The 55108-nt window shown below is 42.3% G+C and overlaps 1 protein-coding gene across 1 annotated transcript; it reads left to right on the top strand.

Moving 5' to 3' along the window:
- Positions 1-28192: 28192 nt before the first annotated feature.
- Positions 28193-33856, top strand: LOC139477848 (uncharacterized). Its single transcript, XM_071260282.1, has 4 exons — positions 28193-28313; positions 29791-29845; positions 31873-32333; positions 32879-33856. Exons 2-4 carry the CDS (start codon positions 29805-29807, stop codon positions 33244-33246), a joined length of 870 nt encoding a protein of 289 aa, XP_071116383.1. The 5' UTR covers positions 28193-28313; positions 29791-29804; the 3' UTR covers positions 33247-33856.
- Positions 33857-55108: the final 21252 nt, after the last annotated feature.

Here is a 55108-nt window from a genome sequence, read left to right as displayed (position 1 = left end):
TACACGCGCCCCCTTTACACTCAGACACAGACTGTATGTATCATACACACGTCCCCGTTACACTCAGACACAGTCTGTATATATCATACACACGACTCCGTTACACTAAGACATAGCCTATATATATCATCCACACGCCCCTTTTACACTCGGACATAGCCTCTATATATCATCCACGTGCCCCCGTTACACTCAGAAACAGCCTGTATATATCATACACAAGGTGACGTCACCCCAGAAACAGCCTGTATACATCATACACAGGCTAATGTTATACTCAGACACAGTCTGCATATATCACACACACACGGCGACGTTACACTCACAAACAGCCTGTATATATCATACACACGATTCTGTTACACTCAGACACAGCCTGTATATATCATACACACGATTCTGTTACACTCAGACACAGCCTGTATATATCATACACACGATTCTGTTACACTCAGACATTGCCTGTATATATCATAAGCACGCTAATGTTATACTCAGACATAGCCTGTATATATCACACATACGGCGAGGTTACACTCACAAACAACCTGTATATATCATACACACGCACCCCCGTTACACTCAGACACAGCCTGTTTATATTATACACGCGACTCCGTTATACTCAGACACAGTCTGTATATATCATGCACACGACTCCGTTACACTAAGACATAGCCTATATATATCATCCACACGTCCCACACACATTTGGACATAGCCTCTATATATCATCCACGTGCCCCCGTAACACTCAGAAACAGCCTGTATTTATCACACCTACACGGCGACGTTTCACTCAGAAACAACCTGTATTTATCATGCACGCACCCCCGCCCCACCCCACCCCACCCCCGTGACACTCAGACACAGCCTGTATTTATCATACACACTCCCCCGTTACACTCAGACACAGCCTGTATTTATCATACACACTCCCCCGTTACACTCAGACACAGCCTGTATTTATCATACACACTCCCCCGTGACACTCAGACACAGCCTGTATTTATCATACACACTCCCCCGTGACACTCAGACACAGCCTGTATTTATCATACACACTCCCCCGTTACACTCAGACACAGCCTGTATTTATCATACACACTCCCCCGTGACACTCAGACACAGCCTGTATTTATCATACACACTCCCCCGTTACACTCAGACACAGCCTGTATTTATCATACACACTCCCCCGTGACACTCAGACACAGCCTGTATTTATCATACACACTCCCCCGTTACACTCAGACACAGCCTGTATTTATCATACACACTCCCCCGTTACACTCAGACACAGCCTGTATTTATCATACACACTCCTCCGTTACACTCAGACACAGCCTGTATTTATCATACACACTCCCCCGTTACACTCAGACACAGCCTGTATTTATCATACACACTCCCCCGTGACACTCAGACACAGCCTGTATTTATCATACACATGTCCCCGTTACACTTAGACACAGCCTGTATTTATCATACACACTCCCCCGTGACACTCAGACACAGCCTGTATTTATCATACACACTCCCCCGTGACACTCAGACACAGCCTGTATTTATCATACACACTCCCCCGTTACACTCAGACACAGCCTGTATTTATAATACACACTCCCCCGTGACACTCAGACACAGCCTGTATTTATCATACACACTCCCCCGTTACACTCAGACACAGCCTGTATTTATCATACACACTCCCCCGCCCCACCCCACCCCACCCCACCCCACCCCCGTGACACTCAGACACAGCCTGTATTTATCATACACACTCCCCCGTTACACTCAGACACAGCCTGTATTTATCATACACACTCCCCCGTTACACTCAGACACAGCCTGTATTTATCATACACACTCCCCCGTTACACTCAGACACAGCCTGTATTTATCATACACACTCCCCCGTGACACTCAGACACAGCCTGTATTTATCATACACACTCCCCCGTTACACTCAGACACAGCCTGTATTTATCATGCACGCACCCCCGCCCCACCCCACCCCACCCCCGTGACACTCAGACACAGCCTGTATTTATCATACACACTCCCCCGTTACACTCAGACACAGCCTGTATTTATCATACACACTCCCCCGTTACACTCAGACACAGCCTGTATTTATCATACACACTCCCCCGTTACACTCAGACACAGCCTGTATTTATCATACACACTCCCCCGTGACACTCAGACACAGCCTGTATTTATCATACACACTCCCCCGTGACACTCAGACACAGCCTGTATTTATCATACACACTCCCCCGTTACACTCAGACACAGCCTGTATTTATCATACACACTCCCCCGTGACACTCAGACACAGCCTGTATTTATCATACACACTCCCCCGTTACACTCAGACACAGCCTGTATTTATCATACACACTCCCCCGTTACACTCAGACACAGCCTGTATTTATCATACACACTCCCCCGTTACACTCAGACACAGCCTGTATTTATCATACACACTCCCCCGTTACACTCAGACACTGCCTGTATTTATCATACACACTCCTCCGTTACACTCAGACACAGCCTGTATTTATCATACACACTCCCCCGTGACACTCAGACACAGCCTGTATTTATCATACACACTCCCCCGTTACACTCAGACACAGCCTGTATTTATCATACACACTCCCCCGTGACACTCAGACACAGCCTGTATTTATCATACACATGTCCCCGTTACACTCAGACACAGCCTGTATTTATCATACACACTCCCCCGTGACACTCAGACACAGCCTGTATTTATCATACACACTCCCCCGTGACACTCAGACACAGCCTGTATTTATCATACACACTCCCCCGTCACACTCAGACACAGCCTGTATTTATCATACACACTACCCCGTGACACTCAGACACAGCCTGTATTTATCATACACACTCCCCCGTGACACTCAGACACAGCCTGTATTTATCATACACACTCCCCCGTGACACTCAGACACAGCCTGTATTTATCATACACACTCCCCCGTTACACTCAGACACAGCCTGTATTTATCATACACACTCCCCCGTGACACTCAGACACAGCCTGTATTTATCATACACACTCCCCCGTGACACTCAGACACAGCCTGTATTTATCATACACACTCCCCCGTTACACTCAGACACAGCCTGTATTTATCATACACACTCCCCCGTTACACTCAGACACAGCCTGTATTTATCATACACACTCCCCCGTTACACTCAGACACAGCCTGTATATATCACACACACGGCTCCGTTACCCTCAGACACAGCCTGTATTGATCATACGCACGACTCCGTTACACTCAGACACAGTCTGTTTTTATCATACACACTCCCCCGTGACACTCAAACACAGCCTGTATATATCATACACACGACTCCGTTACACTCAGATACAGCCTGTATTTATCATACACACTCCCCCGTTACACTCAGACACAGCCTGTATATATCACACACACGGCTCCGTTACCCTCAGACACAGCCTGTATTGATCATACGCACGACTCCGTTACACTCAGACACAGTCTGTTTTTATCATACACTCGACTCCGTTACACTCAGACACAGACTATATTTATCATACCCACTCCACGGTTACACTCAAAAACAATCTGTATATATCATACACACGACTCCGTTACACTCAGACACAGCCGGTATTTATCATACACACGACCCCGTTAAACTCAGACACAGTCTGTACATATAACACATACAACTCCGTTACACTCAGACACAGTCTGTTTTTATCATACACACTCCCCCGTGACACTCAAACACAGCCTGTATATATCATACACACGACTCCGTTACACTCAGATACAGCCTGTATTTATCATACACACTCCCCCGTTACACTCAGACACAGCCTGTATATATCACACACACGGCTCCGTTACCCTCAGACACAGCCTGTATTGATCATACGCACGACTCCGTTACACTCAGACACAGTCTGTTTTTATCATACACTCGACTCCGTTACACTCAGACACAGACTATATTTATCATACCCACTCCACGGTTACACTCAAAAACAATCTGTATATATCATACACACGACTCCGTTACACTCAGACACAGCCGGTATTTATCATACACACGACCCCGTTAAACTCAGACACAGTCTGTACATATAACACATACAACTCCGTTACACTCAGACACAGTCTGTTTTTATCATACACACTCCCCCGTGACACTCAAACACAGCCTGTATATATCATACACACGACTCCGTTACACTCAGACACAGCCTGTATTTATCATACACACTCCCCCGTTACACTCAGACACAGCCTGTATTTATCATACACACGACTCCGTTACACTCAGACACAGTCTGTATATATCACACATACGACACCGTTACTCTCAGACACAGCCTGTATTTATCATACACACGTCCCCGTTACACTCAGACACAGTCTGTATATATCTAACACACGTCTCCGTTACACTCAGACACAGCCTGTATATATCACACACATGGCCCCCTTACACTCACACACAGTCTGTATATATCATACACACGACTCCGCTATACTCAGACAGTCTGTATATATCATACACACGACTCCGTTACACTAAGACATAGCCTATATATATCATCCACACGCCCCTTTTACACTCGGACATAGCCTCTATATATCATACACGTGCCCCCGTTACACTCAGAAACAGCCTGTATATATCATACACAGGCTAATGTTATACTCAGACACAGTCTGCATATATCACACACACACGGCGACGTTACACTCACAAACAGCCTGTATATATCATACACACGATTCTGTTACACTCAGACACAGCCTGTATATATCATAAGCAAGCTAATGTTATACTCAGATATAGCCTGTATATATCACACATACACGGCGACGTTACACTCAGAAACAACCTGTGTATATCATGCACGCCTCCGTTACACTCAGACACAGCTTGTATATATCATACACGAGCCCCCTTTACACTCAGAAACAGCCTGTATATATCATACACGCGCCCCCGTTATACTCTGACACAGCCTGTATATATCATACACATGCCCCCTTTACACTCAGACACAGCCTGTATATATCACACACACGCCTCCGTTACACTCAGACACAGCCTGTATATATCACACACAGGCCCTTGTTACACTCAGACACAGCCTGTATATATCACACACACGCCTCCGTTACACTCAAACACAGCCTGTATATAATACAAACACGCCTCCGTTACACTCAGACACAGCCTGAATATATCAAACACATGCCCCCGTTACACTCAGACACAGCCTATATATATCATACACACGTCGCCGTTACACTCAGACACAGCCTGTATATATCATACACACGCCTCCGTTACACTCAGACACAGCCTGTATATATCATACACATGCCCTCGTTACACTCAGACACAGCCTGTATATATCATACAAACGACTCCGTTACACTCAGACACAGCCTGTATATAATACAAACACGCCTCCGTTACACTCAGACACAGCCTGTATATATCATACACATGCCTCCGTTACACTCAGACATAGCCTGTATATATCACACACACGCCTCCATTACACTCAGACACAGCCTGTATATATCATACATGGGCCCCGTTACACTCAGGCACAGCCTGTATATATTACACACATGCCTCCATTACACTCAGACATAGCCTGTATATAATACAAACACGCCTCCGTTACACTGAGACACAGCCTGTATATATCATACACACGCCCCCGTTACACTCAGACAAAATCTGTATATGTCATACACACTCCCCCGTTACACTCAGACACAGTCTCTATATATCATACACACGTCCCCGTTATACTCCGACATAGCCTGTTTATATCATACACATGTCCCCGTTACACTCAGACACAGCCTGCACATATCATACAAACGACTCCGTTACACTCAGACACAGCCTGTATATATCATTCACACGTCCCCGTTACACTCAGACACAGCCTGTATATATCATACACACGACTCCGTTACACTCAGACACAGTCTGTATATATCATACACACGACTCCGTTACACTAAGACATAGCCTATATATATCATACACACTCCCCTTTTACACTCGGACATAGCCTGTATATATCATTTACGTGCCCCCGTTACACTCGGAAACAGCCTGTATATATCATACACACGGTGACGTCACACTCAGAAACAGCCTGTATATATCATACACAGGCTAATGTTATACTCAGACACAGCCTGTATATATCACACACACACGGCGACGTCAAATTCAAAAACAGCCTGTATATATCATACACACGATTCTGTTACACTCAGACACAGCCTGTATATATCATAAGCACGCCAATGTTATACTCAGACATTGCCTGTATAAATCACACATACGGCGAGGTAACACTCAGAAACAACCTGTGTATATCATACACGCCCCCCTGTTACACTCAGACTTAGTCTGAATATATCATACACATGCCTATATAACAGTCAGAAACAGACTGTATATATCATACACACGCCCTCGATACACTCAGAAACAGCCTGTATATATCATACACACGCCCCCGTTACACTCAGACATAGCCTGTATATATCATACACACGGCTCCGTTACACTCAGACATAGCCTGCATACATCATACACACGCCTCCGTTACACTCAGACATATCCAGTATATATCATACACACGCCCCCTTTACACTCAGACATAGCTTATATATATCATACATACGCATCCGTTACGCTCAGACATAGCCTATATATATGATACACACGCATCCGTTACGCTCAGACATAGTCTGTATATATCATACACACGCCCCCGTTAGACTCAGACACAGCCTGTATTTATCATACGCACGACTCCGTTACACTCAGACACAGTCTGTTTTTATCATACACTCGACTCCGTTACACTCAGACACAGACTATATTTATCATACCCACTCCACGGTTACACTCAAACACAATCTGTATATATCATACACACGACTCCGTTACACTCAGACACAGCCGGTATTTATCATACACACGACCCCGTTAAACTCAGACACAGTCTGTACATATAACACATACAACTCCGTTACACTCAGACACAGTCTGTTTTTATCATACACACTCCCCCGTGACACTCAAACACAGCCTGTATATATCATACACACGACTCCGTTACACTCAGACACAGCCTGTATTTATCATACACACTCCCCCGTTACACTCAGACACAGCCTGTATTTATCATACACACGACTCCGTTTCACTCAGACACAGTCTGTATATATCACACATACGACTCCGTTACACTCAGACATAGCCTGTATATATCATACACACGACTCCGTTACACTCAGACACAGCCTGTATATATCATACACACGACTCCGTTACACTCAGACACAGCCTGTATTTATCATACACACGTCCCCGTTACACTCAGACACAGTCTGTTTTTATCATACACTCGACTCCGTTACACTCAGACACAGACTATATTTATCATACCCACTCCACGGTTACACTCAAACACAATCTGTATATATCATACACACGACTCCGTTACACTCAGACACAGCCGGTATTTATCATACACACGACCCCATTAATCTCAGACACAGTCTGTACATATCACACATACAACTCCGTTACACTCAGACACAGTCTGTTTTTATCATACACACTCCCCCGTGACACTCAAACACAGCCTGTATATATCATACACACGACTCCGTTACACTCAGACACAGCCTGTATTTATCATACACACTCCCCCTTTACACTCAGACACAGCCTGTATTTATCATACACACGACTCCGTTACAGTCAGACACAGTCTGTATATATCACACATACGACTCCGTTACACTCAGACATAGCCTGTATATATCATACACACGACTCCGTTACACTCAGACACAGCCTGTATTTATCATAGACACGTCTCCGTTACACTCAGACACAGTCTGTATATATCACACATACGACTCCGTTACACTCAGACACAGCCTGTATTTATCATACACATTCCCCCGTTACACTCAGACACAGCCTGTATTTATCATACACACGACTCCGTTACACTCAGACACAGTCTGTATATATCATACACACGACTCCGTCACACTCAGACACAGTTTGTATCTATCACAGGCGCGTCCCCGTCACATTCAGACACAGTCTGTATATATCATACACACGACTCCGTCACACTCAGACACAGCCTGTATTTATAATACACACGACCCCGTTACACTCAGACACAGTCTGTATATATCACACATTAGACTCCGTTACACTCAGACATAGCCTGTATATATCATACACACGACTCCGTTACACTCAGACATAGCCTGTATTTATCATACACACGACCCCGTTACACTCAGACACAGTCTGTATATATCACACATACGACTCCGTTACACTCAGACACAGCCTGTATTTATCATACACAATCCCCCGTTACACTCAGACACAGCCTGTACTTATCATAAACATGACTCCGTTACACTCAGACACAGTCGGTATATATCACACATACGACTCCGTTTCACTCAGACACAGCCTATATATATCATACACACGTCCCCGTTACACTCAGACACAGTCTGTATATATCATACACACGTCTCCGTTACACTCAGACACAGCCTGCATATGTCATACACACGGCCCCGTTACACTCAGACACAGTCTGTATATATCATACACACGTCTCCATTACACTCAGACACAGTCTGTATATATCATACACACGACTCCGTTACACTAAAACATAGCCTATATATATCATACACACGCCCCTTTTACACTCGGACGTAGCCTGTATATATCATACACGGGCCCCCGTTACACTCAGAAACAGCCTGTATGTATCATACACACGGTGACGTCACACTCAGAAACAGCCTGTATATATCATACACACGATTCTGTTACACTCAGACACAGCCTGTATATATCATACACACGATTCTGTTACTCTCAGACATTGCCTGTATATATCATAAGCACGCTAATGTTATACTCAGACATTGCCTGTATATATCACACATACGGCGAGGTTACACTCAGACACAGCCTGTATATATCATACACGGGCCCCCGTTACACTCAGAAAACGCCTGTATATATCATACACACGCTGACGTCACACTCAGAAAGAGCCTGTATATATAATACACAGGCTAATGTTATATTCAGACACAGTCTACATATATCACACACACAGGGCGACGTTACACTCACAAACAGCCTGTATATATCATACACACGATTCTGTTACACTCACACATTGCCTGTATATATCACACATACGGCGAGATTACACTCAGAAACAACCTGTATATATAATACACACGCACCCCCGTTACACTCAGACACAGCCTGTTTATATTATACACCCGCCCCCGTTACACTCAGACACAACCTGTATATATCATACACACGACTCCGTTACACTCAGACATAGCCTGTATATATCATACACACGTCCACGTTACACTCAGACAGCCTGTATATATCATACACACGACTCCGTTACACTCAGACACAGCCTGTTTATATTATACACGCGCCCCCGTTACACTCAGACACAACCTGTATATATCATACACACGACTCCGTTACACTCAGACATAGCCTGTATATATCATACACACGCCCCCGTTACACTCCGACATAGCCTGTTTATATCATACACACGTCCCCGTTACACTCAGACACAGCCTGTATATATCATACACACGACTCCGTTACACTCAGACATAGCCTGTATATATCATACACACGCCCCCGTTACACTCCGACATAGCCTGTATATATCATACACACGTCCCCGTTACACTCAGACACAGCCTGTATATATCATACACACGACTCCGTTACACTCAGACATAGCCTGTATATATCATACACACGTCCACGTTACACTCAGACAGCCTGTATATATCATACACACGACTCTGTTACACTCAGACACAGCCTGTATATATCACACACATGGCCCCGTTACACTCAGACACAGTCTGTATATATCATGCACACGACTCCGTTACACTAAGACATAGCCTATATATATCATCCACACGCCCCTTTTACACTCGGACATAGCCTCTATATATCATACACGTGCCCCCGTTACACTCAGAAACAGCCTGTATATATCATACACACGGTGACGTCACCCCAGAAACAGCCTGTATACATCATACACAGGCTAATGTTATACTCAGACACAGTCTGCATATATCACACACACACGGCGACGTTACACTCACAAACAGCCTATATATATCATACACACGATTCTGTTACACTCAGACACAGCCTGTATATATCATAAGCAAGCTAATGTTATACTCAGATATAGCCTGTATATATCACACATACACGGCGACGTTACACTCAGAAACAACCTGTGTATATCATGCACGCCTCCGTTACACTCAGACACAGCTTGTATATATCATACACGAGCCCCCGTTACACTCAGAAACAGCCTGTATATATCATACACGCGTCCCCGTTATACTCTGACACAGCCTGTATATATCATACACACGCCCCCTTTACACTCAGACATAGCCTATATATATAATACATACGCATCCGTTACGCTCAGACATAGCCTATATATATGATACACACGCATCCGTTACGCTCAGACATAGCCTGTATATATCATACACACGCCCCCGTTAGACTCAGACACAGCCTGTATTTATCATACGCACGACTCCGTTACACTCAGACACAGTCTGTTTTTATCATACACTCGACTCCGTTACACTCAGACACAGACTATATTTATCATACCCACTCCACGGTTACACTCAAACACAATCTGTATATATCATACACACGACTCCGTTACACTCAGACACAGCCGGTATTTATCATACACACGACCCCATTAATCTCAGACACAGTCTGTACATATCACACATACAACTCCGTTACACTCAGACACAGTCTGTTTTTATCATACACACTCCCCCGTGACACTCAAACACAGCCTGTATATATCATACACACGACTCCGTTACACTCAGACACAGCCTGTATTTATCATACACACTCCCCCTTTACACTCAGACACAGCCTGTATTTATCATACACACGACTCCGTTACACTCAGACACAGTCTGTATATATCACACATACGACTCCGTTACACTCAGACATAGCCTGTATATATCATACACACGACTCCGTTACACTCAGACACAGTCTGTATTTATCATACACACGTCTCCGTTACACTCAGACACAGTCTGTATATATCACACATACGACTCCGTTACACTCAGACACAGCCTGTATTTATCATACACATTCCCCCGTTACACTCAGACACAGCCTGTATTTATCATACACACGACTCCGTTACACTCAGACACAGTCTGTATATATCATACACACGACTCCGTCACACTCAGACACAGTTTGTATCTATCACAGGCGCGTCCCCGTCACATTCAGACACAGTCTGTATATATCATACACACGACTCCGTCACACTCAGACACAGCCTGTATTTATAATACACACGACCCCGTTACACTCAGACACAGTCTGTATATATCACACATTAGACTCCGTTACACTCAGACATAGCCTGTATTTATCATACACACGACCCCGTTACACTCAGACACAGTCTGTATATGTCACACATACGACTCCGTTACACTCAGACATAGCCTGTATACATCATACACACGCCTCCGTTACACTCAGACATATCCAGTATATATCATTCACACGCCCCCTTTACTACTTAGACATAGCCTATATATATCATACACACGCATTCGTTACGCTCAGACATAGCCTATATATATGATACACACGCATCCGTTACGCTCAGACATAGCCTGTATATATCATACACACGCCCCCGTTAAACTCAGACACAGCCTGTATATATCATACACACGCCCCCGTTAAACTCAGACCTAGCCTGTATATATCATACAGACGCCCTCAGTACACTAAGACACGGTCTGTATATATTACACACACGACTCCGTTACACTCAGACATAGCCTGTATATATCATACACCCGCCCCCGTTACACTCAGACATAGCCTGTATATATCATACACACCCCCCCCCGTTAAACTCAGACCTAGCCTGTATATATCATATACACGCCCCCGTTACACTCAGACACTGTCTGTATATATCACACACACGACTCTGTTACACTCAGACAGCCTGTATACATCATACACACGCCCCCGTTACACTCAGACAAAGCCTGTATATATCATACACACGCCAATGTTATACTCAGACACAGCCTGTATATATCATACACACTCCCACCTTAGACTCAGACATAGCCTGTATATATCATACACACGCCCCCGTTACACTCAGACATAGTCTGTATATATCATACACACGCCCCCGTTACACTCAGACAGAGCCTGTATATATCATACACACGCCCCCGTTACACTCAGACATAGTCTGTATATATCATACACACGCCCCCGTTACACTCAGACATAGCCTGTATATGTCATACACACGCCCCCGTTACACTCAGACATAGCCTGTATACATCATACACACGCCTCCGTTACACTCAGACATATCCAGTATATATCATTCACACGCCCCCTTTACTACTTAGACATAGCCTATATATATCATACACACGCATTCGTTACGCTCAGACATAGCCTATATATATGATACACACGCATCCGTTACGCTCAGACATAGCCTGTATATATCATACACACGCCCCCGTTAAACTCAGACACAGCCTGTATATATCATACACACGCCCCCGTTAAACTCAGACCTAGCCTGTATATATCATACAGACGCCCTCAGTACACTAAGACACGGTCTGTATATATTACACACACGACTCCGTTACACTCAGACATAGCCTGTATATATCATACACCCGCCCCCGTTACACTCAGACATAGCCTGTATATATCATACACACACCCCCCGTTAAACTCAGACCTAGCCTGTATATATCATATACACGCCCCCGTTACACTCAGACACTGTCTGTATATATCACACACACGACTCTGTTACACTCAGACAGCCTGTATACATCATACACACGCCCCCGTTACACTCAGACAAAGCCTGTATATATCATACACACGCCAATGTTATACTCAGACACAGCCTGTATATATCATACACACTCCCACCTTAGACTCAGACATAGCCTGTATATATCATACACACGCCCCCGTTACACTCAGACATAGTCTGTATATATCATACACACGCCCCCGTTACACTCAGACAGAGCCTGTATATATCATACACACGCCCCCGTTACACTCAGACATAGTCTGTATATATCATACACACGCCCCCGTTACACTCAGACATAGCCTGTATATGTCATACACACGCCCCCGTTAATCTCAGACACAGTCTGCATATATCATACACACGCCCCCGTTACACTCAGACACAGCCTGTTTATATCATACACACGTCCCGGTTAAACTCAGACACAGTCTGTATATATCATACAAACGACTCCGTTACACTCAGACTCAGCCTGTATATATCATACACAGGTCCCCGTTACACTAAGACACAGTCTGTATATATCATACACATGACTCCGTTATACTCAGACACAGTCTGCATATATCATACACACTCCCCCGTTACACACAGACACAGTCTGTATATATCATACACACGCACCTGTTTCTCTCAGACACAGTTTGTATATATCATACACACGTCCCCGTTACACTCAGGCATAGCCTGTATATATCATAAACATAGCCCAGTTACACTCAGACACAGCCTGTATATATCATACACATGCCCCCGTTAAACTCAGACATAGCCTGTATATATCATACACGGGCCCCCGTTACACTCAGACATAGCCTGTATATATCATACACACGTCCCCGTTACACTCAGACACAGCCTGTATATATCATACACATGCCCCCGTTACACTCAGACACAGCCTGTATATATCATACACATGCCCCCGTTACAATCTGACACAGCCTGTATATATCATACACATGCCCCCGTTACACTCAGACACAGCCTGTATATATCATACACCCGCCCCCGTTACACTCAGACACAGCCTGTATATCATACACCCGCCCCCGTTACACTCAGACACAACCTGTATATATCATACACCCGTCCCCGTTACACTCAGACACAGTCTGTATATATCATACACCCGCCCCCGTTACACTCAGACAGAGCCTGTATATATCGTACACCCGCCCCCGTTAAACTCAGACACAGCCTGTATATAGCATACACCCGTCCCTGTTACACTGAGACACAGCCTGTATATATCACACACACGCCCCCGTTACACTCAGGAAAAGCCTCTGCTCCATCTATTCTGTGACCATTAAACATTTAGCTACAGTAGGAGGTGAATACTTAGAAGGTAAACATTAAGCGTTTTCAGATTTTACTGCATTCGATGCCCAGAAATCTTAAAACAACAAAATGTTTTTCGACATTGTAGAACAGAAACATTATCCGTCCGGACGTTTTCCCTGTTGTAAACACACACGCCTATTCTGAAATCAGAGCAAACGTAAATAACCAAGTTCCACGTTCTTCAATATTTTCTCAAAGGAAGTAAGCCATTTCACGACCTATGTTTCTCAAAATGTGTCTCCAGACTCTCTGGTCTGTGGCAGAAGTACAGAGATGTCCGCAAGAAACGCTGGGTAGGAGAGGGAGAACCCGCCTTTTCGAATGTGAAAAAACTAAATTAAAATTGTTCTGATAAAGTAGACACAATTTATGGAGAACATCTTCTTTAATTACCGTAAAGGCGACGCGTCGATAAATATTCTTATACCGTTGTCAATCAAGGCTGTTATGATGTTGATCAAACCTAATATTTAATTAACGCGATATACATTTCGCGAAGCTAAATGACGTTTTGCTTCATAACTTGTCTCTACACTATAGTCCTCGCCACTTAATATAGAATCAGTAAATATCGCAATTCCTTAACAACGTAGACAGCTACATGTGTACTAATACTTATAAAGTGAAAACAAACCATTCCGGCTATAAGGAATATAACTGTTAATATATCAGTATCAGTAATGACAATAATTTGCAAAGAGCGTTTATAAAGAAATATCCATTTTGCTGTCGTGGTTCCAAACCGGATGACTGCAAGCGGTTACATTTAGCAGTGCGTGCATCTCGAACTAGGTCAATGGCGCTGTAAGGTCATCTACACATTTTTCTTCATGATCACTTGCTGTTAAATATAGTCGGATCCTGACGGATAGTATGTAATGTATGGCCTAAAGAGGCGCGTTGAAGCTGAAAGCCCTCGTCTATAAATGGATTAATTCACTCTCATGTTTTTTTTAATCTGTATACTGTCTGAGAGCTGAATTTTACAAACTTTGTCTGCCGATACAGCTAAAGATCGACTGACAGTAGCATATGATCCTCCTTATGTGTCAATATATCATAGTGTTACAAGTTAACCTAAATGTTATAAGAACGTTCTGTGAGTGAGTGAGTATGGTTGTACGCCGCTTTTCGTAATATTCCAGCAATATCAAAGGTCACCGGAAGTTTTGTTCACACACTGTGTGCATGTGGGGAATCGAACCACGGTCTTCGGCATGACGAGCGAACGCTTTAGCCATTTGGCTACCATACCGCCCTTAGAACGTTTAGAGCAGTGGGTGTATGACAACCCAGCCATGTTGCAGAATTTCATATTCAATTCTATGGGGACTTTAACGCCCGAGTCGGCTGTGGAAATCAGCCTCCCGTTTCTGTACAAAATGAAGCGTACAAAAAATATTTCCACATGAGCCTGTGCCTTTATCATATACCGATATTAATGTGAGTGAGTGAGCAATATACCAGCAATATCACGGCGGGGTACACCAGAAATGGGCTTCACACATTGTACCCATGCGGGGCTGATATTAAAGTGATAGTTGGGTTAATACATTCAGAAATTTACTTTTGAATCTTTCCTATATATTGATATTGTAAATACTCAATTGGCGTGTTGTCGGAGACAGTGGTGGTTCTTTTACTTTTATAAGTTAACAAGGAAGTAGTGTGATGGATTATTTCATTTCCGGTTGAACTTTTCTGTTACAAAAACAAAATATCAGTAGTCAAAAGGGTTGAGTCTATTCTTATGCCTTTAATATTATATCTCATAGATGATTTAAAGGATATCGTACGATTAGAAAATACACCATGTACTGTCAAGTATGGATGGAATAACTGGCATGTTGAAACTGTTATAGCCAACATGGTTGCAGATTACGGAGAGTGACGAGTTGTGACGAATGTCGTGTGACCTATAAAAACCGTACCGCTAAAAGCACATATGAAACATCTTGCTTCCAGTGACCGAAATTGCGCGAAATACGAAATCTATAAAATAAAAGTTTGAATTGGATCTAAATTCTAAACATTCATATCCCATGCATACCTGTGGTGAACAGTTTCGGAAATTTTCGGAAGACATATTTGATTGATGTTTTGTTTGCAATTTTCTGGCAGGGGTACCAATTTTTTTTAAAACCTCTCAAACCTAGAGACGGATACACAGAAAGGTCTTTTGAGTCAGGAGGAAAACATGGACCCGAAAAGATTTTCGGCGTCCAGGTTCACGCCATCTTCCCGAGGCAATCGAGTTAACTGACTATAAAAGTCCAGTTTCCACTGGACTTTTAAAGCCAGTTAACTCTTTTGCTTCGGAAAGATGGGTTCACACCCGATATTAGATCATTTGGGAGAGAGGATTGTCAAGCTCTGTAATGAGTGTTCGCTGTCTCTCCACGGACTATTGTGCACATTGACAGCCCAACCGAAATTGCCGTTATCTACTGCTATCTAAACACACGATCGGAATCATGCTTCCTGATGACAGCAGCTGACACCACACCTGCCTTTGTGCAGTAACTGGGGTGTTATGGGTGGCCCCAACCACGCTTTTGGATGCCACGAAATGTTTACCTGTTACGCGGATGCCAGTATGTCCATGAAGATATTTAATTAAAGTAAAAAAAACATATAAAATATATAGCCCTTAGCTTATAAGCTCGAATGGTCGTGCATTTAATCTGATTTACTAGTATCAACTGTGTACATTGATAACCCTCAATGAGTTCTTAAATTCGATGCCAAGGCAAATGAAGCGGTATGCCAGATGCCTAGATGTGGTTGGTTTGCACCCTCCATCATTTGGAACACCTGCAACTCGTTTTTTCACTTGATCATGAAAACTGGAGGTAAGACCATTACAATGAGAAGTGGTGCGTCACAACTAGAACTGAAACATTAAAAGACTAACTCATCATACTGGGAAGTGTCGAGGCTCAACTGGAGGGACCAACTCATCTGAAAAGGAAGTGGCGTGGCTCAACTGGAGCTAAAACGTTAGTTACCAACTCATCTGAAACGAAAGTGTCCAGGCTCAACTGGAGCTAAAACATTAGAGACCAACTCGTCTGAAAAGGAAGTGGCGTGACTCAACTGGAGATAAAACGTTAGTGACCAACTCATCTGAAAAAAAGTGTCGAGGCTCACTGGAGCTAAAAGACCAATTTATTGTGAAAGTTGGCTGGATTCAATGGGAGCTAAAACATTGTACACCAAATAGATCATTTTTAAAGGAAGTGGTGCTTCTAAGCTTGACCTGAAACAAAAGGGAGTCATTAATTATGTGACGGGGGCATCACAAAGAGATCTGAATCATTAAAAGACTAACTCCTTATCTAAGTGGCGTGTCTCAATGTGATCTGAATCATTAAAAGACTAACTCCTTATAAAAGTGGCGCGTTTCAGCTGGATCTGAAATATTTAAAAACTTACTCATTAACTAAGTGGCGCATCTCAACCAGAAGTTTAGTGCTTTTTAATAACTCTCAGTGTAAATGCAAAAGGGATCAGACTTCCAGACGACCTCAGCTGACACTACAACTGCCTTTCTACGGTAACTGGGGTATCATTGGGTGTGGACAGCACCCGCAACTCATTCTTACACTTCACCATGAATGCGGAAGGTTATACTTTCCCCACTACTCGGAACATTCTGACCAGCAAAATACACCCCTATATCTACTGACCACATTCTTCACAGAGAAAGTCCAGCATAGCATAGCTTTCTCAGAATGGAGCCCACATGACCACGGACAGTTGCAGTGTGTAACCCATGTCCAGGCACCTTGGTCGTCTGGGTATAACCTACAATTGTAGAAGGACATGTTTACACTCAGCCAAAGTCACTGTGACTACTGAAACTATATGGAGTTGAAGTAGCGCCGAGTTTAAACCATCATATTGAAAAAATGATTCTGTCAGGAAAAATAATCTGCTTCGTCTAAGTGACGCGTCTCAAACTGGATATGAATCATAAAAAAACTCATTATAGTAGGACGCTGCGCGTCTGTACTGGAACTCAAGCATTAAAGGACCAAAAAATAATATTAATAGAATTTGGCACATCTCAACTGGAACTGAAACATTGAAAGACTATCTCCTTATAGAAGTGGCTCGTCTCAACCTATTCTGAAACATTTAAAGACTAACTCCTTACAGAAGTGGTTCGTCTCAACCGGATCTGAAATATTTAAAGACTAACTCCTTCTAGAAGTGGCTCGTCTCAACGGAATCTGAAACATTTAAAGACTAACTCCTTATAGAGCCGGCGCGTCTCAAGGGGATCTGAAACATTTAAAGACTAACTCCTTATAGAAGTGGTGTGTCTCAAGGGGATCTGAAACATTAAAAGGCTAACTCCTTATTTTAGTGGCGCCTCACAACGGGATCTGAAACATTAACGACAAACTCCTTATAGAAGTGGCTCGTCACAACGGGATCTGAAACATTAAAGCCCAACTCCTTATATTAATGGCGCGTCTCAACGGGATCTGAAACATAAAAGACTAACTCCTTATTGAAGGGCGCATCTCAACTGGGTCTGAAACATTGAAAGACTTACTCCTTATAGAAGTGGCGAGTCTCAACGGGATCTGAAACATTAAAGACTAACTTCTTATAGAAGTGGCGCATCTCAACCGGAAGCTTAGAGCATTTTAATAACTCTCAATATAAGTGCAAAAGGGATCAGACTTCCAGACGACCTCAGCTGACACTTCAACTGCCTTTCTACGGTAACTGGGGTATCATTGGGTGTGGACAGCACCCGCAACTCATTCTTACACTTCACCATGAATGCGGAAGGTTATACTTTCCCCACTACTCGGAACATTCTGACCAGCAAAATACACCCCTATATCTACTGACCACATTCTTCACAGAGAAAGTCCAGCATAGCATAGCTTTCTCAGAATGGAGCCCACATGACCACGGACAGTTGCAGTGTGTAACCCATGTCCAGGCACCTTGGTCGTCTGGGTATAACCTACAATTGTAGAAGGACATGTTTACACTCAGCCAAAGTCACTGTGACTACTGAAACTATATGGAGTTGAAGTAGCGCCGAGTTAAAACCATAATATTGAAAAAATGATTCTGTCAGGAAAAATAATCTGCTTCGTCAAAGTGACGCGTCTCAAACTGGATCTGAATCATAATAAACCTCATTATAGTAGGACGCTGCGCGTCTGTACTGGAACTCAAGCATTAAAGGACCAAAAACTAATATTAATAGGATTTGGCGCATCTCAACTGGATCTGAAACATTAGAGAGCATCACATTAAACTAGGAGGTGGCGCATCTCAACTGGAGCTAAAATATTAGAGAACAGCGCATTGCGACTGGACATGTCTGAACTAGAGCTAAAACATGAGAGAACATCACATAATAACAGATGTCACAAATGGAGCTGAAACATTAGAGATCAACTAGTTTAAATGAAGTGGCGCGTCGCAACTGGTGCTGAAACTCATTATTATAGAAAGTAATGCGTCTTTGCTGGGGCTAAAAAAGAAAGACTCGTTATAAGAAGAAATGGGGCGCCTCAAGGGGTGTCGACACATTAAAAGACCGACTCAGGGATCGAAACATGATTTGTCCTGCAGGCAAGTAGATCTTATTTTGTACTCATCGTGCGCATTTATCACTTACCCTTATAATTTTTATAAAGTTTCATGTTCTCGGTTATTATTACCATGTTCTTCAATTAACCTTTATAAAGTAAAATGTCACAACTATATTCAGCGGTTTTGCATAATACTATGCTGACTGAAGTTAATTCATAACTTGTTCACAAACAGCATTGAACATATTCCTACTTTAATTTCTGAACTTATTGTTCAACCCAATCACCAGTCATTTGGATATTTAAGACAGACAGTACAAAGAAATGCATGTAGTCCTCGCCATCCAATTCGCTTACAACAGAAATAATGAATATAATTGTATTCCTAAAATAATTCTGTTTATTTGTTGAACAGGCAGTTGCCAAGTATGCCGTCTATTAATGATATGAGTGAAGTGCGCATTGTTATTATCTCTTAGAGCGTGCGAGAGATAAAACATATTTTAGGTTATTTAGGTTTATATATAGGTTTTAGGTTTATATTATCTTGCATACTGTGCTTTGTTTCTAACCTGCACACTTTAAAAAATACATACTTAGCTGTCTACAGAGAGGGGTGCGCAATATAAAATACACGCCATCATAATTTGTGATTGTTTTTCCCCAATGCAAAGACATTACTGTGAGCTCGTAACACTGGAAATACCATGTCAAGAAATCCGTACTTGAATAATTCGGTGACTGGTCAAATTAATCTATACTTAAAAATATCCGGCAATAGCGATCAACCTATGAAAGTGCTTCACTTATGATTATTATTTTAAATGTATATAATAAAGCTGCAACTAAAATGAAACTATATTTGAATATATTATTCCTGTTAAAATAAAAGTTTCAGATACAAGTCTGCCGATCATTGCACCTTTGCATATAAAACAATGACTAGCAGAACAGGAAATACAATTAAAACGTTAAAAAATATTGTCTGGTGATGTTTTATCTCAAATTTCAAATTTGTATTGACCATGTTTGATATCACCCGATCGTTAACCTGCACGAAATCGCTGAAGGGATATGATGTTATGTTTTACTCGAATATGATGTTATGTTTTACTCGAATATATGATGTTATGTTTTTCTGTGCAAAATACTCGAATATCTTATTTTTAAAATACTTGCGTGCGCACTACACTCAAGAAATTACCAATTTTATTGAATTTGATTAGAGATGAATAGATATGACTGAAATATGTTCTCGCCCGGTAGGACGAGCGTTTGTTCACTTCTTTCTCGCCCTGCACATGCTACCACTTGTCAATACGAGCGGACAAGTGGTATTTCCGCGCCCTGCCAACTCATTTCAATAACCATAAAATTGAAAACGATAATGTATGTATCTGCATCGTCTGAGAGATCAAGATGGATCTCAACTTGAGCTAAAATATTAAAAGTACAACTCATTTTAATGGGAAGTGGCGCGTCTAATGGAACTAATACCATTAAAAAAACTAACACGTTATTGTAGGAGGTGAAATGTCACAACTGAAGCTAACGCATTTGAGATGGACTGATCATGATTTCACGCATCTGAACTGGAGCTAAAACATTAAAATTATCATTGATTAATTCACATTCAGAGAGAGAGAGAGAGAGAGAGAGAGAGAGAGAGAGAGAGAGAGTTATATTAATATTAATATTAATTTATTGAGAAATAAAGAATATCCTCTATCTTTGAATCGACATGCCCCCGTGGACGAGTGGTACAGCGTTTGCCCTGAGAACGGAAAGTCAGGGGTTCGATCGCCGGCCGCGTCACACCAAAAGACGTTGAAAGATGGTACTTAAAATTACCCTGCCAGGCGCTCGTCATAAAGGCGACGAATTATAGAATAGAGAGAGTATAAGATACAATGTATCATTGTTCTTACAGTTTATTCTTTGTTTACTCTGTTTTGCTTTTGAGAGAGACCGAGAGAGAGAGAGAGAGAGAGAGAGAGAGAGAGAGAGAGAGAGAGAGAGAGAGAGAGAGAGACAGATTTATTATTTACGTGTCACGCGTATATAGATTTGTATATAAATGATATGCACAAATTCATGGTAAACATTCATGGTGATATATAAATACAACCGTACACTCACTGTATATAGGAAAACAAGATTAACAGCTGCGTGTTAAAATTTTATATGAATGTTCTTGATAATGTTTTTACTAAACTATCATTCTGTGTAATGTATATAAATTGTATATGTATTAAACTTAGGTACCACATTATTTGCATGTGATAAAAGTTTATCTCTTAAGTCAGAACAAAAAGGACATGAAATAGAAAAAAGTGCTTCTCGTCTTCAACAGTGCGAACATTACATTATATACTAAAACGATTTGAGCAAATTAAGGGTTCATGGTCAACTGTACCAGACGTGTTCTACTGCAGAGGGGAGGGAACCACATTTCAACACTGCTACAACCGGCGCTGGTCCCTTAATCTAACATTATCGAAAACAAATTTGACCCAGAAATGGCTTGAAAACTGTAATTAGGCTTCCGACTGTTGAAAAAGCATATCAAACACAGACGTTACTTGAAGCACCATTTCAAGCAGAATTATTTTGCCAATTATGTCTACTCATTCGTTTGAATATACCCAATAGACTGGGTCCAAGGGAGTTAAACTATTGGAAAACGTTCAGTACCCAATATAAATTATAACACGTGAGAAAATACTTAATGGCTTAAAAGGTTATCTGGAAACCTGGTGTGTGTATGACTTTAAAGTTAGCATTGTTGAGTGAGTGAGTGAGCGAGCGAATGAGTTCAACGCCGCGTGGAATAGAATTTCAGTCATATTACGACGTGTCTGCTTAATGTGGGAGGAAAGCCCGAAGTGATGCAGTATCAGACTTTTATCACTTCGGTGAAAGATCACGAGGACGGGTATGGTGCTTACTAAGAATATACATTTATGCAGCTCAGTGGAGGGAGGGGGCGTCAAAAGACAAACCCGAAAAGCATATTAGTTAATCTAAACATAAATATATAACATTTTATTGAATATCAATTCGGTTTCTAAAATCTTTGTATGTATGCAGATGTTGGCCAATGGGTACAAAGTCTTGTGAACATTTGTTGAAGAAATTATAATTCGGCAGAAAAAAGTGACACCTAACCTCACCCCTTTCTATTGACACTGGTGCTAAATTTGCGGCTGCTTACAGCGGACCAAACGACTACCCTCGTCGGAGTAAGACTGCTGAATCGGCGGAGCTAAACTCGTATTTAATGCAATTAATACTAATTAATTTGTATATTGGCAGTAAACCAACAGATTGCAGGTTTCACAAAGACAACAGCATGTATTAATGTTATTACACCTGTCATAGCAGACCTGGACACCCGATCCCGTCAGTCGTCTCTTACGACAAGCATAGTTGCCTTTTACGGCAAGCATGGGTTGTTGAAGACCTATTCACCCCGTATTTTTCGTTTCACTCATTAATCCACTTGGGGCACAGGATCGAACGCTTCTTCAACAAATTATGACATGTTAATACACACACACACACACACACACACACACACACACACACACAGAGGAGCGAACGTTTTAACATGGTTTTTCCATGCAACGCCAGTGATGTAAACAACAGAAATCAGTTTCGTTGCCGTCATAACGGCTTCTTCAACAAATTATGATTCGTTAACACACACACACACACACACAGAGAGAGAGAGAGAGAGAGAGAGAGACTTATTCTTTTCAACAAATTACCACAAGGAGACTATTGTCCAACGCCTCTACACATCTGCATACATGCAGAGTATTTTCTACGAATTAGAATTTAGTCGTTTCTATGTACGTGTTGTATGCTTTCATTTAATCATATGCTTTAAATTCATTGCCCCCACTTATACTTTTACATAATTAAAAGTTCACCAACAGATTGTTTAATTACATATTGCTGCACTTACCTTGTCGTTTTGTTCAACGTCTTCTCCAGAATGAAAACATACGGCAGGGCAGGAAAGTCTTCATAATGAACCTGACATACCAAAGTTTAAAAAACAGCGTTCACCGTAGGGCGTGAATAATATAAATATGAAAAATTGCCCATTGTAATCTCGATTTTAAATGAATTCTGAAACAGCTTGTTCAAATTAATTTAACCTGCGCCGGTACAATTGATAAAGTAAGCGTCGTCTGCTTCGATCCAAGGAGTCTGGTTTACGCGCAGGAAAAACTCGTGCAACGGAAGTGTTTCCCGATTGGCTAAACTCGTAACCATGACACCACGTGACTATTCTGGTGAACACCTGTGTGAAATATACAATACCTCTGACCTGATTTGACATTTGTTTATATAAATATTCTCAACCGACAAAGCCATTGGCGGTGGGGCTTCTCCTGTGAGATTAAAAAAAATCAATGGTATTTTTAGCGGTATACATCATAACAGAATGAAGATATAATACAGTGGATAGTCGCCAAGCGGCTTAACAATTTAATGCAGTTTAATAATTTTGATGATTATTGATAAAGAATATTAAAGAATTATGAACAATATGTATAAAGTACGACACGAGCAAAAACGATATTAACTTAATTGAAACAACTGTTGTTAAATTTGATAATGTCTCATTCGTGCAACATGTACAGTTTGTGAAATGTTATCTGTGGCTGGGTAATTAGTGTAAAATATATTGGTTCAATGTAGACTGGGGTAGGAAATGAACTTGCAACCACATGACCCCTAACATGTTTGAAATGTTATTAATTTATGCCGATAAGAGCAAATTTATTGATTTTCAAGATAAGATATCTTAGACACCCATTACAGTTGCTTATCATGTGAATGATTTTTTTTTTAATTTTAAAAGTTCTAAATCAAATCATATTTAAAAAAATGAAACTATATTGGGTTATTTTTTTCGAATGCTGACAAAACGCCAGAATAATTTTGGGGGGTAAAATATCGATAACTTAAGATATTGTTAACTGAAAATCAAAGATATGATTAAATTCACTGAGATGTATAGTTTCCTTTGCTCCTCAGTATATATTTGGTATACAACACAGCTGTGTAGCTACAACGTGGCACAGCAAGTGATGACACTTTGAAACCGTGTTACTGGACGACCCAGTGTGGACATTATGGTTTATTGTTCGATATCGTTGTGTTTGTCTACCAAAACAGTTAAAATCAAAATCATTCAGCTCAAATATTTAGGCTCGGCATTTATGAAAAAATATATCTGGTTTTGCATCAGTAGTTGAAGAATGAAGAAATATCTAGCCTCCAAACAAAAACAAACCCACATGGCTACAAATTGTGAAGCCCATTTCTGGTGTCCCCGGCAGTGATAATGCTGGAATACTGCCACAAGCGCATACGTCACCACTCGCCCCTTTCCGTAACCTGCTTGTCCCGGAATAACACGAGTTGGTCACGAATGCTACAAGCGGTGTAAAACCGAACTCACTCACTCGGAAGATATGTCGAAAAGGGGAAACAAGCTGGAGTTACGGGGAATGCTAGGAATAATAAGCAGTTTTATAATGACATATGCAAATATACTCCCACATGCACAATAGTCTGTAGCTCACCAGATTTTGCTGGAATATTTTAAAAATAATAAAACTTTTTATAAACAAAATAAACACGAAAATGCCGAACTTATTAACAGAAGTTTCAATACAACAAAACGACATGCATATTCCAGAGACACCCATACTGGGATAATAAGCAGTAAATATTGCTCCTTGTACGCGTAACAATAACACATTATTGCTGAGTGCGGCGTTAAACAACAAACAAACAATCAATCATTTATACATGTGCACTCAAATGAAACTGTAAAATATTCATTGCTGTAAATGCATTCGCTATCATGTATAACACTGACTGTATACATTACCTTGCGCGAAATACGCATTTTCCGGAAAGCGCACGTTAAAACCCAAACTATATTATAAGTAAGTTAAGCAAGTACTGGTATGGGGAGAGACACGGCCCGGTGGCGGTCGACTCACGGGACTCGAGACCCCCGGTCCTGGTCGATTCCTAACAGAGTCTGTGTGATAAAGGCTCGACATACAATAAGACTTATTATGTCTTATGTCGATCCCATATGGTCAGTCTGTGACCTTGCTACGCCACCACTTCCTCAACTATACTTGGGATACTTAGGACACTTAGGATAAGTGAGTGAGTGAGTGAGTGAGTGATAATTAATTATACATCTCCGTACGTGGTATAAGTAACTCATACTATTTTGCTGGTATTTGGAGGAAAGGAATTTGTCGTATTGAGCTTTACATTTTTGAAAACCACGCTCCATTGCAGTCAGGCACTCCACTGAGGAAGTTGACGCCGTTTTTAACATTTCAGTTATATCACGGGGTATCAACTTCATGTGGGAGGAAAGCCCAAAGTGATGCAGGCCGCACACGTTCATCACTGGTGAAACCAGTCAGCACGGACGTGGTTCTTACAAGCAATGGCAGGTGACAACATGATGAAGCTTATTATTTATCCGCTAATTCAACGTTAAGGATGTAAATACTAATGCAGTACCATCCCAAGTGCAATGAGAGTTTATGCACCTAAATAACCAGTTACAGTTTCAGTCAATACTTCACGCGGATGGGGTGAGTGTGGGTGAATTTAATTTTAATTCACGCCGGCGATATTTCAGCCATATTCACGGGGATGGATTAGTCGAGTAGGAAGATAGGGACCCCATGCACCGAAAGATATATTTTCTTAACCTACATTTTATATACGTAATAGTGTCTACTGGATGCATTTTGATGTTACCAAGGCGAAATATTGTTCCAAAATGTCCATTGGTGAGCATATTGGATTTCCGACTCCGTTACACTCAGACACAGCCTGTATTTATCATACACACGACCCCTTTACACTCAGACATAGCTTGTATATATGATACACACTCCCCCGTTACACTCAGACACAGCCTGTATATATCATAAACATACCCCCGTTACTCTCAGACACAGTCTGTATATATGATACACGCTCCCCCGTTACAATCAGACACAGCCTGTATTTATCATACACACGACCCCTTTACACTCAGACATAGCTTGTATATATCATACACACTCCCCCGTTACACTCAGACGCAGCCTGTATATATCATACACTCTCCCCCGTTACAATCAGACACTGTCAGTATATATCATACACACTCCCCCGTTACACTCAGACGCAGCCTGTATATATCATACACTCTCCCCTGTTACAATCAGACACGGTCTGTATATATCATACACACTCCCCCGTTACACTCAGACGCAGCCTGTATATATCATATACACGCCCCCGTTACATTTAGACACAGCCTGTATTTATCATACACACGACCCCTTTACACTCAGACATAGCTTGTATATATGATACACACTCCCCCGTTACACTCAGACACAGCCTGTATATATCATAAACATACCCCCGTTACTCTCAGACACAGTCTGTATATATGATACACGCTCCCCCGTTACAATCAGACACAGCCTGTATTTATCATACACACGACCCCTTTACACTCAGACATAGCTTGTATATATCATACACACTCCCCCGTTACACTCAGACGCAGCCTGTATATATCATACACTCTCCCCCGTTACAATCAGACACTGTCAGTATATATCATACACACTCCCCCGTTACACTCAGACGCAGCCTGTATATATCATACACTCTCCCCTGTTACAATCAGACACGGTCTGTATATATCATACACACTCCCCCGTTACACTCAGACGCAGCCTGTATATATCATATACACGCCCCCGTTACATTTAGACACAGTCTGTATATATCATACACACGACTCCATTACACTCAGACACAGCATGTATATATCACACACACGACTCCGTTAAACTCAGACACAGCCTGTATATATCATACACACGACTCCGTTACACACAGACACAGCCTGTATATATCACACACACGACTCCGTTACACTCAGACATAGCCGGTATATCGTGTCCGCCTCCCAGCCCATGTTCCGTGTGGAAAGTCAGTATATACATTCGTCACATAGAGTATTTCTTCCCTTTGCGAAGTTTCGGAAACAACGAAAGGATGTCACAAGGAAATCATGTGCACACGCATTGCACTCGTGTCTGTCTACATCCGGTTTATGAATATTATATATGGCACGTAATTACTAAAGTTAGCCGACAATCACGACAGCGAATCCAGTTGATTTGTGGGTCACATCTTTCCTGTCTACAGCCAAGTATAACAAGCTTCTAAAACACATGGTGAGTATTTATTGCTTTACGGGGTTATAACGTGCATGTAGGGGTACTACAAACTAGAGTGAATAAGACAGGCAACACAGACTGGCCTGAATGAGAGGGGCGGCTCAGACTGGAGTGAATGGGAGAGGCGGCTCAGACTGGAGTGAATGGGAGAGGCGGCTCAGACTGGAGTGAATGGGAGGGACAGCACAGACTGGAGTGAATGAGAGAGGCGGCACAGACTGGAGTGAATGAGAGAGGCAGCACAGACTGGAGTGAATGAGAGAGGCAGCACAGGCTAGAGTGAATGAGAGAGGCAGCACAGACTGGAGTGAATGAGAGAGGCAGCACAGGCTAGAGTGAATGAGAGGGGCAGCACAGACTAGAGTGAATGAGAGAGGCAGCACAGACTGGAGTGAATGAGAGAGGCAGCACAGACTGGAGTGAACGAGAGGCAGCACAGACTGGAGTGAATGAGACAGGCAGCACCGACTAGAGTGAATGAGAGAGGCAGTACAGACTGGAGTGAATGAGGGAGGCAGTACAGACTAGAGTGAATGAGAGAGGCAGCACAGACTGGAGTGAATGAGAGAGGCAGCACAGACTGGAGTGAATGAGAGAGGCAGCTCGGACTAGAGTGAATGAGACAGGCAGCACAGACTGGAGTGAACGAGAGGCAGCACAGACTGGAGTGAACGAGAGGCAGCACCGACTAGAGTGAATGAGAGAGGCAGCACAGACTGGAGTGAATGAGAGAGGCAGCACAGACTGGAGTGAACGAGAGGCAGTACAGACTGGAGTGAATGAGAGAGGCAGCACAGACTGGAGTGAATGAGAGAGGCAGTACAGACTGGAGTGAATGAGAGAGGCAGTACAGACTGGAGTGAATGAGAGAGGCAGCACAGATTGTAGTGAATGAGAGAGGCAGCACAGATTGTAGTGAATGAGACAGGCAGCACAGACTAGAGTGAATGAGAGAGGCAGCACAGACTGGAGTGAATAAGAGAGGCAGCACAGACTGGAGTGAATAAGAGAGGCAGTATAGACTGGAGTGAATGAGAGAGGCAGCACAGATTCCAGTGAATGGAAGGGGCAACACAAGCTGGAGTGAATGAGAGAGGCAGCACAGACTGTAGTGAATGAGAGAGGCAGCACCGACTGGAGTGAATGAGAGTGGCAGCACAGATTGGAGTGAATGAGAGGCAGCACAGACTGGAGTGAATGAGAGAGGCAGAACAGATTGTAGTGAATGTGAGAGGCAGCACAGATTGTAGTGAATGAGAGAGGCAGCACAGATTGTAGTGAATGAGAGGGGTAGCACAGACTGGAGTGGAATGAATGAGAACGGCAGCTCAGAGAGGAATGGAGAGGTGCTGTACATATAAAAATTATACATTTTGTTGAACTTCAAAACCGACACCTTTAACATTTGATCTCTAACATTTGACCTCTAACATTTCACGTCCGACGTAACCACCTCTTTTTCCGTGTTCTGAAGGTTGGCTACCAGACATGGCCTCGAACAGAAGACAAATGACACAAGCTGACACAAGGTACGTTGTTTCTCATTTCTAAAACGTAGTATTAATACATTCACCATTTTCTAACAAAACAAACTCCAAACAAAAACCCCAATATACTTGATGATACTCCCTTTCGGGTGAAGATGCCATGGCGCTCAGAAACGACAAAACAATGTCACGGCAATGTATTTTACTTTCGAGAGTGGCCGTTTAATTTCGAGATACAGATGTAATATGTACTGGTCTGAATGTGTTGCGCTTATCGCCCCGAAAGGAAAGTTTACCTGACACGACCTGAAGCGGTTGACATGCCTCACGCAGAGAGGTGTGAGTGAGTTTGATTTTACGCCGCTTTTAGCAGTATTCCAGCAATATCACGGCGGGGGACACCAGAAATGGGCTTCAAACATTGTACCCATGTCGGGAATCGAACCCGGGTCTTCGGCGTGACGAGTGAACGCTTTAACCACTAGGCTACCCGACCGCCCTCACGCAGAGAGGGATCGTGTAGGAGTAAAACGATATGAGAATATAATACAAGAACCTGGCGATAAAGGACAGTACGATATAGAACTGCGACAAAGGACAGTACACTGACTAGAATATCTTAATTTGTATATAAAACTAGTATTATGGCATTATAAGGCCATACCTATTTCTTTACAGTGGTTTGATTTTAAAGAAATGTCACAGAATATGTAATGGCAAAACCTTTTAAAATTGTAATTGGCAAGAATCGGTCAAAAATTGTTGGAACAATATCTGAAGATACACTAGGTGATGAGGAAAGCTTTGGGACTCTGTATTTCCCTTGTTTTGTTGTTTTACGCCGCACTACAGTAATATTCCAGCTATAGGGCGTAAATAGACAACGGACTGATATCATGAGTATTGTCATACGCAATTGAAATACGGGGTCATGCATCAACCAAATCAGCGAACCTGACCACCGATTTTGATACCTCTGTCAATGGAAGTGAGATCATGAAGTACAATAGAGGAACGTACTGACAAGTCATGTTTTGGGTCGCATTTATACTCAGAGGTAACAGTTATTGTGACATACAAACATAAAGAGAATCTGTCAAAACATGGTTACTGCCGAAGATTGAATTGTATTAAATGAATGGTACGGTAAAGAGCAATAGTCCAAAGAAAACGAGTCATGTCACACGCTTGGGGTCGAAGAAAGTTGACACAGTCCACCTTGTGTACGGATGCAATCCTGACACAATCGAATCACGTAGGACACTAAACGTTGACGAAATATCTTTGGAAATAAGCCGGAATTTTTTTAGGTTAAAGAAGACGTTGTAAAGATCTTTCCAAGTCCAAATCCAAGACACGTTCGATTGTGACAGATCAGGTGATCTTGCAGGTCAGGGTAACACATTAACATTGGTCTAAGTAAGATACTGGTGCACGACCCCATCAACTGTGGTCTGGCGTTATGCTGGAATGCCACAACCACCACTGGAGACTTCGACGTTACTGTGCTGCCGTTAGGATTGGCTTCCTGGCTTGGCACCTCCCTCGGACATCGTTGATGCGTTGACATCATCTGCCAGCCTTGCAGATACGCACTTGTTGTCTGGAACCTGTGCCAAAGATGTGTGTTTCCAATTCATTCGTTTTTGCGAAGGGTTGTCACGGGTGGGTTACCTCTACAGGGAATATCTCTGACTTTCATCTGCCATTATTCATTTTCATTTAGTCGTGACATCGTGAAAACGACCAAGAGTGAAACATTTTCTTAACTCCGCTCCTCCGAAGATTACGTAGACTGGCAATGATAGGGAACTGGATAACAAAATGAACAAGTCTTTTGCACAGAACATTTGAAGCAGCTCCTTGCAAAAACCTTACTCTTGTATATCATGTGGCCATGGAATACATGTTTAACTTTTAGCATGGAACAACTGTCAGACACCACTGATCAACGATTACTCATATGTAAGAGTACTCTTGTATTCTCTGATAACACCCGAGTTCACACGTGTGAAAAAGCAAGTTACCACAAATTGTGTGTCTGTTCATTTCAATGACCTCTTTTTCAGTTACCATTACATCTTTATATGGATGCCTCTTGGAACCAGTCAGGTCGGTCACGCATCTCTGTATCTTAGCAATCGCCAGTATGTCAGTTGGTGGCCTCAAGAAGAGAAAGTAAAATGTGGGATTAATATGAAAGAAAGTAATTGCAAAAATAACCTTCAGGAAGACGTTGAAGAAGAGGGCATGGATCCTGACTATAGATTTATGATACCGTCCACAACATTAAACCTGGCTAAAATGATGACGTATTGGAACAAGCAAAAGAGCACGGGTCACTATTCCTTACTGGATCAAAACTGTTGCTGGGTTCTGTACCAAGTCCTACATGCAGGAGGAACTCCAAAGAGTCTTACAATTCTTTGGCGACCTGAAACTTTGCGGAGGTATTTGGTCATTTATCTGGGCGGTGGATCAAGGTTTACGTCAATGCTCAACATGTCAGGCTGGGATTCCCCTTTCAAAGGTAAACATCTAAACCTGATGAACTATTATAATAAAGCAAAAACAATTGATTACCAATGATATTTTCCTGTATGAGCAACCATTGGCATTGTTGTAGAATCTTAATGTTCATGGTGACGAATGTATCCATGTAAATGTTTGCAATGTTGTCAGACAACTGAGGACCCTTGTGTTCTGAATATGTTTCATATATCGCGATAATCTCCAATGTGAACCCGTGAAGATCCGGGGTAGAGTAGGTCTTCAGCATCAAATGCTTGCCGTAAAAGGTGACAATGCTTGTCGTAAAAGGCGACTAACGGGATCGGGTGGTCAGGCTCGCTGACTTTGTTGATACATGTCATCGATCCCATTTGCGTGGATCGATGCTTCTGGATCACTGGATTGTCTGGTCCAGACATTTACAGATTATTTACAGACCGCCGTCATAGAGCTGGAACATTGCTGAGTGCGGCGTTAAACAACAAACCAACCAACCAACCAATGTGTTTCATGAATATATCATAAACATAATTCACAATTTGAAATATTTTGATACTGTTTCAGAGAAAATCACACTGTATACATGGAAAGCTAGGGGTGGAACAGGAATTCACCATGCACTTTTACTTGATAACTCAGTCTATGTAAGCTGGTGGCCCCGTACTTCACAGGCAGCAGGGTATGCTGCGTCCAGCTTAGAGGAAGATCGGACAAAGATGGACAGAGTGGAGGACGAGACATATATCTTTCCTGACAATGAGTTGGAGTACCATCTCATGAGGAGACGTTGGAAGCAAATGACAGAAATGACATCTGAATTGTGGGGAGCTAGATCGGACTGGGTCATACAAGAAATTCTGATTGCAGGTGGCGCTTCTAATTTCCAAATCGTTGAAATAACGTTTGCACACAGAATGTTTGAAAGAGAATGATGACAGGGAATAACTGAAATGTTTCTCGGATGAAGTGACATAAACAATTCTAACTTCTTTGAGGGGCATTCAGAAGTTGGAGTATTTGGTAAGGATGAACAACTTCTTTAATACACGTAGGAGCGACGTTTCGGTGTAGGTTCTAACTCCGTTAACAAGAACGTATGGATGACAAGCATATATACATGTATGAGGTAGAGTGTAGACAGTTGAATAGATTGGGGTGTGCTTACATTGGAATTGAGAAGCCTGTTATGTACACAAGCTGGTAAAAAACACGCCAATAACGTAAACAAGGGGGTGAAGCCCGTAGTATAAACAACAGGATTACGAATTATTGGAATATTTGGTGAGTTGATGGTACGCCTTGATCATGGTTGATCAATGGTTGAGGTCCTTTGAAGGGGACTTTCTATTCTTGAAGTCTTTGAGGTTGGTTGTGAGGGGTTTGATGTTGTCCCTATGGATGTTGTGGTTTGTGTTTTCTCTCGGATATGCATATACAAGAATTGGCATTTAAAACACGGAAATGTGTCCAAGAAGTTAAAATCTTTAGGTATATCGATGATCTGATATCATTCAATAAAGGCCAAATGGCTAATTCCCTTCACCTCGTCTGTTTCATATTGCTTTAATATCCTCAAGATATGTTGAGGTATATTCTAGCAGCTCCAATTTTGTTTCCTCAATTCACAGCGTTCGAGGTCCACTCAAGCATGCTCTTCTATGAACATGTCAAAGAGCCTGATTTGAGTCCCAAGTTGTTTTTTCAGGATGACTACAGACAGACAGGCAACTTATACAGTAGATGGCCCACAATACATTAACAAGGTTCATAACGCTTGTTTGAGTAAAATAAGGTGTTAGGTGTTACTTACGGTGGCCCATAAGGGACATGGAGTCTGTTTTTCAATATTTTGATATTTCACTTTCTGTTATCGTAACCTGGAAATTAACACGATTTGTTATACAAACATGGGATAATCACGCATAAAGAAGATATTGAATCGCTGAAAAGTGAAGCGAAAATGTCAAAAATTAAAATGAAAATGTCAAAAACAAAAACGAGAAGGTCAAAAACCTAAAATGAAAATGTCAAAAACAAAAACGAAAAGGTCAAAAACCTAAAATGAAAATGTCAAAAACGAAAAGGTCAAAAACAAAAGCGAAAATGTAAACTAAAATGAAAATACAGAAAACTATTTCCAACGCGGTGGGAATATTATCAACGCGGTGGGAATAGTTTTCTGTATTTTCGCTTTTGTTTTTGACATTTTCGTTTTTGTTTTTGACATTTTCATTTTAGTTTTCTGTATTTTCGCTTTTGTTTTTGACATTTTCGTTTTTGTTTTTGACATTTTCATTTTAGTTTTTGACATTTTCGCTTCACATTTCAGCGATTCGATAGCTACTTGGAAGTACATTTTCCACGTTTTCGGTTGTTTTTATACATGATTTATCACATATTTGTATGACAAATTTTGTTAATATGCAAAAGGTTACGATAAAAGTAAGTGAAATATCAAAATATTGAAAAACAGACTCCATGTCCCTTATGGGCCACCGTAGTTTCTTAATGTGAAGGTTTTTGCTAAGAACACACCCATATTACCATATGGTTGATGCATGTCATCGATCCCAATCACGTGGATCGATGCTCGTGATGTAAATCACTGGATTGTCTGGTCCAGACTCGATTATTTACAGACGGCCGTCATATAGCTGGAATATAGGCGAATAGCGGAGTTAAACAATCAAACAAATGTTAAATAAACTTCTGTTTTAAGCATAGAATGAGAAATGAACACAGTAAATACATTTCGAAGATAATTCAGTCGTAATATGCTATTCTTGACAGCTAGTGTCTGCTGGTCCTTGCTGAAATTCATTAAGGATTATTATAATATAGCTGATCTAGCTGAATCCAGACCATTCCAAAACCTGAACGGAACAAAATGTTTTCCATTGATGTAGTCACTCTGTCCACATCATCGAGTTAAAATAACATTACGAAGGCTTGTCGAGGTAGTCTGTGAAAATCAAAATGTCTGCACCAATATTTCTCTGGTCTAGTCATATAGACCGACTGTAGATGGGCACTCCCCAAAAAATAGATTTATTTTCAGAGAGCAAATGACGTTTGCAGAAGGATATTTGGACATTTGCAAATAATTTATTGCTCGATGTTATCCATTCTGCATCTCCTTAACGCAAATATTTTAAGCCTGGGGATGATAGGTATCCGTTATCCACCGTAGCAGAGTCCACTGGTTCACAGAAAATCAGTGTAAAACCCAGGTGTTCGCGAAAATGGCAAACTAAAGATCAAAAGGACGTTTTGCTTGAAAAACTTTGAAAACCAAAAAACGCAAGCAGGCAAATGTATGTAACATGATGCAAACAATGGCCCCAAACGCAGCATACTCGTTTGCACAGAATCAAGAACATGAAGCCGTCGACTCAAAATACCGGGACCCTTGAAGATCCCGCATAGAATAGGTCTTCAGCAACCCATTCTTGCCGTAGAAGGCGTCTATGCTTGTCGTAAAAGGTGACTAACGGGATCGGGTGGTCAGGCTCGCTGACTTGGTTAAAGCATGTCATCGATCCCAATTGCGTGGATCGATGCTCATGATATCAATCACTGGATTGTCGATTATTTACAGACATATAGCCGTCATGTAGCTGGAATATTGCTGACGGCGGCCTAAAACAACAAACCAACAACCAACCAAAAATACCGGAAACAGATTTTTCGCTGCTGCATGGAACATCCGTGCAGGTACCTGTATAAAAGTCGACCGACACAATTACATGAACCACAAACACACCGAACAAATGCCACATTTATATGCAGAACAGAGAGAGAGGGTCATTGGTATCGCCATGGTGGGGACTCCACAATTTCAGATTGCCAGAACACTCGTGCTCACGTCAGACCATCAGAAAACTGATCATGCGGTACAACAGGACTGGCCACGCTAGTGACAGGCCTCGGACTGGCAGACCACGTGTAACCACACCCTTAGAAGATAGATATCTGCGAACCTTGCATCTACGCAACCGGTTCCTGACAGTCACGGAATCGGCAGCAACGGCGTTGGGTGACCGTGTCAGCCGTCACACAGTGAGAAGACGACTGCGTGCTGTTGGCATTAGGACATACAGACCGCTCCGTGGGATGGTGTTGGGGCCACAACATCACCCAGACAGACTACGGTGGGCTCGACGTGCCAACGTTGGTAGCGGCGCGAATGACAACGTGTTTTATTCACCAATGAGAGCAGATTCAATCTATTCCATGCAAACGGGAAGGTCCGTACATTTGGGGAAAGGAATGTCTCCTGGCTGTATGCAAGATGTCCATCCCCGTCGAGGTCGTGCCTAGTCGTCTAAGGCGCCGCGATTCGCTGTGCAGATTTGACTCGCTTGGGCACGCCAGAAACCTATGATTGTGGTTCGAATCCCGGTTCGCCCTGATTATGTTTCTAGGTTTGTCAGCACCATTCCCGTGCTCGTGGGTTTCACCGAAGTGGTAAACGTCTGATACCTGCATCACTTCGGGCTTTCCTTCCACATTAAGCTGACACGCCGTGATGTAAAAGGAATACTGTTAAAAGCGGCGTTAAACCCAACTCACTCACTCACTCGTGGTCTCATGGTCTTGGGTGGAATCTGTGCGGATCAGAAGACACCGCTCGTTGTTATCCATGGCAACCTCAATGCACAACGGTACGTTGACGAAGTCCTGAGACGAGTAGCGGTGCCATTTTTGCAGCGACAACCAACGGGGCGGGGATCTCGCTGCAACAGGACAACGGTTCACGCAGGACTCTCTAAACAACGTCAACGTGCCCGTACGGCCTGGGTCCTCACGTTCTCCCGACATGTCTCCCATCTATCACTCTTGGGATCATCTGGGTAGAGAGCTGAGGAGGGCGACCCAACCATTCAAACAACTTACAGGACCTGGAACACGCCTCGCATGATGTTTTGAAACACATTCCGGCAATCATCATCAGACGGTTCACGTCATCCATGAGACGGCGCATTGAGGCGTGCATCCTTACCAGGGGAGGTCATACGCGGTAACTGATGACGTCGCCCCAATTCGTGTGCACTGATGTTTCCATCAATTGTTTATGGGTGTCTGATATCAGAAATATTCTTTGTATGTCTGGTTTTTCTCTTGCATGGATATCTCAAGATGTTGGAAATGATAAACTATTTATCTTCATGCTTAAGGAAAGATTAGTTGATATATTTTCACAAGATTGACACTGTCAAATATCATCCTCAAGGTTTTTATGCCATTATACGAATATAAAATCTTTACTTGTTCCTGAAAAATATGTATCTGTACTTCAGGATAGAACTTTGAGATAATCTTTGTGTAAATTATGTATATCATTACATCATTTTAATGTTAACAATCTCAGAAAGAAAAATGTACAAGATAAAGAATGTAGTTTATGCCGTTATTGTAATGAAGGCTATGTTGAGGATGAGTGTATGTACTTCTCATTTGTAAATATTATCAGATTCTTAGAAATAGATACCTCCCTATGATTTCAACTATGTACAAAGATGAACAACTGATGAAAAATTTGTTGAACTCCTGCAATGCAAATACAATATCATCTATGTCAATATTCCTGAAGAAGATTTTTGAAATTGGACGTTAATATTTTATGTAAACTTATTGTTACCTACACGTGACTGTACAACGTTGATACAAAAAAACACTACTGTACTATAGGTCATATGGCCTAAAATATTGAATAAACTTCTGTCTGTCTGTCTGTCTGTCTGTCTGATGTTTCCATCCACATATTGGCCACAACCTAGGTGACGAACTTTTTGAGAACTGAGTTTTTGTACCCATAGACTTAGGGCTGGGACGGGGTACTCGGGGTTGACTAGATCGTTTTATACACGTATCTAAATACAGTTTGCCAGGTCTTTGAAAGGCATTTAGAAGTGATACACACGAGGAAGAGAATTTATGGATGTCAACTTCTTTATTATGAGGAACGTTTTCGGAGTATATGCTTACTCCTTCATCAGGGCTATGGTCAAACTATTCCCATTCGGACCTATCTCTTGATACCCACAGCGGGTACCTGGGTAGGGTCGGGTAATATGGGGGTGGGTACCCGGGTAGTAAATGTTGACTCGTCCCAGCCGTACCCATAGTCATATACACTGAGCGCCATTGGTGGTCAGCTGATTTATGCGTTTGATATTGTGCATGATTGACAACAAGTGATTTGAATTCATAGAATTAATTGCATCACCATCTTCTGGGTCTTAAGTATACTTTCATTCCAGTGGAATCCAAGACCTCACAGATAAGTGGTCGCTCACTGAAAATAAATATGCCTTGAGTTCTATGAGTTCATTTAAAAGGGACACGTGAAGATCTGGGGTAGAATAGGTCCTCAGCAACAAATCCTTGCCGTGTAAGAGGCGACTAACGGGATCGGGTGGTCAGGCTCGCTGATTTGGTTGATGCGTGTCATCGATCCCAATTGCGTGGAACGATGCTCATGATATTAATCACTGGATTGTCTGGTCCAGACTCGATTATTTACAGACCGCCGTCATGTAGCTGGAATATGCTGAGTGCGACTTTAAACAACAAACCAACCAACCAAATCGTTTAAAAAGATCATAAAATGGTCTGCGTTCAAAACAAATCCCTGGCGGATACAAATGATGATAGTTCGATGCTAGTAAAGTGTCCATTTATTCCCATTCGCTTACTTGTTTTAAATAGATATAAAACGTCAACCTTGAGAAAAACCAGTCTCGATTATCCACCGAAGCAGAGTCCATTGGTTCACAGAAAATCAGTGTTTAACACCAGGTGTTCGCGAAAGTGGCATACATGATTTTCCGTACCGGTATCACCCGCCCACCATGGTTTTCTCAAAGAAAGTAAACGTTTGTTTGTTGCCTGAGGTTGTCCAGTTTTTAACTCCAACAGAGAATGAAGCCGCAGTAAAATCTGTCTTTGGTCTCTCAGAAACACACTCACGCCTTCTTCCAGCCGTGATGATTCGGGTTAGAAATGATCTTCAGCAAACGCAATAGGCAACTAACGGGATCGGATGGTCAGGCTCGCTGACTTGGTTGATGCATGTCATGGTATCCCAATTGCGTAGATCGATGCTCATGATGTTAATCACTGTATTGTCTCGTGCTTACTTAATTATTTACAGGCCGTCGTCATTTAGCTGGAATATTACCGAGTAAGGCGTTAAAGAACAAAAAAGCTACTAAAACGGTTAAATGAAGCCCTCGTAAAATACTTGACTTTATGAGGATTATGTCAGGATTCGAGATAACATAGTGATGGTGTCGAGATACACGATAATGTAGTGATGATGTCGAGATACAAGATAATATAGTGATGGTGTCGGGATTCGAGATAATATAGTGATGGTGTCGACATACAAGATAATATAGTGATGGTGTCGGGATTTGAGATAATATAGTAATGGTGTCGGGATACACGATAACGTAGTTATGGTGTCGAGATACAAGATAATATAGTGATGGTGTCGGGATTTGAGATAATATAGTAATGGTGTCGAGATACAAGATAATATAGTGATGGTGTCGGGATTTGAGATAATATAGTAATGGTGTCGGGATACACGATAATGTAGTGATGGTGTTGAGATACAAGATAATATAGTGATGGTGTCGAGATACAAGATAATATAGTGATAGTGTCGAGATACAAGATAATATAGTGATGGTGTCGGGATACAAGATAATATAGTGATGGTGTCGAGATACAAGATAATATAGTGATGGTGTCGAGATACAAGATAATATTGTGATGATGTCAAGATACAAGATAATATAGTGATGGTGTCGGGATTTGAGATAATAAAGTAATGGTGTCGGGATACACGATAATGTAGTGATGGTGTTGAGATACAAGATAATATAGTGATGGTGTCGAGATACAAGATAATATAGTGATAGTGTCGAGATACAAGATAATATAGTGATGGTGTCGGGATACAAGATAATATAGTGATGGTGTCGAGATACAAGATAATATAGTGATGGTGTCGAGATACAAGATAACATAGTGATGGTGTCCAGATACAAGATAATATAGTGATGGGGTCGAGATACAAGATAATATTGTGATGATGTCGAGATACAAGATAATATAGTGATGGTCTCGAGATGCAAGATAATATAGTGATGGTGTCAGGAGAGAGAAAGTATAGTCATGTTGGAAAATGTCCTTGACCACACAAGGTCATTCTGCGCGGATGCGCTATCAGCAGTTGGATGGAGTCGATTGTCTCCTTCGGCAGACAGTGATGGATGCTGATGATGATACATCGGTAGATATTCCTCTTTGTTGCTGCCACTGATCCAGCAACGTTGAGACGCCCTGTACTTAAGACTGAAGACTTTGACTAACTAAATATACTGATGGTCACACTTTATCCCAGTCACACAGGCACCGCTTTGTACACCTCACAGCGGGGATCTCCATTCATGGAAGTAGATTGTCCTGGTCTGCCTGTTCATTGATGGAATATGTCCGTGTCCACCGTCCATACTACTCACTGCAGTCTGGACTGGGTTTACTGGTGAAAAATGAAACAGCAGGTCTCCCATTCCATAATAGTAAAGGCTGAGTATCGGGCGAATATAGGTAGTGTATAGGTTGAGTATAGGTTGAGTATAGTTTGAGTATAGTTTGAGTATAGGTAGTGTATAGGTAGTGTATAGGTAGTGTATAGTTTGAGTATAGTTTGAGTATAGGTTGAGTAGAGGTAGTGTAAAGGTAGTGTATAGTTTGAGTATAGGTAGTGTTTAGGTAGTGCATAGGTAGTGTATAGGTTGAGTATAGGTTGAGTATAGTTTGAGTATAGGTTGAGTAGAGGTAGTGTATAATTTGAGTATAGTTTGAGTATAGGTAGTGTATAGGTAGTGTATAGGTTGAGTATAGGTAGTGTATAGTTTGAGTATAGGTTGAGTATAGGTAGTGTATAGGAAGTGTATATGTTGAGTATAGGTTGAGTATAGGTAGTGTATATGTAGTGTATAGTTTGAGTATAGGTTGAGTATAGGTAGTGTAAAGGCAGTGTATATGTAGTGTATAGGTTGAGTATAGGTTGATTATAGGTAGTGTATAGGTTGAGTAGAGGTAGTGTATAGGTTGAGTATAGGTAGTGTATAGGTTGAGCATAGGCTAAGTATAGGTTGAGTATAGACAGTGTATAGGTTGAGTATAGGTTGAGTATAGGTAGTGTATAGGTTGAGTATAGGTTGAATATAGGTAGTGTATAGGAAGTGTATATGTTGAGTATAGGTTGAGTATAGGTAGTGTAAAGGAACTGCATATGTATATATATATGTGTTTTACATTGTGTTATGGTTCCCAAATCCCCTTGTTACATATGATGTACATTGTGTTAGGGTTGCTATCTCCCCTGGTTATGTATGTTGTACATTGTGTTATGGTTACCATACCCCCTGGTTATATATGATGTACATTGTGTTATGGTTGTTAAATCCCCTGGTTATATATGTCGTACAATTTGACGTGGTGGCTATATCACTGGGTTCCCTTGCTACACGTTGCAACCTTGGACCAGACAATGTCTGACAGATGTACAATGTTTGATTCAGTATCAAATTACAGAAATTAGCCCCCGGATAGTGACAAGCATTGACGATTCCTATTTCAAAGTCAACGAGATGTTTAAAACAATATTTGAGTCTAGACAGTACTCACTCCCAACAAAGTCTCGGTCTATTACTGCCCAGAGTGTACACCGTGGCTCTAACTGAAGACGTGTGTGTTTCCGGACAAGCAGAACTGGTCGTGAGACGTGTGTATCTATCACGGACGTGCTGGGTGAACATTGGTTTGTTATTCTATAGGAAATCATTAAGATACTCCCAGTTCTTTAACACTGGTTCATCCGAGTGCTGCCTGGTCAATGGGCTGTAAAACTGGCCATATAATGCTTCCCTACGACTGATGGAGCATAATGGCAGCGGGCAACGCTTCTCTGAAACCTATTGTGAATTATAGCACATTGCGAGATTCAATCAAATCGAAGTAATTGGTTGAGATATATGGCCGACAGCGAACCAAATATTTACTGAAGACTTCAATCACCACAGTCATGTGCCTAATCTTTGATGCATCTGTCTGTCTGTGGCCACTCCATGACTAGAATCAAAGACGTATATATACGTCCGTGCTAGAATGTAGTGCGTACATTTTCCTCTTGTAAGTTCGTCTTTTAGCATTATTTAAAGACGGTGTCAGAAGGAAGTGATTTTAACAAATGATAAGCATTTAGAGAGAGAACTATCAATATGAGAGAAACTATCAATATCATATTCATCCTCAGTGTGGGGCAACTGTCAGGACAGGAGATATTTCAATACGGGGATCTGTCTGTGCGGGACAACTGTCAATACGGGGGAACTGTCAATACAAGAGAACTGTCAGTGCGGGACAACTGTCAATACGGGGGAACTGTCATTACAAGAGAACTGTCAGTGCGGGACAACTGTCAATACAGGGAACTGTCAATACAAGAGAACTGTCAGTGCGGGACAACTGTCAATACGGGGGAACTGTCATTACAAGAGAACTGTCAGTGTGTGACAACTGTCAATGCGGGGTAACTGTCATTACAAGAGAACTGTCAGTGTGTGACAACTGTCAATGCGGGGTAACTGTCATTACAAGAGAACAGTCAGTGAGGGACACCTGTCAATACGGGGTAACTGTCATTACAAGAAAACTGTCAGTGCGGGACAACTGTCAATACGGGGGAACTGTCATTACAAGAGAACTGTCAATGATGGACAACTGTCAATACGGGGAAACTGCCAATACGAGAGAACTATCAATATCAGCGAACTGTCAATGACATCTTCATCATCAACTGACCTTGATCTGTTCACTGCAGCATCCCCTCCTAGTCCTATGTTGAGTATGTAGGGGTGAAGGTGAGTGAGTTAGTGGGTGGGTGATCGAGTGTGTGAGCTGGGTTTTGTCAGAATTAGTACTATCTAAGACGCCGGGGGCACCAAATACACCATCCCACGGGGTTCCAATGATGATATTAGAACCAGTCTCTTGCATGCTTTGACCACTGACATACTTTAGGCAAACCCTCCTCGCCATGAAGGGATATCGTCCCTTGATTATATATCCAGCTCAGAACAGTGAGTGAATATCGTTCAGCTCCAGCTTGTTTACATTTATTCCTGGCGATATCATGGCGAGGTCGTAGCGAGATGGTGCCGGTGGGTCGTGTTTGTCACCAAGACTCACTTCAGTTTTATGTTCTGGCACAAAAGGTTGCAGGACGTAAATATTCCTGTTCGGAATAGCTTCTCAAAAACAACATGTTTGGTTCGTATATATTTAGATGAATTATCTGCGGAGAAGCGAGACCCTCCCAGCCCCTTCAGAAAGACATCCGGTAATGCCAGGTAATTACAGGGTCACGGTGAGCACAGCTTCCCACAACACCTCGCGAAGGCACAACCGGAAGTGACACTCAGCTCCAGCAGAGATCACTGTCAAGGGAAGTAGATTGTGGGATGTCAGCAGCGTGTGTTCGCGATGTGTGCGTGCTATATATAGGTGACACTTTGCATACGTGTACTCACGCTGACACAACAAAATGCTATCCTTGTTTTTATCTCCTAAACCATCACATGTTTCGCCACCTGTGTTGTTCTGCTGTAACCAGCGACTGAGCTACTCATATAATGAATCCACGAATAGAAGCCCATCAGTGTCGCCTGCGTGCATTCTCTACACCTGACGCCTCGACCGGCGTCCATGTTGTGCTGTCTCCCCCTTACGACCCACCCCTCCACAGACCCCTGAAGATTCCGGGGTAGAATAGGTCTTCAGCAACCCACACTTGCCGTAAAAGGCAACTAACGGGATTGGGTGATCAGGCTCGCTGACTTGGTTGATACATGTCATCGATCCCAATTGCGCGGATCGATGGTAATGATATCAATCACTGGATTGTCTGGTCCAGACTCGATTATTTACAGACCGCCTTCATATAGCTGGAATATTGCTGAGTGCGGCGTAAGACAACAAACAAACACACATGTACACAATTACATATGCATACACCCACACACACATGCACACACTTACATATATACATACACCCACACACAAACATGCACACACTTACACATATACATACGAGCCCACACACACATGCACACACTTACATATATACATACACCCACACACATACATGCACACACTTACATATATACATACACCCACACACACATGCACACACTTACACATATACATACACCCACACACATACAGTGTCCATAGTGAGCCAGTGTCCATAGTAAGACAGTGTCCATAGTAAGACAGTGTCCATAGTGAGACAGTGTCCATAGTGAGACAGTGTCCATAGTAAGACAGTGTCCATAGTAAGACAGTGTCCATAGTAAGACAGTGTCCATAGTGAGACAGTGTCCATAGTGAGGCAGTGTCCATAGTAAGACAGTGTCCACAGTAAGACAGTGTCCATAGTGAGGCAGTGTCCATAGTGAGACAGTGTCCATAGTGAGGCAGTGTCCATAGTGAGCCAATGTCCATAGTGAGGCAGTGTCCATAGTAAGACAGTGTCCATAGTGAGACAGTATCCATAGTGAGGCAGTGTCCATAGTGAGCCATTGTCCATAGTGAGCCAGTGTCCATAGTAAGACAGTGTCCATAGTGAGGCAGTTTCCATAGTGAGGCAGTGTCCATAGTGAGGCAGTGTCCATAGTGAGCCATTGTCCATTATGAGACATTGTCCATTGTGAGACAGTGTCCATAATGAGGCAGTGTCCGCTGTAAGGCAGTGTCCATAGTAAGACAGTGTCCATAGTGAGGCAGTGTCCATAGTAAGACAGTGTCCGCTGTAAGGCAGTGTCCATAGTAAGACAGTGTCCATAGTGAGGCAGTGTCCATAGTGAGGCAGTGTCCATAGTAAGACAGTGTCCATAGTGATCCATTGTCCATAGTGAGATAGTGTCCATAGTGAGGCAGTGTCCGCTGTAAGCCATTGTCCATAGTAAGACAGTGTCCATAGTGAGGCAGTGTCCATAGTAAGACAGTGTCCATAGTGAGCCAGTGTCCATAGTGAGACAGTGTCCATAGTGAGGCAGTGTCCGCTGTAAGCCATTGTCCATAGTGAGACAGTGTCCATAGTGAGACAGTGTCCATAGTGAGGCAGTGTCCATAGTAAGACAGTGTCCATAGTGAGGCAGTGTCCATTATGAACCATTGTCCATAGTGAGGCAGAGTCCATAGTGAAACAGTGTCCATAGTGAGACAATGTCCATAGTGAGCTAGTGTCCATTGTGAGCCATTGTCCATACTGAGGCAGTGTCCATCATGAGCCATTGACCATAGTGAGGCAAGAGTCCATTGTTAGGCATTGTCCTTAGTGAGGCAGTGTTCATTGTGGGCCATTGTCCATAGTGAGACAGTGTCCATAGTGATCCATTGTCCATAGTGAGGCAATGTTCATAATATGGCATTTTCCATAGTGACTAATTGTCCCTTATGTAGCTTTGTCCGCATTGAGACATTGTCCATTATGAGCCATTGTCCGTAGTGAAACATTGTCCACAGTGAGGCATTGTCCATTGTGAGCCATTGTCCGTAGTGAAACATTGTCCATAGTGAGGCATTGTCCACAGTGAGACATTGTCCGGATTGAGCCACTGTCCATAGTGAGGCATTGTCCATAATGAAGCATTTTTTCATTGTGCGGCATTGTCCATTGTGGGACATTTCGTAAATCTTCTGATAATTACAATATTCGTGCGAATGAAATCACTTTCACAATATTGCCTCATACATATACATTGAAACTATGCTTGGAGGTTCATCAAGAGACCTGAGGGAGAGTTTTATTTACTCCCATTAAAGGGGCCCCCGGTGTACAATACATATGATAATGTTACAAGAACTTATTTTTTTCATACCAAGGAAACATATTTTGCTAAACAATTTGCTGTAAACGGACCCTGTTATGCAAGGAGCTGTTTACATTCATGGAACGTAGGATGTACAATAAAATGTTTTTTGGTTCTGATTCTATACAAAATGGACATACTCTTTGATTTCGAGTTTTGTTTAATGTTCCTCATTCTATTTTAAGATTATGATTTGAGCAATATCTTGATTTGTCCGCACATATGCAAATCCATACCTAAATAATAAAGATTTAACTTTTAGCAACATTTACGGCCACATTCAGCCATATCATATTTTTATCGGTACACTGGTTTTTTAAGAACACCACTGGCTTCTTGATTTAATAACGTCACCAAATACTTTTTTATTTAACAAGCTTGATTACAAGTGAAAAACGCCCCAACTCACCACGAGCCACAAAATCCGGTTTACTCCTCCTAACGAGGTGAAGGATATATATATATATACTTATCATGGACACGGGCAATGGCTGGTGATAGGTAAAACCCCCAAACTTCTGTTCGACATATCAAATCAGGTAATATTTTAGCATCAAAGTGAGTGAGTATGGTTTTACACCGTTTTTAGCCATATTCCAGCAATATCACGGCGGGGAACACCAGAAATGGGCTTCACACATTGTATCCATATCGGGGTCGAACCAAGGTCTTCGGCGGGACGAGCGAACGCTTTAACCACTAGGCTACCCGACCGCCTCTTTTAACATCAAACATGTGGAGTAATACATGAATGAGTGAGTGACTGAGTGGGATTGGTTTAACGTCGCTTTTAACAGTATTCCAGTTATATCGCGGCGTGTCAGCTTAATGTGGGAGGAAAGCCCGAAGTGATGCAGGTCTCAGACGTTTACCACTTCGGTGAAACCCACGAGCACGGGTATGGTGCTGACAAACCTAGAAACATTATCCGGGCGAACCGGGATTCGTACCCACAATCATAAGTTTCTGGCGTGCCCAAGGGAGGCAATTGAATACATGAATGGGTAAGTTTATAAAGATTAGATTTCATAATACGAGTCACCAGTGCTTGTTCAGATAATATTTTCTGAGTTGCATACCAAGGTCCTGTACTTGAGAAATGGACCATCGAAGAGACCAATCAATGTACAAGCTCCTGTCCCAGCGTCCACTCAACTCAATGCAGTTAACCACTCTGTTGGACGAGAAACAATATATACAGATGATTTTATATGTGCAGGTACGGGGAAACATACCCCACTACGTCACCTTTTGACTCGTGAAGATCCGGGTAGAATAGGTCTGGGTAGAATGCTTGCTGTAAAAGGCGACTATGCTTGTCATCGGGATCAGGTGGTCAGTCAACTGTCCCCGCGTCCACAATGTATTTTGTCATGATTGTTATTTACTGTTTCCATTTTCAGAAAAAAACATGAGAAGGGGGGGGGGGGGGGGGGGGGGGGGGCACGGGTTGCCCAGTCGTAAAGGGCGCCGCGATTCACTGTGCAGAGTTGCGTTCCTTGGGCACGCCAGAAACCTATGATTGTGGGTACGAATCCCGGTTCACCTCGATTATGTTTCTAAGTTTATCAGCACCATACCCGTGCTCGTGGGTTTCATCGAAATGCTAAACGTCACTTCGGGCTTTCCTTCCACATTAAGCAACCACGCCGTGATATAACTTGAATACTGTTAAAAACGGCGTTAAACCCAACTCACTCACTAACATTCACTTCCACTCCTGAAAACCATGAGGCAATGCTGTTTTTGTACATTCGTAACTTGAGCAGCCACATCACATTAAACCACAAGGAAACCAAGGGCTACAAGGTACAGATCACAGATGACATCTTCACGCCATCGGTTTTATTATCCATACATTCACAGACATGTGATTAACCAGCATGTGAAATCCCTGCCCTGTGTATGGCTGTATTTAACACTTGGATCAGGAAGTAATACCGTTCACGAAATCACTCTGCCATATGCTATTATCTCATAACGCACGGGCAGTTAATCTGTTTATAGTGTCTGATAGGTTATTACAGCTGTCTTCAGCTCTCCATGTCAATGATAAATCCAACTAATGCTCTTAGGCTTGTAACAGACACTTGCTGGTCGTACCACATGGCTGGTGTGTTGTCTAAGTACTCAATGCTCGACTTGGGACCGCTGATTGGTGGTTTCTACTCGAGGCTGGATATCCATACCAGCTCCTGTGGTTTGTTTTTTCTTAACATTGTGGAACTTCATTTAACGACCGCCTCCGTGGTCTAGTGGTAGAGCGTCCGCCCGGAGTCCGCGGTTCGATCCCCGGCCGGGTCATACCAAAAGACGTTAAAAGATGGTACTTGTTTTTACCCTGTCTCGCGCTCGGCATTAAGGGGCTAAAACAAGGACTGGTCGGCTCGGAGTCAGTATACTGTGTCTGAGTGGGGTATTCATGTTAAACTGCGGCATGGTATCTCAGTGAGCTAGCACTATAATTCGGCATCAGTCCGGACTAGTACAAGCAGCAACACACACACACACGTACATGCACGTCGCTATATAAGTGCAATAATCTTGCACGAGACGTTAAACCCAATTTCACCTCACCTCACCATTTAACAACCCTTGACTTGAATTATTCTTATGTAGCAGATTGCAACATACAGTTAGTTACATATTACTTTTTGTTTGTTTTTTTAACAAAGTACTTACCAGTATTCCAGGACTTTGACGGCGGCTGTTAAATAATCGAGTTTGGACCAGACCAGTGATTGATATTATGAGCAGCAATCCGCGCCGTTGGGGTATGCTGACACGCTCTCAACCAAGTTGACTACCCGATCAATAAAGTCGTTACAAACAGCATAGGTAGCTTGGCATCTGTTCTAACCCGGAATCCCCACGTGAGTACATGGTACTTATCAGCACTACTTAATTCAATGTCGATGGAGGAAGAAGGCACTGGACATCCCTTTCTCGCGTTCTCGCTCTATCACTTTCTCGCTTTATCGCTTTCTCGCCCTATCACCTTCTCGCTCTATCATTTTCTCACTTTATCGCTTTCTCGCCCTATCGCTTTCTCGCTCTATAGCTTTCTCGCGTTCTCGCTCTATCACCTTCTCCCTCTATCACTTTCTCGCTTTCTCGCTTTCTCGCCCTATCACTTTCTCGCTTTATCGCGTTCTCGCTCTATCGCCTTCTCGCTGTCGCTTTCCCGCTCTATCGCGTTCTCGCTCTATCGCTTTCTCGCTCTATCGCGTTCGCGCTCTATCGCTTTCTCGCTCTATCGCTTTACCGCTCTATCGCTTTACCGATTTCTCTAATGACTAACCATAGTCATATGAAAGAACTCTTTAACTTCTTTTCAAAAGTATGTACTGTAAATCTTGAAATTAACGTTAGAGTTAATCATAAATGCAAAAAAATGGGAGTAGACTTAATTAATTAAACAATATGTCTCAGAAATGACTGTTGATAAGACGGCCTCACTGCACACTTTTGAATAGCGGAAATACCAACTTGAATATAAAACCAATCAACTATCTATTTCCACATCACGTTTACTGAGAACAATATGTCATCCAAAAACTAGAAATTACATAATGGACATCCGGTAGTATTACCATTGCTTTGGTGAAGACTTCCACTTTGATGACATCTACTCCGTAAACAGAATAAACATTGATATAACCTGAGTGTTGTTTTTAGGAAAACACTATTTCTTTTTAGGAAGTTCGTACTACTCAGCGCTAAGCGATAAAGCGAGAAAGCGATGTCCCCTCTCGGCCACCTTCGGAGGTTGATGTTGTTACAGGAACACACAGGTGTGGACTGCCGTCTCATGGCTGGACCTTTGATGTGTGCGCGTCAAAAAAATTTAAAAAATCATACGCGTGGGTCGTCTACAACCTCCGCCTCTTTGGTCTGAGCAAAATGGCGAAATGGTATTCCTTGTTATTCCAAACTCACTCTGCTTGGAACCAGTGAAGATCCGGGGTATGATAGGTCTTGAGGAACCCATGCTTGTCATAAGAGGCGACTTACGGGATCGGGTGGTCAGGCTCGCTGTCTTGGTTGATGCATGTCAACGTATCGCAATTGTGTAGATCAATGATCATGATGTCAATCACTGGTTTTTCTGGTACAAACCGCCGTCATGTAGCTGTAATATAACTAAATGCGGGATTAAACAACAAACAAACAATTAAACAAACACTCTGCTTGGAGTCTCCATCATGTTCATAGCGTCATCCTCAGGGAATGCTCTTCTGATCGAGTACACAAACTCTCAGTCAGGCATTGCGAGCATTAGTATCAGTTTCAAATGTTGACTGACGCAGAACATCACTCATGGACTCGAGTCTCTGTCTGTGTGCTGGATCCATTATACAACACACTGACTGTGGAATATCTGCCTGTGTGCTGGATCTATTATACAACACACTGACTGTGGAATATCTGCCTGTGTGCTGGATCCATTATACAACACACTGACTGTGGAATATCTGCCTGTGTGCTGGATCCATTATACAACACACTGACTGTGGAATATCTGCCTGTGTGCTGGATCTATTATACAACACACTGACTGTGGAATATCTGCCTGTGTGCTGGATCTATTATACAACACACTGACTGTGGAATATCTGCCTGTGTGCTGGATCCATTATACAACACACTGACTGTGGAATATCTGCCTGTGTGCTGGATCTATTATACAACACATTGACTGTGGAATATCTGCCTGTGTGCTGGATCCATTATACAACACATTGACTGTGGAATATCTGCCTGTGTGCTGGATCCATTATATAACACATTGACTGTGGAATATCTGCCTGTGTGCTGGATCCATTATACAACACATTGACTGTGAAATATCTGCCTGTGTGCTGGATCCATTATACAACACATTGACTGTGGAATATCTGCCTGTGTGCTGGATCCATTATACAACACATTGACTGTGGAATATCTGCCTGTGTGCTGGATCCATTATACAACACACGGACTGTGGAATATCTGCCTGTGTGCTGGATCCATTATACAACACATTGACTGTGGAATATCTGCCTGTGTGCTGGATCCATTATACAGCACACTGACTGTATAATATCTGCCTGTGTGCTGGATCCATTATACAACACATTGACTGTGGAATATCTGCCTGTGTGCTGGATCCATTATACAACACACGGACTGTGGAATATCTGCCTGTGTGCTGGATCCATTATACAACACATTGACTGTGGAATATCTGCCTGTGTGCTGGATCTATTATACAACACATTGACTGTGGAATATCTGCCTGTGTGCTGGATCCATTATACAACACATTGACTGTGGAATATCTGCCTGTGTGCTGGATCCATTATACAACACACTGACTGTGGAATATCTGCCTGTGTGCTGGATCCATTATACAACACACTGACTGTGGAATATCTGCCTGTGTGCTGGATCCATTATACAACACACTGACTGTGGAATATCTGCCTGTGTGCTGGATCCATTATACAACACACGGACTGTGGAATATCTGCCTGTGTGCTGGATCTATTATACAACACATTGACTGTGGAATATCTGCCTGTGTGCTGGATCCATTATACAACACACGGACTGTGGAATATCTGCCTGTGTGCTGGATCCATTATACAACACATTGACTGTGGAATATCTGCCTGTGTGCTGGATCTATTATACAACACACGGACTGTGGAATATCTGCCTGTGTGCTGGATCCATTATACAACACACGGACTGTGGAATATCTGCCTGTGTGCTGGATCCATTATACAACACATTGACTGTGGAATATCTGCCTGTGTGCTGGATCCATTATACAGCACACTGACTGTGGAATATCTGCCTTTGTGCTGGATCCATTATACAACACATTGACTGTGGAATATCTGCCTGTGTGCTGGATCCATTATACGGCACACTGACTGTGGAATATCTGCCTTTGTGCTGGATCCATTATACAACACACTGACTGTGGAATATCTGCCTGTGTGCTGGACCCATTATACAACACATTGACTGTGGAATATCTGCCTTTGTGCTGGATCCATTATACAACACACTGACTGTGGAATATCTGCCTGTGTGCTGGATCCATTATACGGCACACTGACTGTATAATATCTGCCTGTGTGCTGGATCCAGTAGACTACACATAAATGTGGAATATCTGCCTGTGTGCTGGATCCATTATACGGCACACTGACTGTGGAATATCTGCCTGTGTGCTGGATCCAGTAGACTACACATAAATGTGGAATATCTGCCTGTGTGCTGGATCCAGTAGACTACACATAAATGTGGAATATCTGCCTGTGTGCTGGATCCATTATACAGCACACTGACTGTGGAATATCTGCCTGTGTGCTGGATCCAGTAGACTACACATAAATGTGGAATATCTGCCTTTGTGCTGGATCCATTATACAGCACACTGACTGTGGAATATCTGCCTGTGTGCTGGATCCATTATACAGCACATTGACTGTGGAATATCTGCCTGTGTGCTGGATCCATTATACAGCACATTGACTGTGGAATATCTGCCTGTGTGCTGGATCCATTATACAGCACATTGCCTGTGGAATATCTGCCTGTGTGCTGGGTCCATTATACAACACATTGACTGTGGAATATCTGCCTGTGTGCTGGGTCCATTATACAACACATTGACTGTGGAATATCTGACTGTGTGCTGGGTCCATTATACAACACATTGACTGTGGAATATCTGCCTGTGTGCTGGATCCATTATACAGCACATTGACTGTGGAATATCTGCCTGTGTGCTGGATCCATTATACAGCACATTGACTGTGGAATATCTGCCTGTGTGCTTGATTCGTTCTACAACACACTGACTGCGGAATAGCTGAATGTGTGATTGATCCATTCCACGACACATAGACTGTAGGTGGAATAGAGAGAGGGTTAGGCCAAATTATACTGTCACATTAACCCTCGTTAAACTTCTGAAAAATGTAAAATGTATTTCACGAGGAATATGAAACGGATATGAAACTGATACTCATCTCGAAAATTCCTGAAAGTAAATTCGCATAGCCAGCAGTGTTCTCTCAACGGTCTTTGTGATTTTTGTCGAGCATGTCAACATGCAGGTGGTGAATATTGTTCCTAAACTACTTCGCAAAAAGATATATCTAAATCGTGTTCCTGTTGCACCTATTTTCCAGATATTTCCCCCCCAAGTGCAAAATCAACATTACGGAAAGCGGCCGTGAAATCATCATCATAAATGAGAAAGTGAATTGATGGATGTCAACGTCTTTATTGTGAGGAACACAACGTTTCGGAGTATATACTTATTCCTTCATCTATTCACCCGATGAAGGAGTAAGCATATACTCCGAAACGTCGTGTTCTCTTCCTTATGTGTATCATGTCTTTATGCCTTTTAAAGGCTTGATCATCATAAAAGGCTAACGATGTTACCACCTGACTTGTCCTGAAGAAGGAAAAACCGCTCTCGATACAACCCCATACAATGAATGCACTCCGCTGCCCACGACCAGAATCTATCTGTTGTCCCATCTCCAGCTTGTAAGTGAGAGTGAGTTGGGATTAGCGCCACTTTTATCAGTATTTCAGCCATATCACAGTGTGTCAGCTTAATGTGGGCAAATTGATGCAGGTCTTATGCGTTCAACACTTTGATGAAACCAGCGAGGACGGGATGGTGCTGATAAACCTAGAAACACAATCAGGGTTAATACAGATATCTCAAGCCACGGTTAGAGCTTCCTGGCACGCCAAAGTCTAGCAACTCTGCACAGCTACTGCGGTGTCTTAGTAGACTGGGCCACCCGTGCCTCCTCAGGAGCAATCATCCCTTACATTCTAAAGGACGTGATCTATCACTGTTCTTTTTAACTGGACAGGTTAGACTCACAAACAACTTTGTTTTGCCAATTTGTTTGGAATGTATTTTCTGGGTTGATTGATGAAATGGTTCAGTTGTTTTTCAGTTGCTAGGATACATTTAATCGGAGTCAATCTTAGATGAACATTTCGTAAATCAGAACCTTTTTACAAGTAATTCTTCGAAAAAACAAAACAATAAATAGTTTAAGAATTGAACTCTAAATCAGTGTCTGTGGTTTCTTTGTGTTTGGAGGAAGATAGACTAGAATAATCCCAACAAAGCTGATGGAACATATATAATTTGTGAAATGTAACAAGAATGCACGTAGTTGAGTGTTGTTAAAAATCTTTGACCTGAAGACACTAAAATGATTTATTTTTCAACATAATCCCTTTCCACCTTGATATACTTCTTTCAGTGGATGTTGGAGGGGTTGTATCCCAGTTTGGCGGTCCTTCCCTTGGCTGTCCAAAATGTTCTCCATAACTGCTATGACGTCATCGTTTGAGTGGACTTTGGTTCCGGCTAGAGTTTTCCTTATGTTTGTTTGTTTGATTGGTTGGTTTGTTGTTTAACGCCACATTCGGCGATATTCCAGCTATATGACGGCGGTCTGTAAATAATCGAGTCTGGACCAGACAATCCAGTGATTGATACCATGAGCATCGATCCACGCAATTGGGATCGATGACATGCATCAACCAAGTCAGCGAGCCTGACCACCCGAGGTCGCCTCTTACGACAAGCATAGTCGCCTTTTACGACAAACATGGATTGCTGAAGACCCTTCTGCCTTATTTTGGGAGCGGTGGGGTAGCCAAGTGGTTAAAGCGTTCGTTCGGTCGTTACACCGAAAGCCTGGGTTTGATTCCCCACATGGGTACAATGTGTGAAGCTCATTTCTTGTGTTTCCTCCTTGATATAGATGGAATATTGCTAAAAGCGGAGTAAAACCATACT

This window comes from Haliotis cracherodii, unplaced genomic scaffold (assembly GCF_022045235.1).
Source record: "Haliotis cracherodii isolate W230 unplaced genomic scaffold, xgHalCrac1.p SCAF_36, whole genome shotgun sequence".
In the NCBI taxonomy this organism is placed as follows: domain Eukaryota; kingdom Metazoa; phylum Mollusca; class Gastropoda; order Lepetellida; family Haliotidae; genus Haliotis; species Haliotis cracherodii.
This window is presented reverse-complemented; position numbering and strand designations above follow the sequence as displayed.

What these genes read in the sequence shown, in the direction of transcription:
- LOC139477848 (XM_071260282.1), top strand. Translation starts at nt 29,805, where the DNA reads ATGGCCTCGAACAGAAGACAAATGACACAAGCTGACACAAG. An exon ending in ATGACACAAGCTGACACAAG is followed by an intron (nt 29,846 to 31,872) that starts GTACGTTGTTTC and finishes CCTCTTTTTCAG; the next exon opens with TTACCATTACATCTTTATAT. An exon ending in CTGGGATTCCCCTTTCAAAG is followed by an intron (nt 32,334 to 32,878) that starts GTAAACATCTAA and finishes ATACTGTTTCAG; the next exon opens with AGAAAATCACACTGTATACA.